Below are 60,948 nucleotides of genomic sequence, written 5' to 3' on the forward strand. Positions count from 1 at the left end.
GACTAGAAGTCAGACAATGCCACTCCCCCTGCACATCAGACTCCAACAGCAGAGTGTTCGGCCAAGATCCCTTCTGCTATTCAATCCTCTGGCTCTCCATCACTGGCACGGCGATGCCAGGGAACACATCCACGAGTCTACAGGGAAATTCCTTAAGCATTGCGCACACCAGTAAGCACTCTGACAAAAGGCTCAGTCTTTAACAAAAGGCTCATGCTAGGCTAAGAAAAGCACACAGCTTCATCTGTGAGCGTTCATCAACACTCAGGAGCTGTATCGGCAAAGCACTGCTGTCTTCCTCTCTCTCGCTTCTCTCATATCACACCCTGGCTGCTGAGTCATCTCCTGCCACGACTCAGTAAAGGGGGGTTGGGGGGTGTAGAGGTGGTGCTGCATGCTTTGGTGTCGGCATGTTTTTAATGAGGCTGTGGTGTGGGCTAATGACTGTTGGAACCAAGCCAAGGAAGTAATTATTAGAATCTTATTACCTAATGTTCATAAATCATAAATGACACTGTACATCAAGGTATAAATAATAAAATCACAAACAGTGTGTATGAACACAAACATACTGCATTTGCACGCACACATGCACACACACACACACATACACACACGCGTGCACACACACGCTCACGCATACATACATGCATACACGCACACACACGCACATGAATGCACACACACACATGCACACACACACACGCATACACACACACACACACACACACAAATGCACACACACACACGCATACACACACGCACACACACACATACACACATACACACACACACACACACACACACACAAACTAAAGTAAACGGACACCAAGGTGAACCAGATAATCCCAGGCGTGAGGACACGGAGCAATGCTGCTCTGTTGCCCAGTGATAGCAGCCTGGGTCCTGGCTGCTCTGTTGCCCAGTGATAGCAGCCTGGGTCCTGGCTGCTCTGTTGCCCAGTGATAGCAGCCTGGGTCCTGGCTGCTCTGTTGCCCAGTGATAGCAGCCTGGGTCCTGGGTTCAGAGACTTTCAAAAGACCGGCTAATCTCCAGGTCATGAGACAGGTAAATACTATGTCTGGCTGGACAGGTCTGTAATCGGCCATGTTTTATACTTTCTCCCAAACAGGACTACCTCTGCTGGCACGACATGCCTGTGGCAGACTGCGTCTCTCAGGATGCCCCCCCGGCCACCGACGCTGGAGGGTCAGCCCTTTTGCTCACGAGCCGCCATGCTGCCACGTAGTCCTACCTGAGCTGACCTGCCTGATATAAATACCCGTCGCATGGGCGCCTAGAATGAGAGCACACGGTTAAAATAACCCGAATCAGAGCAGTGACAGCGCGCAGGCCAGCCACTGCGCTGCTCCAGATAAGCGCTTCCAGATTTAGCAGCGGCCAGGGAGAGAGGGCTCAAGGAATCGGAGTGTTTGGACTCAGTGTGGCCCCCAGTGGGTGTCTGGATGCAGCTCTCTGTAAGAAATCTTTTTCTCGTCTTTACACCACCCAACCTTGACCTTTGTCACACACTGAGTGTTATGACATCGCATTCATTCAAGCAGGTGGGTCGTTGAGTTTGTGGTGTCTATGATGGGGAGCGTTTAGTCTGCTCCGCTAGGTGAGGTGAGCAGACGCCACGTCAGAGGGAGAAGTGTATGTGTGTGTGTGTGTGTGTGCAACAACAGCCTCTGGTTATTTTCAGCACCCAGGACAGCACCAACCTCCATCAAGTGAGTCTGAATGAAACCATAAATCACAATATGCTTTTACAGTACAGATCTACCACTCCTGGCCACCAAGTCAGCTGGTTTGAAGTGCTGCTCAAAGCTCAGACTGACCATTAAATTGCTCACAAAAATACTTGCTGACCAAACTCAAGTGGCTTTCACCAGTGGTCAACTGTCAAGTGAAAAACAAGTTACCTTAGTAGACGGCTTCAGTCCTAATTGCCGATGAAATGCCAATCCCCGACTTCTCCCAGACGTCTCAGAGTTCACGCTGTCCCCTTGCCCTGCCCCACCCCCCACTGGCACTAACTCCCACTCCTCTGCCCATTTTCAGGGAGTGAATGTCCCAGCTTGTTCTTGGTAATCCTAGTCCTGTGACTTGGCACAGCTGAACGGTGTAAAAACTAAGCCCATTAGAGTCTCAGTGCTAATTGTATCTGTGACCACCACCTGGGCAAGGGTGTGGCAAAAGGTGGTACCCTGTTTAGGGGTGCTTCTTGGGAGCTTTCCATATGCCTTGACTCACGTACGCCATGTACACACAAACAATAGCACTCAATGGTTGCTATGGAGGTTAGGAATGGGATGTCAGCATCTGGAGATATCAATGAACCTAGAATCTCACCTCTATTGAAACGTGGAGAGAGAGAGAGAGAGATACAGAGAGAGAGAGAAAGAGAGAGAAAGACAGAGAGAGAGAGAGAGAAAGAATGAGAGAGACAGAGAGAGAGAAAGAAAGAGAGAGAGACATAAAGAGAGAGAGAGATGGTGGCAGGATGGTCAGAGCAGTGGAAGGGGAGAAGCTCCAGAACAACTGTCCAGGAGAAGCTGGTCAGGAACACTCAGGCCCCACTTGAGGAGAGTAGGTCGCCACGGCAGCAGCGGAGCGGGTCAGACAGGGCGTGAAGGACGAGAGAACGGACGGGGGGAGACTCAAACAGACACAGCACCATGTGGCCAGGCAGACGCCCAGGGGGGGGCAAAGGCAGAGCACCGGGCACCACATCAGCCTCACGCCACGCCACTGATGACATCACAATCTCCCAAACTAAAAGACCACGCAGACACACAAACCCAAGGGCAGACACACCTGAAAGGGGAAACCTGAAAGGTTTAAATGTCTGTGGCACATCCATGTCATTATTTTGTCATGCTACTAATCCACATACTATTTGTTTCAGAGAAATAATATTGGGACCAAAATATGATATGTGCTTCAGGCTAAAATGGGTATATAAGAAGCTAATAACCAGAAAGGTAATTTTAGGTCATGTTTACCAAAACAGTTTCTCTGGGATCACCCAGGGTTGTTGGCAAATCTATGGGTTATGGTTTAGAATTGTTGGGGGTAGGAGTAAGGTTTTACTGCACTGGGTTATGGTTTAGAATTGTTGGGGGTAGGAGTAAGGTTTTACTGCACATTGATTATGAAGATGTGGCTCAAGCTGAATCAATGTGCAAAGACAACTCATTCATCACAGGTCTCAGGGGGATCACAAGGTCGTCTGACAGACACACTGTGAGCAAAAAAAAGGAGAACTCACTATTAGCCCACAGGCTCATACCGCCTTGAGCACAAGCTGTTGCAGAGTTGTCAACTACCTGTCAGGTTGGCTTGCTTTCAGCTGATGGCCTATTTTTCGGCTCAGACCAAAGAGGCCTCATGAAAAGTCTGCCTCTGCCTTTCCAGACGAATAGGAGCAGATGTGTTGAATAAGTCTTGTATGCATTAGGCCAGCAGCTTTAACCACGGCCTCTTAACAGTAAGCAAGAGGGCCAGGGGATTTAACAAACAGCTTAAGGTGGATTTGAAATGTGGCAGCAGGCAGGTTTGAGATGCCGGTTAGTTACCCACAAATATAACATTGTGACTACGACATTTAGAACTTTCCCTATAACAATATCAATTTAGTCCATTAGCTAACACTTACAACTCATAATATATTATCTCATTAAGGAGTTTATTGGAGGTGTTTAAGTGGGGTGATAGTTTCAGTGTTTCAGCTGATATCATTGCCACGAAAGGTATCCTTTAACAGAGTGTTCAGCAAACCTAGAGGTAACATTGTGAAGACCCGTGTAAAATGGCCTGCATATGTTTACTGCTGCAAGACTCAGGTAACAAGAGACTGAGCTGGAACAGTGAGAGCAAGACACACAGGCTCTCAGCAGCAAATTTAGCGAGCACCCACACATTCCCTACCACCTACACTACATAAAGAGACGTGTTTTTTAAACAGAGGAGGGAGGGGCACAAGAGAGAGAGAGAACAGAATAGGACGAGGGAGAAACAAAGCCCTGTGCTGTATTGAGCATCCGAATCAGCCAAAGCCCTGTGCTGTATTGAGCATCCGAATCAGCCAAAGCCCTGTGCTGTATTGAGCATCCGAATCAGCCAAAGCCCTGTGCTGTATTGAGCATCCGAATCAGCCAAAGCCCTGTGCTGTATTGAGCACCCGAATCAGCCAAAGCCCTGTGCTGTATTGAGCATCCGAATCAGCCAAAGCCCTGTGCTGTATTGAGCATCCGAATCAGCCAAAGGACATGCACGCAGCACAAGGCCAATATTATGCTGTCAGAACAGAGCTCACGGCACTCTGTTCCCACTTGCCCCAAAAGTGAGCCAATCCCAACGGATATGGGCTGAATCCCGCCCATCCTAAAACACTAAATACAGGCACAGCTCAGTCGCATCATTACATAAACCAATGCCAGTGTATAAACCAGATAAGCTTGGAAAAAAGGCAGAAGGATACTTTTCAAAAGAGCAGGCTAATTAACCAACAGTAGTGCGTTTATGGGATATTATGGGATATCCCATGGGATACCTGATACATGAAGCTCTGCACAATCTGTATCATAACTATGCAGAGGTGACAGCAAAGCCCTTTGGCTGGTGCATATGCAAGGGCTTTTCCTGGGTAGGCAGCTGTCACTCAGGTTATGAAATGTATGCCACTAATCCACGAGACAGAGGTTCTTTGTCTTGATTCAATCCTCTAGCTTGGCTAATTAAGGTTACCGGGATCTTGTTGGGTTGCTAATGTCCATGTAATCGACCATTCAGGGCCTCAATTTCAAACTAGAACAACAAACCATGGTTGTGACGATTTTGGTTGGTGTTTCCAGCACGTTACACATAAAACTGGTGAATCATTGGACATCACTTGGTCAGCTGACAACCCTTGTCTGCCAATTTTCTCCAGGGTTACTCACCAGACCACAAATAACAACTTTGTGTGGTTCTAACAGTTAGAACAGAAGTCTTTTTGTATTGAGCATCAACTAAGGCAAACGGTTAGATACAAAGAAATGGAATGCCCTCAGAAACTGAAACATTTTAGGCTACAATTTCAATCGCGGAACATGATAAACACAAACACTTTTTACTGCGAGTAAACTTAACTGTTTTCTGACCTGGGTCTTCTCATTTCATCCAGGATGCATGCCAGTGAGTCTGGGTGTAGCTTTAACAGAAAGGGCTACCACAGAATGACTCAGCCAGCACACACCGAAACGGCTGCCAGATAACCCACCCAAGACGATTTTCTACCCAACTTTAATATGTGCAATGAGATCACTCCGAAAAGGGCTTCGCAATCACTTATTTCACTTAAGTGAAACACAAGAATAGCAGCCACCAAAATCCAGCTATATAGCTCTGTTAGGCCTTTGTTTTACTAAAAGATACAGCACAACATTTAATCATATCTTATGCTAACTTTAATACAATACTGGATCACATCGCAAGTCACTTCGTAATGACAGCATACACATCACAAGTAAATTAGCAATGACGGTAGTAAAACTGGTAAGATAAAACTGACTGATTGATAATGAATTATTGTGGCAAGTCCGTTACCAGAACGATTATTATATGTTTAAAGTAGGCTAGCCACATATGTATTTACCATATGACAGATTTCAGCACCTATACGCTAGGCTACTGCATCTTTGACTGACATTACTCTTTCAGTGAATCATCACTTGACTGGGTGCCGTAGCTATGCAGAACTCCCTGCTAGGAGACCAAATCTGGGTTGAGTGCGAATGCTTCTAGTGAATTCTTAAGGGTCCTTTTGTTCTGTGCCGAAAGTGTGGCGCAGTATTATATGACATTATGGAAGAGCTCAAGTCCTCATCGAGAGCAGAAAACGACCTCAGAAACTTACGCCAACCAAAAAGTTATTTGAGAGGGTTTATAAATGCTTCAGGAAGAATGTACAACTGTGGAGGTTTGGTCTCATACTTCTAAATATATTAGGTTTCTTATCTATTATTTTTACCTTATTAGTCCAGGTGAATTAAGTAAACGCATGGGTGCATGTCATTGTGCGTCATCTTCCATTTTCCCACGCATAAGTTGAGATAGATATACTAACTGGTTAGTCCATTGCCTTAATCCCCCCAGAGAAACCGAGTAGGCTATTTTATCACGACTACAGGCGCAAACCTTTTTAAATGATACACTGGTTTCATTAATAAAGCATGAGAGTTGAAATCTCACTAGCAAAGACACTGTATTGAGTGAAGAAAAAAACACCCAGTGATGAGTTCGTCTGGCAGGCTGAGAGCGGTCATTTAAGGATACGGCACAAGCGCTGAATTTGCGACGTCATGCGCCTGCTTGTGGAAAGCCTTAACAATCAAATTGCTCGAATGATAAAGTATCACCAGATATAATTCATAGTTCTGCAATGGCTCTAACACTGCCTTTCAGTGAACCAAAAAATAAAAATACTATCTGATACATACCGGTGCTGATGCAGGGCTACTTCAGAGAGAGCGTTCTATGTCTAGCAACTGTGGAGGAGCGCAGTCGTGTGTGGGTCTGGCCGGCGGGCGGAGAGTAGGAGGGGCGCGATGAGATGGATTGGTAGGTGTTGTTATAGACGCAGCTCAGTCGCAAAACGGAATGGCTGCAGCAACATCGTCTGCAGCCACCAGCCGTCTATGCTCCAGATGCGGCTTCGAACTATAAAGGAGGGGCGGCCCACAGCAGACGCACTCACTGCACCAGTTGTAACCATTTCAGTGCCGCAACTATCCCGCTGCTTTAAATGGTAATTGATCTGTGATCGATTATTCACCAGCACAAATTCAAATCGTCTTATTTGCAAGAGGGTTTGAAAATCTAAGTCCAAATATACTAAAGCAAAGTCACAGCTGAGTAACAAGTTCTTCTGCAACAGATTGCAGTAGATAAATTATTGAGAGGCTTTTGAGGAATAGCAACACCAAAAGTATGCTCAAGAGTCTGACTTTAACACTTGTAAGTCTCTGACTAGTGGTCAGAAAACATAGGTTATTAAATTAGAAGGTGAATACTTATATTATGACCCATTATACTCTGTATTACTATAATACTGTATTACTGTAAACTATATTATTATTGTATTATTATTATTATTATTATTATTGTTCATTTAATTCATAAATCATGTTATTTTATTTGTGTCAAATGTCAAATTATATTTGTGGGAAAAATTATTGAACAAAATGAGTCATTTTTATGTGGCAAACTAGACTTCAGTTGCTCAGCTACTGAACAAATATTTTGGATGACAACACACCAAAGATACAGTTTTCCTAATTGTCTAAAATTGAGTTGCATTATCCGGGAGTGTACTGATTTCAGTGGCACAATAATAATACAACACATCATATTCTTACACAATATTAGCATCATTCATACTATACTATTATTGACAATTAACAATATATAATAATCAACAATACTGATATTAGTATTATTAACAAAATCATTGTGATTTGCTCTGAATGGGTACAGTGAGTGTTTATGTACAACATGTTTGCATATGATAGTGCTGTGTGAAAGGGATTGCAGGATTGTTGTAGTTTTTGCCCAGTCACTATAACCCTGTCTGAACTGCAGGGGAATTGGAGCAATATTTATGGTTGGCATGCACATGGCCAAGAGAGCAAGTGACCTATTTAGACAAACTCTAGTAGATCGATTTCCCTCCCAGGCTCATCAATATGATTTACCCAGCACCATTTACCCAGCACCAGTTACCCAGCACCAGGCCTGCAGCCACCAGCACCTGTCACGTGACACGCTAAGCACAAAGCTCATCAGGATTAATTATTCGGAAGAATTCAGTCATTAGCAACAAATTCCCCTCTTCAAAAGACAGCGATCCGTCTGCGGCTCTTGTGCAATGATGACCTTCTGTAACAACGGTTGAAGGAATCTGTTATTGTAATAAGCTCAAACGGGAGGTCTTAATCTCCGGCAGCTGGTTGGTGCAGAACCAAACCAAGTATGGCCTTTGATCTGTGCCCACTGGTGGAACCTCCACCCATCATTCCAGTCAGACCAGAGCTGCTCCCACATGGTGTTGGGACGTTGGTGTGGAAACCCAAATGGTGTTGGGAGCTGATAGATAGATAGATAGATAGATAGATAGATAGATAGATAGATAGATACTGGTGGAGGACTTTGTGCAGTGGTGCAAACTCAATCACCTTCAACTTAACACTTCAAAGACCAAGGAGATGGTGGTGGATTTCCGAAGGTCTAAGCCCGCTCTGCTACCAGTCTCCATTGATGGGGTCAATGTGGAGGTGGTAAGCACCTACAAGTATCTGGGTCTCCACCTGGACAATAAACTGGACTGGTCAGCCAACACTGATGCACTCTACAAGAAAGGACAGAGCAGGCTGTACTTCCTGAGGAGGCTGCGGTCCTTCAATGTGTGCAGCAAGCTCCTCAGCTGGAGACTTCGCTCACTGCCATGCACAACTGAAAGGCTGAGGAAGTCATTTGTTCCTAGGGCCATTGAACTGTTCAATGCCTCACTAAAGGGAAGAGGATAGACTTCTCTGCTTAGTCTGTCTGCCTCTCCACCCTCTCCATGTTTTTTGAGTACTGACTGCCCACTACTGCTTACTACTGTTTTACTACTGTTTTACTATTGTACACAGCCTAATGTTTTCACTACTGTTTTACTGCTACACTGTTTTTCATGCTATATTAGCAAACATGATCAATGATCAATGGCTGCGGTCAGGCTTCTGATACAATACTGAATGAATGAATGGCTATAACCCTATTACCTCAACCTGTTCTTGCACTGAAATAGTTTTTTTATTTTACCTTGTCTACATTACACTTTACTCTCCTATTTGTCTATATTATTTATGCTGGTCTCTAGACCTGACTCTTGCACTGTTGGACTAATGTTGGACTACTTTTTGCACCTTCACCATGACACTTACTCTCTTGAGCACTTTGCCAGGCACACATAACTAAGGACTATGGTTGGACTACTGTTTGCACCTTTACCATGACACTCACTCCCTTTAGCACCTCACCAGTCCTGGCCCTGTCACTACAAGCGTCTTATGCTTGATCACCCTCAAGCACATTGGACTTTCTTAATTTAACTTATATAGTGTATTTAGTATTTTGTTTTGTTAGTTTTCTTATCTGTCTTATCTTCTACTCTCTTTATTGTACAGTGGAGTTTAGTTATATGTTTATACTTATACTTATGTTTACCATTTCTGCTGTAAGTGCATGTTGTGTGTTATGTCTGTATGCTACTGAGACCCTTGAATTTCCCCTTGAGGATCAATAAAGTATCTATCTATCTATCTATCTATCTATCTATCTATCTATCTATCTATCTATCTATCTATCTATCTATCTATCTATCTATCTATCTACTTTATTGATCCCCAGGGGATATTCAAGGAAAGCTGCGTGTGGAAACCCAAATGGTGTTGGGATGCTGCGTGTGGAAAGGCACATGTTGTTGGGATGCTGCGTGTGGAAAGGCACATGTTGTTGGGATGCTGCGTGTGGAAAGGCACATGTTGTTGGGATGCTGCGTGTGGAAAGGCACATGTTGTTGGGATGCTGCGTGTGGAAACCCAAATGGTGTTGGGATGCTGCGTGTGGAAAGGCACATGTTGTTGGGATGCTGCGTGTGGAAAGGCACATGTTGTTGGGATGCTGCGTGTGGAAAGGCACATGTTGTTGGGATGCTGCGTGTGGAAAGGCAAACTCATTTGATCAGCTACTTCATTAACACTTGTACATGAAGGTGATTGAGGTTGTTATCTTGAACCCCACCATCTGCCCTTTCTCACTCCTCCTCTCTTTCATCACCCCATACTCCCTCCCTCCCTCTCTCTCTGTTCCTCAGATCTACTGCAGCACATGAAAGTGGTGAGTGAAAGCAAAGATAAGAGCAAACTTATCTCTCTTTCTCTGGCCTCCATTTTGCCCATTCTCTATGCTAATACTCCACATCACAGAGCCCCGCTACTAGTCTGATGTTGGCTCATTCACTCAGTTGCCTGGCTATTGTATTATGGGATGTCTGGTAGCCTTGCTCAGCAGTTCAGCCTGCAGGTAAGTCCCAGCACAGTAGAAAACATCTCTTATGTTTTCATGCTGTAGTGAACAAGAGTATGGTGAGACTGTATACTCTCTCTCTCTCCATCTCTCTCTCTCTCTCTCGTCACATATTCACACTATGTAGACAAACACAGAATCTGCTGACTATACACAAAATTTCACATGGAGTAAAGAAAGATTTGCCTTGATTCAAGTTTCAGAGGGGAAATAAAGATCTGAGGCTGTAGTCTGTGGTGAAATGAAATGAGACTGAAATGTACACCTGGCTCTCTTCTAGGCTCGCCAAGTACTCTGTCAAACTCTTAAGAAATGCAAAACATCTAGCAGTTTGTATAGTCAGACCCTGCCTGTGTCTTGACTAAGGCAAAATGCTGACTTGAAGTGCAGCCATATCAATATCTTCAACCTAAATTATTGAACAGTTTAATTATGCATGACTCAAGTGCAGAAAGGTCTACAGCAGGTATTTCTGAAAGGCCCATTACATTTTGATTTCATAAACAAAACACAGTAATACATAATTCAAAAAGGCAATAAACAAAGCAGATGGCATTCAGCTTGGCCAAAGTGCCATAAACCGATTGCTTGAAACAGCTTGTTCTTGGGGAAACATTAAGAATGGTGACTGTAAACGACCTCTGGCACAATGTCCTACACATTTATGCACAATTTAACGAACACAAACACATCAGCAGTCATATCACCGTAGGCATATTTTAGGATCGTTTTTGGTTTACTGTGTCTGAAGCTTATACATGAATAAGTGTACTGTATGTTAATGCCAACAAGTCTATATACTCGGCACAGCAGTTGGAATTCATAGAAGTTGCTCTCTGAATATAAAGTCTAGACTTGTGAATTCATGTGTGAGCATCTTCCCTTTCATCCCTTGCATGGTCATCTGTGTTTGGCAACTCCATCATTCAGATGACACAGCCTTGCATGGTCATCTGTGTTTGGCAACTCCATCATTCAGATGACACAGCCTTGCATGGTCATCTGTGTTTGGCAACTCCATCATTCAGATGACACAGTCTTGCATAGACCTTTTTATGTACCCTGCTGCTGCTATGGGCAAATCAGACATGCTTTTAATCATGGCAATACTGAAGCTCGGTTGCTTGCAAAGTAATTGCTACTAATTGAAAGACTTGAGACGATACCTTCAGTCTCAAGAGTACTGAGTGGAAAAGTTCCTTCTGCGCTAGTCCTCCTCACACGGCCTACGTCTCTGTGGAATCAACATTCTCCCACTGGTTCGTCCTTGCACATAGAGGGCATTCTATTTCTGGACCGTTCCCCCAACTTAATCCAGGACAATATTTATTAACTGCAATAAAGGGCTAACTGTTGCCAGAGGTCAAAGAATGTTCATTGTCGAACTATCCCAAGCAGTTTCCTCAAACGGCCAAATGCTTATAGCCCTTTCTCTTAGAAGTGATAAGGAATAAGACATCATTAGTCATTTCAGCCACTTAACACTGAAGGAAGCACAGCTCACATTTCTTGACAAAATGCAGAAAAATACTTCTTAAGGTCCTGATCCTAAATTTTGTCTTCACCGGTTTTTGCCATGAAATAATCAAAAGCAGTTTCCAAAAATATAGACTGTCAAAAATGAGGCAGGCTCTGAAAGAAATTAATATTTGCAGTGTTGGACTTGAGAAAGGAGATCAGACAGGCAGGAATTCCAGAATAGTGCTTAAAGTCTCACCAAAAGCTCTCTCACGTCTGACGCTGGTGAATTTGGGAGCTTTAAAACAGCCAGCCATGATGACATTGCACTTCCCTGTTCTGGATTTGCACTCAGAACTCTGTGTTACGAGCCCATGGAGCTCAAGTGGACATCCCAAAGAAGCTCAAGCCCCTCAAGACTCCAACTACAACTAAAATGTGAAATATTGATCAAATCATCACAGTTAGTTGGTTAGCATTTCTCTTTTGATTGTGGAGTTGGGAGTGTTGGGAGGCGACGTTGATATAACTGATTGCCCCAGTGCAGCATTATTACATTCCTCCTGTCTGTACACTGGGAGGGAATTGCACTCTTTATAATGTTTTCCAACCGATTAGTGTAAAGACCTCAGTAGGCCACCTTCTTCACCATCATATCCACTTTATGTTTGAAGGTCATAACTAGAAATGTGTTGCCTTCAGTAGTAAAGACACAAAGATACAGCGCTGTGCTGTTATATTCCTGAAAGTATAAACTGAAGAAGCTTAACCAAAAGAGAGTGTGATGTGTGGGAGAGAGAGAGAGAGAGGGAGACACAGAGCGAGAGACAGAGAGAGAGAGAGAAAGAGACAGAGAGAGAGAAATTCACTGAGTCATGATAGCGTTTGGCAGCTTCTCCTCCTGTTAGGCACAACATTAGTATATATCACCCCTTCCACAACGATAACACAAGCAGACGCGGACACACATACACAGAGAGAGAGAGAGAAAGAGAGAGAGAAAGAGAGAGAGATAAACATCATATTCAATCCTGACTTACTCTTAGCTACATAGAGTATAAGGGGTAAATATAACTTAACTCAAATCTTCAGAGATAGCACACGATTGGGAACGTGTGCTGTGTCACAGTACAGAATTAATGGACCAAAGGGGCTGCAGGGAGGTGTCTGACTTGGGTCACAAGCGTCCAGCACAGACTGGGGACTCTCAGCAGCACAAGCCAAGGAAATGGGGACGTGGCTCCAGAGCTGCTGCAGCTTCACGGAGCTGCTGACTGTGTCCACTTTGAGAAGCAAAGGCCTACGGCCCAAACTGGAGTCCAACCATCGGTCCAACCATCGGCCCAACCATCGGTCACTTCTTTATGGGTGTGGAAGTGAAGATGCAGTTCTGTACCTGGGGTCAAGATCGACATGGCACTGGAGTTGAGTTCTGTACCTGGGGTCAAGATCGACATGGCACTGGAGTTGAGTTCTGTACCTGGGGTCAAGATCGACATGGCATTGGAGTTGAGTTCTGTACCTGGGGTCAAGATCGGCATGGCATTGGAGTTGAGTTCTGTACCTGGGGTCAAGATCGGCATGGCACTGGAGTTGAGTTCTGTACCTGGGGTCAAGATCGACATGGCATTGGAGTTGAGTTCTGTACCTGGGGTCAAGATCGGCATGGCACTGGAGTTGAGTTCTGTACCTGGGGTCAAGATCGGCATGGCATTGGAGTTGAGTTGGAATTCAGAGTCAACAAGGAACACTGGCTTGATGTTCCTACAGGAAGCACTATTAAGAGTTGGATTACTGTTGCTACAGGAAGCACTATTAAGAGTTGGATTACTGTTGCTACAGGAAGCACTATTAAGAGTTGGATTACTGTTGCTACAGGAAGCACTATTAAGAGTTGGATTAAATATCTAGACACCATTTTTGCATTTCTTGTTGAAAGAGGTAGTCCATTCTGTAAACCTGATACATGATATAAGGTGAGATAGAAAATCAGCTGCTTGCTCTGCAAAAATGATGAGTAGATAGTGTGTGCGAATTGATGAGATTGCCTTTTTCAAATCCATTGTGCATCATCTCTGGGTATTAATCATATGGCTTCTAGGGAGGGTAATAGGTGCCAGATTACTTCATCAGCAATATAAACAAAAGAATGAGAATTGAAATGAGTCCTGCATCCATCTCTTCTAGGAACTCAGTGACTTACTGGCATTAGTCAAATTCACTGGCAAACATATGATCCCAAACCTTTAACCTCTTCAGTCCTGGCCTGTGCACCTTTATACCCGCCTATCCCTCTGTCTGTCTCTGAGAGTCTGACCGGTACACACAAACAGAGAGGGGGAGAAAGAGAGAGAGAGGGAGAGAGAGAGAGAGAGACCCAACAGACACACAAACAGAGAGGGGGAGAAAGAGAGAGAGAGGGAGAGAGAGAGAGACCCAACAGACACACAAACAGAGAGGGGGAGAGAGAGGGAGAGAGAGGGAGGGAGAGAGGGAGAGAGAGACCCAACAGACACACAAACACAAATCAAAAGTGCCTTTCTCTTATGTGCTTTTGTGCAATTCCAATTTCCTGAATGACCCTGACTGCCAAATGGACATCAGCATTAGCCCCAGTCCCCCCGCCTCCCCACCTTGAGGTCAGTGGCCAGACCTTTTGTCTATCTACAACTGCGCATCACCATGGCAACATGGGCCAAGAGGAAGCGCGGAGCAGCGACTCAGCGGAACAGCGGAACAGCGGAACAGCGGAACAGCGGAACAGGCCCATTGATCGTGGCACCATCCTAATATCCTGATCCTCTGCATCTCCCGTCTGCTCTGCTGCGCTCATTGATCATAATGGGAGCGAGTTGCAGACGCTCCGCTAACGGACGCTCCGCTAACGGACCGCTGGAGTTGTGCGGCCAGTGCAGCCCTGCTGTAATCCTCTGCATCTCCCATCCGCTCCACTCCGCCCCCCCCCCTCTCCGCTCCACTCCAACCCCCCCCCCTCTCCGCTCCACTCCAACCCCCCCCCCCCCTCTCCGCTCCACTCCAACCCCCCCCCGTCTGCCTCATCCCACAGAGAACGTGATTCAGATCAGCCTGAGCTGCATAAGCAACTTCCTGCAAATCTGGGTCACATATGTTTGAGGTGCAGGGCAAACATATTAAGCCACTTAATACACCGCCCGTAAGTTTACCGTCACACACACTCACTCTCTCTCTCACTCTCTCTCTCTATCACACACACACACACACTCTCTCTCTCTCTCTCTATCACACACACACACTCTCTCTCTCTCTCTCTCTCTATCACACACACACACACACACACACTCTCTCTCTCTCTCTATCACACACACACACACACACTCTCTCTCTCTCTCTCTCTCTATCACACACACACACACTCCAATATGCCATCAGAGAGGATTGGAGTATTAGTGATAATTCAACACAAGCTAGTAACCTCACTGCACAGTAGAGTAGAGTCTGTAGGGCAACTGAATGAAAGTGCTCCTGTCAACCACACACACACACACACACACATACAAATGTGTGCATATACACACATGCATGCACGCACGCACACACACACACACACACACACACACACACACACACACACACACACATCAAATCTATTCCAATATACAGTTGGAGCAGTTGTTTCCAATACACAGCACATCTTTCTCTGATCTTTCTCCTCCCATTCTGAAAAAAGACTATTCCTCACTAAACCTTCACAATTACACAACAGAATCCATTCAATGTATGACAATCAGAGCTCACAGATTCAGTCAATAGTGCAATAATTGCGATATGCGGATCGGATCCCCTATCATAGTTATTATTCAACCATTCATTCTCCACTATAAACTCTATTAGCTAAATGGTGTTTGTGATGTATGTAGAACTAGAGAAATAATACTGTAGCAGTACCCTATTACGTCACCTGGGGGCAGTAGTGAGAACAATGAAGGCATGACGCTCTGCTGTTTGTGCTCACACCACCAGCTCCATATTCACTGTCTGTCTATGGGAATACTTATGCAGTAGAATGTATACAGTTTGAACAACAGAGTACCTATTCCCACGTTGGTGCTATCAGACCAAAAACACAGCACCAAGATGAGTAGAGCACAGCGCCATAATGGGCAATATGATTATTGTTTTATTATAAAGAGGCTCGGTCCCCCTGAGAGACAACAGGGAGATTCTATACCTGCACTGAAGACACAGTATCCCCTTTCAACAAGAGTGTCATTGATCGACACCCTGTTGAACTGTGAGAGCGAAAGGAGGATCGATATTGCCATATTCCGCCCCTCAGGGCAGCAATGAGTCCGTCAGAGAGGAAGCACAATCTGTCCTCAGTGTGTGGTCAACAGAATCTGATCCCAGCCTTGTGTGTCCTTGCATGTCCTCAGTGTGTGGTCAACAGAATCTGATCCCAGCCTTGTGTGTCCTTGCATGTCCTCAGTGTGTGGTCAACAGAATCTGATCCCAGCCTTGTGTGTCCTTGCATGTCCTCAGTGTGTGGTCAACAGAATCTGATCCCAGCCTTGTGTGTCCTTGCATGTCCTCAGTGTGTGGTCAACAGAATCTGATCCCAGCCTTGTGTGTCCTTGCATGTCCTCAGTGTGTGGTCAACAGAATCTGATCCCAGCCTTGTGTGTCCTTGCATGTCCTCAGTGTGTGGTCAACAGAATCTGATCCCAGCCTTGTGTGTCCTTGCATGTCCTCAGTGTGTGGTCAACAGAATCTGATCCCAGCCTTGTGTGTCCTTGCATGTCCTCAGTGTGTGGTCAACAGAATCTGATCCCAGCCTTGTGTGTCCTTGCATGTCCTCAGTGTGTGGTCAACAGAATCTGATCCCAGCCTTGTGTGTCCTTGCATGTCCTCAGTGTGTGGTCAACAGAATCTGATCCCAGCCTTGTGTGTCCTTGCATGTCCTCAGTGTGTGGTCAACAGAATCTGATCCCAGCCTTGTGTGTCCTTGCATGTCCTCAGTGTGTGGTCAACAGAATCTGATCCCAGCCTTGTGTGTCCTTGCATGTCCTCAGTGTGTGGTCAACAGAATCTGATCCCAGCCTTGTGTGTCCTTGCATGTCCTCAGTGTGTGGTCAACAGAATCTGATCCCAGCCTTGTGTGTCCTTGCATGTCCTCAGTGTGTGGTCAACAGAATCTGATCCCAGCCTTGTGTGTCCTTCGATGCCCTCTGATCTGGCAGGAAATGCATTGTGCTGCGGCTCATTGTTTATGGTGTGTGTGACGGTCCTAAATGGGACCGCACATATTTAATGCCCGGACGGCACCGACTATGGACTATGCCGTCTTATACACGCGCACATACACACAAATAAATGCAGACACATTAAGCAACGTCACTCGCGTCAAGAACATGGAAATAACACTAAACACAAAGACTATTTATTATGCGTAACATTTATTTCGTACAGGTTGGAGCAACTTCTGTGTAAATGTTTGCGTGTTATGTTACCAGCTGTGGTGGCGTCCTCTGTTGTTTCCTGACGGTCCGGCAGCAAAGGGGTGCTGTCGGGAAACAATGACTTTTAATTGGGTTCCGGAGGGAACTGGCCACATTCAAGTGGGAAGCACCAAGGGGGGAGCAGGGCAATCCTGATCAAGTTGCTCTGTATTTTCGTCCCTATATGTACTGCTTTGAATGTGTTTATTATGTGATGTTTATTTGAGTATGTTATTAGTTTATAGAGGAATGTTATCATTTTGTCTCAGAGTCTGTCTTGTGAATTATGGGTTAATTGTTTGTTGTGTGTTCACCTGTAATTAAGAATGGTGCTGGTCACCTGTATATATGTTCACCTCTGTCAGCCTTAGTGAGGGCTAGTCTAGTCCTGTCCTGTGTGTTTGATGTGTAGGCCTAGTGACGCTGAGATAGTTAAACAGAACTATTTATTTCATTTTTACTTTTTCTTGCCTAGCCATTTAGAACTATTTTCATTTTTGCTTAGTATATTCCCCTTAATCACCTGTACTTGCTTGCTTTGATTTGGTAAGCCTTAAAATTAAATCAATATTTTTTCACTACATCGCTGCTGTTCCTCTGACTCTGTGGCCAAAACCCAAAAAGAAGACAAAACTCAAAACAGTTCCGTCACAGTGTGCTATGACGTGATTTGGTTCTAATGTAATGTTTATGGTGTGCTATGACGTGATTTGGTTCTAATGTAATGTTTATGGTGTGCTATGACGTGATTTGGTTCTAATGTAATGTTTATGGTGTGCTATGACGTGATTTGGTTCTAATGTAATGTTTATGGTGTGCTATGACGTGATTTGGTTCTAATGTAATGTTTATGGTGTGCTATGACGTGATTTGGTTCTAGTGTAATGTTTATGGTGTGCTATGACGTGATTTCCGTCTAATGTAATGTTTATGGTGTGCTATGACAAATATTATTGGAAAATAGCTTTACATTACATTAAGTGTTATGCTATACATCTCATAATTAATCACGATGTTGCAAGTATACATATATGTATGCAAATTATGTAAGATAAAAGTTTAGTGATATTTAAGTTAAAGCATAGTAAATAGTTAAAAATGGTAGTAGTTTAAAAAAAGGTATTCTTATGTTTCTGTAAAAATCAAAACATAGGTAACACTAAGGATACGCTGATTGTAAGCAATCAGAATTGTTGTTTTGAGCCCTCAGAAACTGTGTAATCCTGCCAAAAAAAGGATGTCTAACCGATGTTGAACTTTCAAGCAATTTCACATTTGGTGCCGCAAGCACATCTAGTACTGCTGCGAGGCAAAATTGTGTGATTGAATGATGGCTGCTCAATCATTCAAAAATTACTGCATAATTCTGTTAAGCCTGGTGAGTGGTCATTAAGCAATCACTATATGACACAACATGACAATGCATAATCTATTTGAGATGATCAAATACAATCAAAAACAAATAATACACAGACACGCAGACACACATGGACTCACACATAGACAAGCACACACACACACACACCACAGAATCTTTGATCTTAGGCCTCCTATATCAGAAATCAGTCACTGAGTCAGACCCAACATACACACACACACACACACACACACACGCACACATATACACACACACACACACACACACAGAGACTCTGAGCTGAGACACTGAGCCCTGAAAGCAGATTGCAGAGGTGGCAGAGGGGCTAAAGCTAACGCTAACGCCATGCCACGGCCCTGACTGCAGCTAACGCTAACGCTAACGCCATGCCACGGCCCTGACTGCAGCTAAAGCTAACGCTAACGCTAACGCCATGCCACGGCCCTGACTGCAGCACTCCGTCTCCTGACACAGCTCTCTCGGATAATCACTATGATGACAGACGATGAGGAGACACAGCTTTGCACATGACAGCAATCTCTGCCAAGATAGCACTGATGTGCAAAAAGTAATACCAGAGGGGAGGCTTAGGAGTGTGATATCATCAAGTTCTGCATGTGTCTGCAGTCTATACTTCAGTTTTACTGCCATGACTGTGTAGAATGTACAGATGATACTAATATTTCGGAAGTTGAACACTGGACCTATAACTTAGCTTTTACTAAAATGCTTTGGTTGTGGTTAGAGAGGTTCCCTTATCACCGTAAAGTGCTTTGGGTGCCTTGCAAATGCAAGGTGCAATATAAATGCAATTTGTTGCTGTTGTTGTTGCTTTTGCATCACAAATTGAGCTCACAGACATTTATATGGGGATGTTCAGTCAGGCTTTGCAGGAATTTACAATCTTGCGATTTCAAGAATGTCCAGCAATTGGAGCTTGCAGATGTCTCTGTATCACAATATTTCAGTGAAAAAATGCAGAACCATGGACATTTTGCATGAGTTGTGGTCTAAACAATCACAACAATTTGCAAGATCCTAGTGGACTGTTCAGTAGTCAACTACATGATGGTGCAATACTGATCACTTTCACACACTCACATACTGTTCAGTAGTAAACTACATGATGGTGCAATACTGATCAATTTCACACACTCACATACTGTTCAGTAGTAAACTACATGATGGTGCAATACTGATCACTTTCACACACTCACATACTGTTCAGTAGTAAACTACATGATGGTGCAATACTGATCACTTTCACACACTCACATACTGTGAAGTACATGGTCCTCCACACTGACTGCACAACATCAAAGGTTCCTTTTTTCTGCAACTTGTTCAGCGCTACCATGCAACTTTGACATTTTTAAAACTAGTTAATCCTTAATACTAAGTACTTATTTAAGAACTCTTCACAAATTACTTTGAGATTACTTAAACCATATGGAGTTTCACCTCAATAATTCTTTCAGATGACTCCTTAAACCCTCTGCTGTATAACGTTCTTAATACTCTCTCTGCTCTGAGATCCATTGCTCTGAGATCCATTCCTCTGAATGCTGAAATGTGACCACATTGCACCAATTTTAAGTACAGAATCAATTTCCACACAACGCATCACAATATCCTTTTTCCATAGTCTGTTTCCCTGTCCTTAATTGAGAGAAGGCATCTCATTTTGATCTCATCAAAATCCCCAGCAGTGCATAATAAAAGGATCAAATGTCTCCTGTTTAGGTTCAAATACCCCCAAATATGTTTTCCTGTTGTTTGGATCCCTTAGTGGGCCATTGGATGGCAGGACAGCTCTGCTGATCCCCCACTTCGACTCGTCTCCCTCACCCTGTGTGATGCCCTGTGCCTCCTGACACCACAGACCCATGTGGGTCACATGACGTGTGACTGACCTCTGACCTCGGTGGAGAAGTGGGCTGAGTGCCGCGTCACAAAGAGCTGCAGCTGCTGATCCAGGTCACATGACGCAAGGCTGATGTCCCAGGAGCGGATGCCTGTCAATCAAACACAAAGAACCAATATACTGTCATCGTCAGCTTCCCACACTCACTGGTAAAAATGGAGCCTTTCGCAGGGATTTAAAGTCCTTCTGTGGTATCCTATAAAGTACTTTATATACAGTATTATATATCAAATAATAGTAGATGTCAAATGCAAAGTGAAACACAGCCACACCAAACACAACCCTATTGTGAAATGATATTGTGAATACATATGAAATGAGGAGAGAAGTGGGCAGTAAGCTAAAGCGGCGCTCAAGAGGAACTCGGTGGGTCATGTTGAATAAGACGAGAACCTGACTCACTAAATGGATTATTATCACTCCCTGCTCCTGATTGGCTCAGGCCACTCCCTGCTCTCACTCGCACTGCTCCTGATTGGCTCAGGCCATTCGTTTAAAAGTTGGTAATTAGATTTCTTGGTAAATTTTAAAAAGCTGATTTGGGTGAGAACATCGTCCCCACTCTAGAACCAGACCATGCTTTTATTCATAGAACGTTATCAGCCCTTACATAACTCAGTACTCAAAAAAGAGGAAGAAAGAAAGAAAAGAAAAAGGTTTCAAATGACTGTGATCTTCTGCAGTGACTCTTTGGCAAAGCCAGACTTGTGAGGCATAAGCAGACGTCTTCCTCATCTTTTTCTGCTCCACCCGATCCTCTCTCAGCGCCAGAAGATTATGTTCCCTTTTCTAAGGCAGCAATTCGCTTAGCTTCTTTAGCACAAACAGGGTTGATTTTTGCTGTGACACTGATGCCCGAACTAGCAGACAGAAGCCCTGACAAAATACCTAATTCTTCCTATGAGTGCTTTCCATAATCACAGAGAAGTCATTTTCAGTACCACTCACTTTGACTTGAGACGGCTGGTTAGCAGTGTACTTTCTCCTAAAAAGTTCTAGTATTGAAGCAAAACTAACAATAAAGTGATAAGACGCAGATCAGTTATTGTGTCAGTGACAGGACAACAGTCATTGATATACTCCAGGGCTCCCAGGGCTTATTTCATCCAGGAGAAATGGGCAGAAAGAGAAAGTAAATGGCTGTGGTCAGTGTGTGAAGGCAGAAAGAGAAAGCTATGGTCAGCGTGTGAAGGCAGAAAAAGAAAGCTATGGTCAGCGTGTGAAGGCAGAAAAAGAAAGCTGTGGTCAGCGTGTGAAGGCAGGGAGCCGGCTGGTGGGCAGAGCGCAGCCCTCTGGCCTCTGAGCCGGCACACTAATGAGGGCGACAGGGAGCCCATCGTCTCAGTTACAGCAGCACAGGGAGCCCATCGTCTCAGTGGCAGCAGCACAGGGAGCCCATCGTCTCAGTTACAGCAGCACAGGGAGCCCATCGTCTCAGTGGCAGCAGCACAGGGAGCCCATCGTCTCAGTTACAGCAGCACAGGGAGCCCATCGTCTCAGTGGCAGCAGCACAGGGAGCCCATCGTCTCAGTTACAGCAGCACAGGGAGCCCATCGTCTCAGTGGCAGCAGCACAGGGAGCCCATCGTCTCAGTTACAGCAGCACAGGGAGCCCATCGTCTCAGTGGCAGCAGCACAGGGAGCCCATCGTCTCAGTGGCAGCAGCACAGGGGCCATTTTCTGTGTCACTGCCTCTGTGTCAGTTTACCCCACAGCCTTCAGGCCGATTTCACACTTCAAACAAGCAGGGAAGGCAAATGTCAGCATGCTTTCCCTGACAGCTGGAAGGGTACTGTGAAATCCTCAGTAGGAATAAACTAGTGGAGAGTGCAAAACCTTAAGTTTTAACACAAGGTATTTATATAAGAAAATTCAGATTTAAACAATTATTAAGCTACAGAGACAGAGGAAAGGAGAAAATCCAATATGTGACCTTACTTGAACCTTTTGTTACAAGAATCAATGAACCAGGTTGGGGGAAGAATGTTATCCGTAACATATGAAGAACTTGAACTGACTTACTCAGCCTATGCCTTTGAGACCAAGTTACTTCATTAATATTCAGATTTCAACTTAATGTCCCTCGCATGAACTCATTTCGTAACAGGGATCTAATATCTTGAGGATAAACATGATTCTGTATAGAAGCCTCCTTTAACTTACTGTATTTCTATTTTTGGCCTCCCAAACCCTTACATTTACACCCAACTTCACACATCATGTGTTATTTTCCCCTTATTGAGGCTCCAAACCAGAAAAAAATACATTGTGGACACTAGACACAGAAATGTGATGATACCACTAGCGTCATGAAATCAGATAGACATGGGGGATCTTGTGTTTATTCTGCCAGGACAACAAATTAATTGTATTAGAGGAGGTTGTATGTTTAACTGACCTTGTTTAACTGAATAATATACTGTAGGTAAATCTGTAGCAGGGTTAAGGGTTTACTTTTCAGTACAAATACCAATGTGTCTCTTAGTACTGTGAGTAGTATAAAAATGTTTTTACTGTATAGAGAATCATTAAGGTATCATTATTTACACGATGTCCTGTCACTTCAAGTTATCAGCTGATAGGTAAAACATTTTTGTCCTGTATGCCTGTACATTAACTAAATGCTCTTCAGGACTGCAGCAATCCCATATAACCCGACTTATAAGTATGAAGTGTCTTTCACAGCACACAGATTTGTATGACAGTAGGCCTACATCACATCATGCTGTACGGCATACCTTTTTGTTCAAATAGCCTAACCATGCCTAATAAACCCCGTCTCTCACAAAAAGAAACCCACGGATGTTGTTGGTGATATGATTATCCTTCAATATTATCTCTTATCAACATCAGTATCAACAACAACAATAGCACTAGCAATGGAGATGAATGGTTACCTCACTAATTAGCATTTCTGCTATCAAAAATAGGCCTTCCATGTTGAAGGTAAATGTGCCAGGCTATACCCTCACGTGCTCTGCTGCCTTCCTCACCGGTTCCTCTTCTGTTAGGAACGTTTCAAAAATCATTCTCTACAAAGTTCTCTTATCTTCTATATCTGTAGCTGTCGGTTTTGTAGTGTAGAATATATGATTGTTATGGTGTTTACAGGCTAGACTTAGCTGTCGTTTTCCAAACAGCGCAGCTGAAAAGTGCAACCATGGAGATGGTGGGGTCCTAGCCGATTGCAGCAGTTCTGCCTTTGAGAAACCCGGGGTAGACTAGGCTACATGACGCATTTTCAAGCAAGTTCCAGTACTAGAAGTCACCGCAGTGTGCATTATTAAATAGTCAGAGTGCTAATGGCTGCGACGGCTCGTATTCCAATGCTGTTCAATGTGGATGATTTAAGACAACTCGAGGACGGAGGAAGGACGTTACCCCTGCGACTTTTTAAGGTTTTGAGAAATGCTTTCAGTAACCTACTGCAGCAGTAGCCTAGGCTACTGGATGAGTACGTTCTTGTTCCTAGACTGTAGACTTTTGCAAATGCGGTGATTCAATGAAAGTTAACGTGTATTTTTAAAAGACGTTTATAATGTTTTTAAAGTAACTTTTAGAAAATGAACTGTAATAGGTTACCAATTTGAAGAATAGCCTCACAGAATAATGGATAGTCAAATTGCCTCCAGTGGCGGAAATCCCACAACTCACCGAAACTATTTATTTATTAATTTTGTTCACTGCAGGAGTTTCACTGCAAAAGACTCCGGAAATAAGATTTGTATAGTATGCTGCGTGAATCAAACTATTTATACCAATCATGGCCTGCAGATGTGGAAAACTTTAGCACGTGCACAAAGGGTTTTTACGCACTCACCCCGTTCTATATGCTCCCTGGCAGCCTGCAGCTGGTGCTCTGTCGCTATCTCCCCTATCACGATGAGCATGTAGTAGCTTCGCTGGCAGAAAGGTGGTCCACGCCGTCGCCGCTGTCCAAGGTGCTGGAACCGTTCCTCGGTGCTAAACTGCGCGCCATCCTCATCCTCCTCCACGGCTTCTAGTGCACCCCTGGGCGGGATCTCCATGGCAACCCCACGGCGGCACGACGTTCGTCCCAAATCAATCTCCATGACAACTACTTTCACTTGCACAGGGTGCAAAGTGAAGACAGGCAGGGCTCATGTCAGAGCGACACTGCTCACATTTGGAGATATTTACCTCTCCGTGATTGGTCAGAAAGCACATGCAGCTGAATGATGTCACAGGGCTTGCCCAAAGGGTGAATCTGAAAATCTTAAGGTGCACTGCAATATGAGATGGATTTCAAATTAATTACAGAAACAATAACTTTGCTTACCTGTTCACCTTTATAATAAGAAAGTAATCAAAAGAGCATGTCCCTTGCCAAAGAACAGCTACACTATATAAAACACAGAACAGACAGACAGAGAGGTATAGGAGATATATATAGAGAGAGATAGAGAGATGTAGGAGAGATAGAGAGATGTAGGAGAGATAGATATATAGAGATAGGGAGAGATGTAGGAGAGATAGAGAGAGGTATAGGAGAGATAGAGAGAGAGGTGTAAGAGAGATAGAGGTATAGGAGAGATAGATATATAGAGATAGGGAGAGATGTAGGAGAGATAGAGAGAGGTATAGGAGAGATAGAGAGAAGTATAGGAGAGATAGAGAGAGGTGTAGGAGAGATAGAGAGGGGTATAGGGAGGATAGAGAGAGGTATAGGAGAGATAGAGAGAGGTATAGGGAGGATAGAGAGAGGTATAGGAGAGATAGAGAGAGAGGTATAAGAGAGATAGAGGTATAGGAGATATATATATAGAGAGAGAGATAGAGAGAGATGTAGGAGAAGTAGAGAGAGGTATAGGAGAGATAGAGAGAAGTATAGGAGAGATAGAGGTATAGGATATATATATATATATATATATATATAAAGAGATAGAGAGAGATGTAGGAGAGACAGAGAGAGAGATCGAGAGAGGTGTAGGAGAGATCTGGACATAGTGTTACATTTACACTGAACAACATTTGAATGCAACACTTGCCTTCACTCTAATTTTTCATGAAGTGAAGTAAATGTATGCATACAAAAATTCTCTCAACTTTTGTTCACAAATTTGTTAAAATCGGTGTTAGTGAGCACTTCAGTTTCGCCAAGATAATCCATCCACCTTAGACATGTGACATCAAAACAAGCATGATTAAAAAGTATATCTATTACACAGATGTACCTTGTACTAGTCCCAATAAAAGGCTACTCTAAAATGTGCATATTTACTACATGCTGTAACACAAAGACATTACGTCACACGTTTTGAGGGAGTGTGTATCATGCTGACACCAGAGCTGATAACTGGATAGTGAAGGTGAAATGCTCATGAATACACATTTCCCCAAATTTGTGAACAAATAAACGGTTTGCTTCAACTCATGAAAAAATGGGAGCGAACCTAATTTGGGATTTTTTTTTAGTATAGATGGACAAATCTAATCATCAGTCCAGATTCAATTCCCAGCCCCCACCCCAAAGGAACATATGTGCAGACACACACACATAGTATCACCATAGGTGTTGCTACAGCAGTGATAATCAGTATGAAATTGCTGACCACCTTGCTGATTTCAGCACAACTATGAAACAAGCAAGCCATCAAGCTGATGCCATCAAGTCCAGTTGTGTCCAGAAAAGCATCTTAAGAAATCTTCCATTCTTCCATTCATACCTGTTATATGACCAGTCAAGGAATGATTTGTTGACGTATCATTTCATCAACAAATGAAAAATTCATGAATACCCTGGCTCCATCTTAATTCAGTGTAGATGCAGTTATCTCAGGCTGCAGTGTAATTATCAGATTTAGTATTCATTTCTAAAATGGGAGATTCTGGTAAAGCCTATCTTACCGAGGTACAGCAGGTTACAAAACATATCCCCATCGCTACGATATACTGCAGTCCAAAAGAACAGTGATATCTGCATTATTGGACAACCCCAATGACAGATGGAAGCAGATAAGATGGATTGTTTAATGCCCTTTTTCACTGTGGTTATAGGATTGTCTTATCACTAGAATGGAGTTCATAGTGAAATGCAAGGTTATAGGAATGTCGTATCACTAGACATTCATAGTGAAATGCAAGGTTATAGGAATGTCTTATCACTAGAATGGAGTTCATAGTGAAATGCAAGGGCCAGTGATGTTGCAGCTCTAGCCAGAGCCCATGGTATGTTGGATCTTATGAGCCTCCCTGAAGTACATATTGTATTCTCTGAAAACCTGCTTCAATCAGCTTTTCTCCCTATTGACCTTGCACCAGCAGTTCACACTGCTAAAAATAGCTCTCATGGTATACTCACGGCAGCACAGGCGCTGATCTGAAGCATACGTGACATCCACACAGTCCTGACCTTGCAGACATCGAAGTCAGTCAATATATGAAAACCTAAATTTCCCTCACAAGATCAAAAGAGTATATATACTTCTACTTATATAAAAACAAGAAAGAATTGGTTGATTATAATATTGTTTTTGTTATACTGCAGCAATCAGGGGGGCTTGTTCAGTACAGGAGAAGGTGTCCCAGTAATGGGAGCAAGAGAGAGGAACATGGGATAGTGTCAGAGTCTGTTCGGAGGAGTGGGAGTGTAGAAGGATCTGAATTAAAAGATGTGGGAACATTTCAGTACAGCTTAATCAAGAAGATGTGTGTGTGTTTGTGTTTTCTCATGTGTGTGTGAAATTTGTGAATATAATGGTATTTGTATAAAAACGTTTCTGTTGTAGAATTTCATGGCATAGGATGTCTGCATTTCTGTGTGAGAGAGAGAAAATGAGAAGACTGAAAAAAGAGAGTGTGTGAGAGAGAGAGGGGGGGGGCAAGCACTGCAACAATTGCTCTTCAGAGCCTTGCAGTGAGTCAGCATTCAGAAGCTCCTGCATAAAAAGGTCATCCTCACAGTGCCCCCTACTGGAATAAACTGGTACTGTCACCTCATTTAAAGGTGCTCTAAGCGATGACACACGTTTTTTAGGCTAAAACATTTTATGTCACTTACTGCAAACATCACCTACTGTAACCAACCGCTAGCTGTCTGTGTCCTGAATACACTGTAAAAGAAAACGTGATCTCTGTGGACAGCCCAGGCTCCAAGAACGGCAACAAAAACAACCTGGGCAAACCTAGCCCATGAAAACATAACAAACTGTTCCAGCAAATCACAGAGGAGATGCGCGTTTAGGAGAGTTTCAATTGCACAGGAGCAGCACGGGAGGGAGGGGGAGGAAGTAGCGAGCAAGCTCTCTGTTTTGTTTGAAAGTCAACAGAAGTGACGTTGCCCAGCATCGCTTAGAGCACCTTTAATCACCAGCAAGCCTCAAATGTGCGGTGCTAAAGCTAGTCCATCGACATGTAGGTATGTAGCTTTGTCTGTGAACAGGTTGTCAATCATCATTTCTGTTGTCATCCATTTTTGAGGATACCATTACGGCTTGGACAGCTTATGTGTATTGGGGCAGCCGTGGCCTACAGGTTAGCGCTTTAGACTTATAACCGGAGGGTTGCCAGTTTGGACCCCATATATATATACTTATACTTATGTTGCTACTATATGCTCCACTTCTTTATGCAGTGGAATTGTGTGACATAGCATCCAAACCAATCATATGCCTTTCAGCATCTTGTAGCACACGATCCTGGGCCCCTGCATAGGCAGTCCTGATGGGCCCCCATGTTCCTCAACCCCGGTAAAATAAAATATATTCCAGACTTTTCAAGGGCCCCCTCCCCCCTTGGGCCCCTATAATTAGTAGTGGTTTTACCCCCAGTCCTCTCTCCCCTTGGGCCCCTATAATCAGTAGTGGTTTTACCCCCAGTCCGATGCCCCTGCCTTTCAGTGACAAAACCTTTGACTCTCAGTGACTTAATCTGTATTTTGTTTATTCCCCAAAATGGTCCATTCAAATTTAATCTCACAACTGGATCTTGTGATACAGCAGAAACACAGTGGTTTCACTAGACACTGACTATGCAATCCTAGTTAGTCACATAGGTCTCTATAATGTGGTATCTTTCAATGGCCTTTTTATCACTTGAAAAGCTGCATATCTTTCTTTCACGAGCATCTTACACTATATTTTAAGCAAATACAGTTGTTTGTTTAGGATTAGTGAGTGTATGTTTTAACCTTTGTTGTGGCATCCGTGTTTGTCACACATTCGATGGCAAAGCACTGAACACTTGCTGTCGGAAAGTAGCCATGGGGGCGGTCCTTGTCATTCCGAGGTGCTCTGAATGCACCCTTACTTTTACCACTTGTATCGCGGGGAGCCAATCACATCGGTGTATCTGATATAGGCGGGCCAAAGGCGAGCTAAAAAGATGACAGTCGTAGTGTTATCCAATTGCGTCGAAGTCCGGAATCAGTCAGTAACGTTGGTCATATAGTCTTATCCAATTGCGTGCAGTGAGATTTTTTTAAAATGCACGCTTGGTGCCGCCCCTCGAGTTGGGCTATTACATTATTCGTGGCCAGACCCTTAATCTTTCTAGATTACCAGGGTCTGGAATCTCCAGGTTAGAACTATCCAGTATTTGTCACAAAATGTCAAAAATCTAAACAAAAACGTTAATAGTCGGGAAATGTGGACCACATAAAGTATACATTCATTTAAAACACATTTCATGCTTATTTTATGTATTGCGCTTCATATTTAATGGATGAAGAATTTAGTTACTTTTCTAAATTCATCTAGTAGTGAGTCATCCAACACAATCCTTGATTTCAGCCTTCCCGCTCTGACAAATGCATGAAGTTCTCCATTATGAGCATGCAGGAACATTGTGACATTTATCAGGCACAAGGATGGTGCCGCTGTTTTCAAATATCCTGTAGATGGCGACAAATACTCAATACAAATGATCATTCAAATAATATAAAAGTTTTCCTAGCTCCTCAAAGTGCGTGGACGTAGGCCTACTAACCAGAAACGAATCTACCGACAGTGATGGCATGACAGATTTTTCTTAATTAATACAGTATATACTTCACATTGGTTTCTATTACATTTTGCCCTTTGTTCTTATAGACGATGTATGTATTTGAATTTACAAGTCTTTTCTTCAGCCATAACCCCTTGTCAGGGACCTCAAACCTAGGATATCTAGGCCTATGTGCTGTAGCTACTCAGGCAACAATATCCCTTGTATAGCCTATCACTGTACAAGGAGCTCCGTCTGTTATATTCAGCATCCAAAGCCTTGATATGCGGTATGTAATGTGGTAGATGATTAAACGCGGGCGCTGAATTAATAATATACTGTTTTCATAGATGAAACTAGACTCAACGTTTTATTAGAATGTCATGTCGCATGGCTTTGGATACAAATTGTCTTGAAGCTCTAGGGTATGTTGGATATCATATTAGCCTATATTGTACAATCAATTGTTGCCCGAGGTCTCCTCTGCAAGGTAGCTTAAATGTTATTCCTCATTGTTGTAAGTCGCTTTGGGTAAAAGTATTTATTTTCACGTCTTCATACAGTGTTGTGTGAGGTGGATTACGGGTGTGGGCGACGTCAGGTTTAACACGAAAATGTGGCGCCGGAAGTGACTGAAAAACAGACAAAATTGCAGTGGATACACACTGTTGTCCATGTTGAGTTTCCTGAGTATGTTTCATCGTAGGTTGACATGTGGAGGATTTGGTTGTGTGCGTCATCCATTCATTGCGCATTCATTCAGTAGCGAAATAAAACATCATGACGGCTGATTATTCCCATGCTATTGATTTCCCTGTAGCCTACATGTTTCTTTCTGCCAACTTGAGTCAACCATATGGGTTTTTAGATTCTTTTCTCGTACTATTTGTGACAGATAATATGCTGTTCATAACACATTAGTCTAAATATTAAGGTATTATTTTACATATTAGAGTGGCTTGTGTTTTGGGGGCTATCAGAGACCGTGGATAACTACGCGAACAGAAAAACAGCCTTTAATATAAGCCACTTTAATATAACTGTTTCAAGTATTTAGTCTATCATATACTAACCCTGCGAATGCACTTTTAACAGTTAAAATGCCATTTCGTTCATTCAGTAGGAAGATTAAAAACATGAAGTCTACTTTACAAAAACAAGTCGTTGCGCACTTTATTTCACGAAGCAGTTCTTACAGATATGCAGCCTACACTAAATCTAGTCGTACATTTCATTCATGGATGTAATTTCTGTGACAAAAATAAAAAAAGTCATGGCATTCACAGTAGGTTTCTGCATTAAAGTGCATACAAATACTGATAGGCTTGACTGATCATACATGTAATGTAGCTCATGTAGTCATGTAGCTCTGGCTATGGCGAACCTGTAGAGTCCATTCACAAACACTTGAGCAGGAAAAAGTTGCACAACGCCCCGCGTGGACAGTCACACATCTTGCCGATGCGAGCACCTTTCCGCACAGCGCACTGCTCACCTACATCACACTGGAGAGTATACATAACATATTTCTCATCACACACATCACACTGGAGAGTATACATAACATATTTGTCATCACACACATTACACTGGAGAGTATACATAACATATTTCTCATCACACTGGAGAGTATACATAACATATTTCTCATCACATTTTCTGGATAACAAATGACCATAAATACGTGCCAACTAGTCCCATATACCTTAGAATATCTACAAGATCATTTTTGAAAAAAACAAAAAAAACAATGGAGATATAACCAAGTTTAGTAAGCATGTGCATTCACTCACACCTCATTTAAAGTACTGGAAACAATGAATATCACAAGTAGACGAAACTAAATTACCGTTGGAACTTTTCCAAACTTCTTCTCCCACGGATTCACTCTTTTTGTCTGCAGTTTCTCTAAGACCTCTTGAAGAGCGCCGAGCTGTCGAAGCAAAATAATGCAATAGAGCCTAAAATCATCCGAGCCTAAAATTATCCGAAATCAGGGTTCTCATTCACGTTATATAATCGACATCGTAGATGATACACATTATGCCCTACTACTGTGATAGTCTGTGCGTAAACTTAACATTATGCCATACTAATGTGCGTAAACTTAACATTATTCATGTGCGTAAACTTAACATTATGCCATACTAATGTGATAGTCTGTGCGTAAACTTAACATTATGCCATACTACTGTGATAATCTGTGCGTAAACTTACAAGTTGTTTTTCGGATGTCAAGTTCGGGTCTTGCTGATAAAAGTCTCGAATCGCTCTTGCGTTCACATCCACATCCCCGTCGGAGTCGTTTGTTTCAGCACCACTCAAGACGAACAGCAGCGCCGCGCAAACAACAGCCCGTGTCCAGCAGTTGGAGCTCTCCATGGTTCTGGTAGCAAAATGTTTTTTAGCGCTGGTGCGCGCAATATAGTCTCCCTTTCCTCCACGATAGATGCTTTAAATAAAATGTATCTGCAGTCTGTGTGGCTTTTTATCTAGTCCTACACCGTTTGCAACCGCACGAAGGTCTTTCGCTCCGCCTCAGGCATTGAATTCTCTCGTGCGTAAGCGAAATCCCTCATTACGTGAACGCGCCCGACATTTATTTCCATCAAGTGTATGTATGGCGCCTGGGGCAAGTTTTGTTCTAGTTGACTTCTGTTAATCAGATGAATGGCTATGTGAAAGACATGTTTGTGGTGGTGAAAATTCAGTTTGACTGCATTTGAATGTATGCAGGTGTAGCATAATACGTAAACCAGATTTATACTGCTACAAAGTCGCCAAACCACCAGCGACCATAAGACCCAAGAAATCGCATGCAGGCATGCAGTTGGGTGTGTCATACACAGGAAAACTGGCTCATGGCTGATGACATGAGCGGCGATGACATGTTAAGAAGCATATACTGTAAGACGTCCTCAATTGTTTGATTGTAACGAATCTATATTTAGTCGGATTAAAAAGATTAAAATCATCCTGTGGTTCAGTAACTTTTTTCCAATTGACAATATCCAAGCATATATCATTTTCCAGGCAAGGTTTACAACTACCATGCGAGTATAGTATCTTTCTTAATGTACGTTTAAACATTGGGAGAATTCCTAGGGGGAAAACAATCATCACTACAATTGGAGTTGTTTTGATGCTCCACCCAGTTGCAGAAGTCTAGACGTGTCCATGTCTCAATTCTTTGTCAACGGTGATTTCATGGAGAAAAATTGCTTTTGGCAGTGGGTCCATTTAACCGAGAGAAATATTAATAACGAAACATTGCAAGTACGTCAGCTTTCTGTGCATGTTAATAGGTGTCAGGTCTTCACTCTAACGTGTTGCGGCTCTCCAAGCTCTCTGCTATATTTTTCAGAAATGAGTTGCGCATTTGTTATCATTTAACTTTCGTCTCCGACAATAGTGCAATTTCAGAGTAAACATTGCACAGCGTGCGGAGTAAATTTTGCCCGAGAGGAAATGGTTGTAATATTAAATTTCTCACCAGGACGTCAGGAGGAAAGCTATTAAAATTAGTGCCATGAGGAGGCTAACCGGCTGCGGGGTGTCCATTCATATTTCCACAGCGCAACCCATTGACATCCAATAGGGAAAAATGCTGTGACATTTTCATCATGGCAACGTAGAGATGGTGATACGTTTGTAAATATAAAACTCTCTCTGACAACAACTCATGAGTTCAAATATCAATTCAATATCGAAAACATCACGTTTGTAATAGTCAAAGTAGTCAACATTCTTGCTGTATTCTTGATATGTTTCATTCTTAAATTATGCAGAAGCGTGACAAAATACATCACAGTGTGCAAATATTGAACAGGGGTGAAAGGTGCCTGACACCAATGAAAGCATTGCCCTAATACCCTCATTCAGCACTGTACAAATATGTGTATAAGGTAGACACACATCGGGCAGGCAGACTATATTGTAAAAAATGAAGACTGTGGATCAGTAAAATATTCCATTAGTATCAACAAGCGATTTCATGACAGCCTCTCATTTGATATTTGCCGTATTGTATCATCTTGCTATGTTTGCATGTTGCTATGTTTGTATGTTATGTCATTTTTCTATAGCATGTTGTTTACATTTCATCAATATCCTAATCAGAAAGCCATGAAATGTCCCTCAACAAATTAATTTTGAGGCATTTTTTTCCCCAGGCCATTTGGGACCTTTACTGTCACATCAAAGAAACAAAGAAGTGTCCTACTTAACCAGGTTGGAGGGGAAGAGCTACCTCAGCGTCCTAATGGGTATCAAATCAGACTTGTTTTCATTTGTGTTGTGTAACAACTGACGAAACATAAAATATATAAATATATGTAACACAGGGTGCTGCACCATTTCTATCAGAGTAGCAGCAGGTCTGCCATGGCAAATGTTTAAACCTGTTTTCACACTGTGGTCTGAGGTGAAGCATCGAGTGAAGAGCTCAGGCGTTCTCCAAGGGGACGACTTCACACTCCCTCACAGTGCCATTGAGGATGAGTCAGGGACGGCTCTTCAGCCGACAGCTCAGACCTTCTAGTGAAATGGCAGCAGCCTCAGCATGCAAGGGCTACCTGTCTTTACCCATGTACACTGACCTGTCTTTACCCATGTACACTGACCTGTCTTTACCCATGTACACTGCTCTGCTGTCAGGCTCTGAGAAGCAGACCTCAGTGTGGGGCGAACTGTGTCAGCCTAACTGAAAGACCTCAGCAGGTAGCTGGGATTAGAGCTCTTTCTCATGTTGTCCCCTCATGGCTCAGAAGTATACGCCGACCATCTATGACGAAGGCTGCCAAGGTGACCCTCTCCACAGGCAAACACTTGTTGCCAAGTATGGCAACTCCTCACCTGTAGAGAAGGAGAGTCAACGCACAGGAGTGTGAGAGAGGCAAGTCCAGGGTTAAAGATGCCTTCCGCAGGCCTGGTGCTTTTAGGGGCGGATTTGGGGAGTTTTCACAGTGTGATGAGAGATCCTGCTATATATAGCCAGGCAGAGGGGGTGAGTGAAGGGGTTTAAAACGCTCCCCTTGTTCCCATGCCATCTCCGCTCTGTGCTATGGGGCATGATTTAGCTGCTATTTGTCTGCCTGGGATCGGCTTAAGCACTCTGCCCACATTCTAACCACTTGGCTGTGAAATGAAAAACGTCAGAGCTCTGGTTCCCTCTGTCCTGACATCCACATCTAGGACAGCCACTGAAAAACTTATTGGGAGAGCCAAACTTTGGGGGTCATAACGGCTGCCCCCTAACACAACAGTTCTGTGTACCATGTGTGTGTGTACCATGTGTGTGTCCTTTTCCACCAACACCAGAGAACATTCAGAGAGCCTCTGATCTGACAGGTTACCAGATTTGAAGTGATGCTGATATTCAAAACCATTTCATGAGCATGAATGTCTTCCACAAGCTACAATTGTCATTATATCATTCATAAAAGCGGCATCAAGCAGTAACATCTGAGTCTTTTCTTGTCCGTTGAGTCACTGGTCAGGCTCAATGATGTAACTATGACGACGCTTTCGCCCAGATGTTGCTCCATGTTCTTCTAACACAAGGTCAAGTCCATGAAATGGGGTTAAAGGGAACCAATATTGATAGATGCCTTACATGAGCAATTCAGGGCTGTCAATGCAACAAGGATTACTCTTACTTTGTCAAAGTCAACAATCGCCGTTCGGCTCTGGAATAAACAATCCATCACACTGGCATTTTCAATTGAACACTGTGCAGCATCTAGCCTCAAGATGAGGTAATCAAACACCTATCAGGTAAATGACTCATTTATTTTGCCCAACCTTTAATTACTTTTAGGTAGCTCCTTTAATTGCATTGAATTAACCTTAAATTGCCTTTTTTTCTGAACTCTGGTGGAATTTTTTGAGGATCCAATGTATCTGAAGCAAGGATAGTGTCAAAGACCAGTAGATAACCATTATGCTAACTTACTACTTTGGACTATACATACAGAATTTTCCAGAAAGCTTCTTTGATTTTCATCTGCCCCGTCTTTGAACAGTAACCTAGTGTTTTCGTAAGAGACACTGAAGTTGCCTAACATATTGACTCCCACTGGCATGCCATAAAAAGAATGGTACCCCATAATTACAGAGGAGGCAGCTCAACGATTAGTAATTCATACAGGATCAGACAACCACAATCATTTGGTTTGGTCTGGTGCACTGTAGTCAGGCGCTTCATGGAAGTCAGATAAGAGCCTCGGCACTGTGATGTACTGTAGGTCATAGGAGTCCTCCATATTTTCTCAGTCAGGTTCTTTTCACCGGAGCGGGATATCTCTCTCTGTGTGAGTGTTTTATTTGCCACCGGAGAAATGGCGTCAACGCCCCGGGCCTGATGCAGATCCTCAACACTACGGCTCTGATTGGCTGCAGGGGCTTGGAATTTAAAGGCCATGTCACTTACAGATCTCCATAGCAGCTGTGCCATCTCTCACTGTGACAGGCAGCTCAGCCCTAAAAGCAAGAGGAACGGCGTAGAGCAGGAGTCCACAGCACATCCCCATGGGGACAGCTGGCCTCTGCACTCTGCATTGGTCATGTTAACACTTCCACTTTGCCTCTGTAAGATCTGGTCACAAGCTGTTACCACAAACAGACATTCAATATGGGATAAATATAGTAAATGAAGCCAATTATCTTATAATTGCCACGTAGAAATGTGAATAACTTTACAGGGAAATTGTTCAAAGGCAGTTTTTTTTCATGACTAATGAGTTGAAGCCCCTTCGTGTGAAAGCCCGTAATGGCATTTGGTGTATTCTAAACGAAGACAACTTTATTGTCATATGGCAATTTATACCTTCAAAAAGCTCCACAAATTGTGAATTGCTCAGTTCTGTATTGTGTGCTTGTGTGTGCGTCTGTTGTCTTTTGAAGCCAATTCCCAGATGAGAAACACTGACTTACTGTGGGGGAGGAACCCTCATTAGCTTCTCTCAAACATCTCTCTCCCTTTCCTCTTTCCAGGCAGTCTGTTTGATGCTTTTCATTTCAGATATTCAGGGTTTTTCACCACGTGTCCAAGTGTTAAGGGAGCTTTGCTCACGTGGTGCGATGGCCTGATGTAGCCACCAAGTGAACGTGGGTGTTAAGCTTTGCCCTTATTCTTCATCAAATCCCTCGTTGGAGGTTGAAAACTGTACTTAAAATGGTAAATTCTGAAAGACATCAGTAATATTGCTGGGGTGATTGGGGTGTATTGAAGAGTTTGTCTGTATAGGAATCAAGTGCATGCAGCCAAATACATGTAAATGCATTCAGTCATAAGTTGAGTTTCCTATTTATGCCATTTATATTTAGCAGAAGCTGGAGTCATGTTGACATGATTTGCAGAAGATCTAACATGTCACTTACATGTCGTCGTTCTGTCTTCCACATTTATGAAAGGTTTGGTATGAATGTTGAGTCATGTCTCATGAAACAGTCATGAATGCTTTATGTGCAGTTTATGACAGCTGCTATGAATGTGTTATGAACTCACCCGTCAAGTAAAGTGTTACCAATTTGTCATATATTCATTAGATATAAAGTGAAATATTTCAAGCAATTTTTTGTTTTAATCTTGATGATTACGGTATCTCAAAATATTAGAATACAGAAATGTCTATCTTTTAAAAAGAAATGAACTAATCTGACTGGTCTGATTTATCTAACATAGTTCATTTATACACTCAATACTTGGTCAGGCTGCTTTTGCACAAACTACTGCATGAATGTGGCGTGGTATGGAGGCAATCAGCTGTGGCCCTGCTGAGGTGTTATGGGAGCCCATGTTGCTTTGGTTGAGGCCTTAAGGTCGTCTGTATTGTTGGGTCTGATGTCTTTCTTCTCCCTCTTGACGATACCCCATAGATTCTCTTTGGGGTTTAGGTCAGACAAGTTTTCTGGCCAATCAAGCACAGTAACCTGGTCTCTGATTCAGGAGTGGCTTGACACTAGGAATGTGCCACTTGTAGCCCATTTCCTGGACATGTCTGTGCGTGGTGGCTCTTGATGCAGACTCCAGCTTCAGTCCACTCTTTGTGAAGTTCCCCCAAGTTCTTGAATCAACTTTGCTTGACAATTCTCTCAAGGCAGCGGTCATCCTTGTTGCTCGCACACCTTTTCCTACAACACTTTTCTCTTCCAGTCAACTTTCCATGAATATGCTTTGATACAGCACTCTGTGAACCGCCTGCCCTTTCAGCAATGACCGTCTGTGGCTTACCCTCCTCGTGGAGGGAGGCAGTGAGTGTCTTCTGGACAACTATCAGGTCATCAGTCTTTCCCATGATTGTGGTTGTGTTTACTGAACTCTCTATTTTTTTGAGACCCACCTGTATAATTGACATAATGTAAGTTACTTTGGATAAAAGCATCTGCTAAATGAATACATGTAAATATATTAGAACAATCTGATTTTATAATTTTGTGCACCTGGGTAATCTCTTTGTAACAGAATGCACTCAGATCACCCAGACTGAGAACCCACCTCTGGTTCTACCAAAGTCTAGTTCTAGTAAAGTCAAGTCAAGTCAACTTTATTTCTATAGCACATTTAAAAACAACTGAGTTGAACCAAAGTGCTTACAAAAAAACATAAAACAATGACAATGGTACAACAACAATAATAATATAACAAAATAAATACTTAAAATAATAAACAAATTATTCAAAAATAAAATAAAGAATAAAATATGTACCTATGTATGTGTGTGTGCCTATTAGAGGACCTTAAGGGAATGTGTGTGTGTACTGTATGTGTGTAGGGGACCTCAAGGGAAAGTGTGTGTATGTGTGTGTGCCTGTTAGAGAACATTAAGGGAAATGCTCCAGAACAAAGCTATGAAGCAGCAGATTGTTCTGTGCACTGCAGAGTGATGCTCAAACTGGCCAATAGTAAAACTGTAAAATCATTTCTTGTTAGGTAGGTAGCAAAGTCTAACTATACATGGTGGATATACGTAAAGAAGTTCTGCACAGAACAATCTGCCACCTCATAGACCACTGAGCGATGGTCAAACTGGCCGATAATGATGCTGTTAAAGGTGTACAGAAATGTTGGAAAATTAACGTTCTAAAGAATATCTGGGTTCCTTCAGAGCCTTATAGATCTCTCTATAGGGCTCTGGGTTCATTGAATTCAACATGGAATTGTAGAACCTTGAATTGTTGCAGAATTGAATCTTTTGTCAGAATGTGGTACGGCTGAAGGAACCTTTTAGAAAATAACTATTCATCCCATGGCATTTAGATCTTACCTACTTCAAAGGTTATCTGTAAAGTAATGTTTTCTGATAGTGATACTGAATAAATCCTGGTATACCTTCCAACAGATGTCTACAGAACATTCTGATACTGATAAAGAATCTAAAAAGTTAAACCTTTTTATCTGAAACTATAAAAGACGATGATGAAACCATCCACTCTAAGAAACAGAGCGTCATGGCTTCTGGATACATGATCTCATCAGCAACACTAGCTAAAATCTCACCTTGCGAAAGTCTTCCACATTTGAACTCTGCGGTTGCCAGCACCAAACTCCCATCTCCAAAAGGGAAGCCAGCTGCCCAGCCCTGTCCACCTTCCACATTTCTGACGCACACGGATGTCCCCTATGACCTGCGGGGGCCGAGTGTGAGTCAGGTGTGCCTGCGGCTGCTAAAGCCTGAACCAGCACTCCCAGACCTTCGGCTGACACTGGTCAACAGAGACATCCACACCTAGAGTGGTGAAAGATGCCCAGGGCATGAAGGATGCTCACATCATCATGCCGCTCTGCCTCTAACAGGCTGTCTCTATGGTGCACTGTGATCCAGAAACACAAGACAGGATGGACCGGCGCTGTCAATCATTTCAGCCCCTTTTTCCCTCAAACACAGAGGATTTATTTCATTTATAAACCATTATGATTTTTGGTTTTGTTCACGGCCGTGTAGATATCCTCTAATCCCTACACACCCCGGGCAGGCCGTGCTTGCACACATGACTTGCTTAGCAAACTGCAAGCACTGTTTGATGTGTATGCCTGCAATTTCACATGAAAATGGATTACAGGATCAACATTGTAATTGTTTTGAGCATCACTCATTTGTTTTCAATTAGTGGGATATGTTTGGGTTTTGTCCAATGAAACATGGTTTTTGTGATTAGCTCCATTAATGGTTGGTTAAAATAAGCTTTTGTAAGGTGGGTGTGAAAGCATGTTACTGACATGGTATTCAGCTGAATGTCATTTCCATGGCCCGTGGCCTGTTGCTTGGTGTATTTCCATTGACGTCACTATTAGACTGGCATGATATCGTACATATTTAGTATCATCCAAGTCTTTTTTTCTAATTATTTAGAGACCAAATCATTTGCCGTAAGAAAACAAATTATAAACACTGATAAATAACAATTTTATTTTCACAAATAAGCATTTATAAAAATAAATAAATAGTAAGTTAGTGACCAAAAGGACACATTCAGGCAGTGTTGGGAAAGTTCACTTTCTACGTGAACTAGTTCAAAGTTCAGTTCACAAATTTTAAAATGAACTAGTTCAGTTCATAGTTCATAATTAAAAATTTTGAACTAAGTTCACACTTTCCAAAAATGAACTAGTTCATAGTTCTTTTTTTTTTTCATATGTTACTGCGAGCTATTATTTTTCAAAATTATTGCCACAGCCCATATAGAATGCAGTTAATTTGGGTTGAGGATCTGTCTTGACAGTCTTTTGATTTTGTATTGGCTTCCACATACCTTGAAAGGCTAGCCAGGTGCTTCAGTTCAATGTGCCGTTTCAGGTTTGCTGTGGATGTGACTGAAGTGCGGGCAAAGTTTGCACAGAAATGTACGATTTTTCCCATCCTCACCGACCTTGTCATAAAACTTGTTTAAATGATCATACGACGCCTCCTTGCTGCTTTGTCGTCTACATCAGCCTTTCTCAAACTTCTTTGACCTGAGGCCCAGTCAAGGCATACTTTGGGGTCATAGGGCCCACCTACATGAACCCACCCCCTCCTCCCACCCCCCATCAAATTATAATGATATCACAATTATTATTATTTTTATACTATATTGCTATACATGCACTTCAAAACAGTCAATGTTTAAAGTGCTAAGATTGTTCACAAAAGTTTGTGAAAACATGCACATCAGAGTACTGCTTTACTACTGTAAAATATAATTAGGCCTGCAATGTTTTTGCATTGTTGGATGATGCTTGCATGAGAAATACTTCTCAAAACAAAAGCAATTATATGGGTGCCGTTGTTTTGGGATCTTTCCCTCATGCAAGCATCATACACTGATAGAATATTTATATGCTATTTACAGTTTTTTCTGAATGCTTAAACACATTTTTTGTAACTATGGCTTTTTTTGCAAAACTCTACACACAAATGGCAAAACCACTCACTGAGTTCGCAAAACTAAAAGCACAAACACTGCTTTGCACTGAGTTTGCAATTTTGTAACACACACTTTGCACAACTGTAGGCACAATGGCTATTATTTACACTATTTTGCCAACTCTCTGGCACACTTTCTCATGTGAAAACTGTTTTAGATAATTAGTTCACTTTGCAATCAGCCTAAGCACTATAAATAAGCCACAGGTAATGTACAATGGGTACAATGGAGTGAGCAGGAAGAGTGAGAAGAGAAAGAAATAGCCCTTTTACAGACAAAAAAACAGTCTACATGTGGGGATATTGTCATGTCAGGCCTGGATACGTCATTCCAGAATATATTTTTCCCGGTGCCTTGGACTATGTGATGTAGACAGAATTTTGAGAGAGACGACCCGATGTAGACTGATTTGTTTTGTCTCAGTGAAATGCTATTTTGTGTTTTGACTTGGAAAAACACACTTGTGTTTGTTTTGATGTGTGTAAATACACTACATGTAATACTTGAAGTTTGGATCCCTGTATGTTTACAGAACTATGACAAAAGTATGACCTCAAACTGACATAGTCTACCTTGTGCACAGAGAAAGCAAAAGCCAGATGTGTTTTTTATTCATACCATCAGTGTGTTGTTGGCACATTGTGTGCTTACTATTGTGATGGCTTGTGTTTACTGTTAGATACAAAAACACCATTTTTACGAAGGTGTGAAGAGTTAAGCAAGGTGTGTTAGCTTTTGCAAGAGAACTACAATGTTTTGCTGATTGGGTGAGAGGTTTTGCCATTTGTGTGTAGAGTTTTGCAAAAAAAGCCATAGTTACAAAAAATGTGCTTAAGCAATCAGAAAAAACTGTAAATACATTTCATTTGAATGCCTGATTGTAAGGATTCAGGAAACACAACCAGCTTTTGTGAATGGTAAATGGCGGATCAGATCATGCATAAATCACTGATCTGGAGATCTTTAGCTATCTTTAACTAAGACTAATTAATATCTTTTGGCTGACTTTAATACTTAATGCTAGACAGTGTTTTATATAGTCTGTGCTCTGTTTTTATGGAAGTTGCGTAAATCCACGTCGTTCTATTAGGCTAAATGTCGTTTCATAATTAAATAGCCTTCCAATAGGTTGAGCTTAGCTTTGCTACCAACGTGCACACGCATGCATTGAATAAACGCTCATACCACGACTTAATTCTATGCCTCTATGTTTGATGACACCAAATTAACAAGTATTTCCTACTAATTGCAGAAACGTTTGTTTTATTTTTCTGTCCGCGGTTCCTTGATCAATTGCGCAGCAAATTATCAGACGATGCCCCGGGAATAATTTCACTCTGCAGACCAGCATTGTCCACGTTGCGGACCGCGGCCCATAGTTTGAGAAATGGTGACCTGCATGCTGCCATATTAAGGCCTTTTTACGGTGTGTTTTAGCCGGGTTTTCATGTGGAAGGCTGTGTAGAAATCTGGCACCCTATTGAACGAAGTTAAACTGAAAGAGCGTGCCGTTCACAGACACCAGAATGAACGAGTTCACAGTAACGTTCATCAGGCAGTAATGCAGGACGTTCAGTTCAAGTTCGGTCAAAATATGAACGAGTTCATGAACTTTCGTTCAATGAACGCGTTCAGGCACAACACTGCATTCAGGTGCAGCATTTGTCATTGTGATGAGGCACTGGCTACGTATGGCGGCCCGCATCAAATTCAAGGCTCTAACGCTTGCCTACAAAGTAGTCTCCGGTTCTGCTCCCACCTACTTGAATGCCCTCATACAGACATACGCTACCTCCAGACCTCTGCGCTCCTCAGACGAACAACGTCTAGCTCTACCACCGGTACGCTCAGGCCAATCCAAACTTTTCTCATCTGTTGTTCCTCGTTGGTGGAACACACTGCCAGTTCCTACAAGGGCAGGGACATCCCTCTCCATTTTCAAAAAACTCCTGAAGACCCAGCTCTTTAGAGAACATCTCCTCTCATAGCAACACTTACAAGTCTTGCTGATCCTAGCACTCACCAGCCGTCTTAAACTGACACGTAACTGTTAAAAACAGCACTCACTGATGCACTTATTCTTACTGTACTCTAATGTTTTTTAAATTGTCCTAAAATTGTTGAGAATTGCTCTAAAACTTAAAATGTTCACCATGTTGTTAATCGCTTTGGCTAAAAAAGCGTCAGCCAAATGTAATGTAATGTAATGTAATGAGGCCAAATTGTCCACAGTTGTATAATTTCTTGTATAATTTCTTGTAACATTAGCCCTGTCATTTCTATCAGCCACATTAGATATTCACAAAACATAAAACCAAACTAATTCAACAACCATTTCATTTAATGAAATTAAACAAATGAAAATGCCAACCACAGACCTCTCCATTTGTCAAGCAATACAAATATCCCTTAAGTCTGCTGTCACTTTGATTAATTGTAAATTCCTAATTAAACATCTTAATTAAATTCTTTTTCTCAGTGATGAATGTGTCTCTATAACAGTTTAAATCACATCTGAAACGCCTCTCATGGCCATTGGAGATGCTGGACGGTGTCAGTCTCTGTTGCTGCATTAGAGTACGTCACGATATTGACTCTAGATTATATTTTTCTGTGGAGTTCTGTGCTTTAACCTGCTTGCTCGTTTTCCCTCACAGTATATTTTGACGAAACAATACCTAGGGTAACTACATATCCACAGGCATAGTGTTTTAGTTCAAGTGACTTGGAAACTGAAGTCTTCCACCATGATGTGCTATGGTTCAACAATGCAAAACAGGGCAGTCTAATTGAAGAAATATGTTGTCGGTTATTATAACAAATCACTTGGCATGGCAATATAATTCAAAGGTTTTGTCTTCAGTAGGCTTTCCACAAACATGTTCTGTGTTTCTTGATCAAGTAGGCCTAAGACAGCTTCAGAGAAATCACTGCGTGGACTCTGCCTTCAGTCTCTGGAGGACTTCTTCGGGGCTTAATGATGCAGACACGTTAATGACCTTCTCTCTAGATCTTGAACCCTGTAGTAGAGATATGATACAAAAGCTAACCATATCGCATGAGACACGTGTGGCGCGCGCATACAGTGATATATGTATCGCATGAAACACGTGTGGCGCGTGAATACAGTGATATATGTATCGCATGAGACATGTGTGGTGCGTGAATACAGTGATATATGTATCGCATGAGACATGTGTGGTGCGTGAATACAGTGATATTCTCTCTTTCAAGTCGTACCTTGTCCAGAACTATTTCGCTTTTCTTCACATTCAGCACCTTGGATAGATACCGGACAAGCTCAGAATTGGCCTCACCATCAGTTGGGGGTGCAGCGATAGCGACACCTACTGCCTCTGACGACACATCTACAACACAAGTAAAGTTGTCACCACAAAGATAATAAATGCATACTGCCATCAAATATGACGATAACAGGTGGCTTGTGCGCAACATGTTCTTCATGAACAACTGATCAATTCTCAAAACGATCTTCACTTTAAAAGCCAATCCTTGTTTGCTTTAAGTTCACCTACTAGTAATGGCATTCTGCTTGGACCCAGGCTTCGCATGTACAGCTATGGAAATCCCTCCGTTTTTATTTCGAGAAACTGGGCCTGCTGCTTTGGTCTCCTCTGACTGTGATTTTGCGCCTTTACCCTACAGACAGAGGCATAATCACATTGGATACATTTACACAGGGGCATACAGCATCACTCTAATACCATGGAAGCCTGTGGAGACTGCCACTGCAATACAATACAAGGCAGTAAGTCTGAAGGGTTTGTGAGTATTTTGGTGATGGCGCACTAACTAAACTTTACGTTACCGGTTTATCTTTCTTTGGCATGTCTTTGTTCCAAAGGAAACGATTTTGATGTAGCTGACACAAGAACCTCGAACTCTTCTGACAGTCAGTAAACACAGTGCGAAAATGTGTAATATTCCTTGAGAATGTACAATAGTTTTTAAAGTCCAGAGGCTTAAATGATGACCTGAAAGCCAAGCGTAAAGAAGAACCGAGTGAACTCATGTGCCCGTTGCTTCCACTACAACGGCAATTCTTAAATTCGTTTTTATTATTATAATTTAAAAAACATTTACATGGCATGCGGTAGCGAGCTGAAGGCTAGCCTACTTCCTGAATGATTGCGCATGACAGGAAATGTTACGTTCACGCTGCGGATTACGCGTCAATGCTGCAAAGAGAATGTGCAGATTGAACTTCCTAAACAGTGCAAACCGCAAACAACGTCGTTGTTTGGCATTTCAGTGAGTGTTGTGACTTCTAGGTCATCTTTTATAGTAGCCTGTAATAACATGTTTCCCTTTTGCTTGTCCATATATTTCCGGTCTTTCAGGCAGCCTACTCTAAGGTCGCTTCTGTTGTCCATAGCCGACTGCATGCAATAATATACTGCAGTGTATTCTGCTGTTATAGCCTATGGTAATTTCCCTAAAATTAAGTTTCATTGTATGGGTTCTAGGCCGTTGCACATTGCCTTGCCAAATAGCTATGTATGTACATTACTAATACCAGATAGCACACAAAATGACTTGGTGCGCTAAAAGTTGAAATTCTCAAACTATTTATAGCAGTTCACGCCCCCACCCCGCCCCCCTTAATGGTGTTGCTTTCCAGATGTTGAGTGAAAGTCCCTCCCCGTCATCATCTCCCTTTTCACTCCATCCCATTCATTCAGACAGTCAGCTGCGAGTGCATACACGCTATAGCCATAGACACAAATAGCACTGGCTTGGGACACAACAAGGAGCCCCAAGGAGGTCCGATTATGTTTTAAACAGACACAACTGTTATTTTCTGCTCAGGTTTGCGCGAGATTTCTTCAGCTACCTGATCACAGAAAGTATCATACTCTTTAAGCAATATGGAAAACAATCAAAGTCAAGACACAGAGGAAAATCCATACCTTTGGTAAGTTTTTTAAAATGATTATTATTTGTTTAACACTTTTTCAGTAACTTGGAGATGCTAACGGTTAGATATGATTAAAACTCAAACTTAAAAAAACAAAAACAAAGATGCTGTCCTCCAGGATAATAGCCTAGTTCTGAATCCAACTGTTTTCATTCTCGGGAGGACATGAGACGTGGCACTGTTGTCAAAGGGTCCAGCAGCAGAAAGGGTGCATTAGCTCAGGCCCTTCCCACTGTGTTGTCAGTGACAATTGATAACCAGGTCATGATTGCCCGGCTCAAATGCTCAACTTGAGCAGACTTGTTTCCGTCTACTCCTGCCTTGAGCTACATTCTACAAAGCACCTGAAATAGGCACTGATGGCATAGCACTAAATAGCACTGGCGTTCCTCATAGTACAGTAGGTCAGCATGAAAACATGCACGTGGGAATTGTAGGTCAGCATGAAAACATGCACGTGGGAATTGTAGGTCAGTATGAAAACATGAGTTTTGAGTGCAGGTATTACGCAAGGCATTGATTCAGAGAGCACAGTCTACACATGTTCATTATCCCTCTTGTGTCTCCTTACTAGTATGCCCAGCCTGTATTATACTTGAATAATATTAGAGTTTGAACAAAGTAGAAACAAATGAAAGCTGGTAGTTCTACAAACTTGTCTTGTCTTATTTTGGCACACCAGTTTCCAGAGAACCCCATCTCTCCGTCGCAAATGGCGGAAGCGCTACGGAGGACTGGATGGCAACAAACTCCTGGAGCCCAACAAGGAGGAGGACATGCGAGGTACGTGGAGCCAGAGTGCGGCCGGCTAGCGTGTCATTGTGGTCAGCCCAGTGCGGCCTCTGGGTGTGAGAGGCCCTGGTCCTGTGGGTGGAGCTCTACTGAGCTATTATCATCCAGGACTGCGAGGGATCTGCAGCCCAGACACACTCATTTCATGAGACGTGTGGTGAGCGTCTGGGCCTGGATATGTGAGCAGGAAGTAGCTGTGGTGAACTTGAAACCCTTTCTAAAGAGATGTGATGTGGCACTCTATGTTTCCCGTGTGAAAAAAGAGTCAGGATAAAGTAAAGATGTTGACTTTTCATGCCATTCAAAAACCAGTCGCAAACAGTAATTCAGTGTATCTGTCTAGTGATTTTCACTTTTGAGTGATTTTTATATGTGAGATATATGTGTGTTTGTTGTGTTATGGTTGTATAAGCTACTGATGCCTAACATTTCCCTCGGGATGAATAAAGTATCTATCTATCTATCTAGAACATGACCGCAATAACATATATCTTATTTACAGCAGCTGCATTCGATTCTACTCTGTACACATCATTTTAGACAGCAGATGGTTTTACAGCATGTTGCTGTATATATTATTGTTGAGGTGGACTGTTTCTCCTTTCAGACTGTGTGTGTGGCAGATGAAGACTTGGGTCTGTCTGCACTCACTGAGCCCTGGGCAAACTGTCTGCATTCTTCAGCCTGGAATGTTCAAATTCACTGTAAAAAAAGGAGTGAAGCAAAACAACTACAACGATGCACTTGGGCTGATATGAGACAAACGCATGATTTGCTTTAACATTCGTTTTCATTTTAGTTATAACGTGAGATATTTTAGACTAGAGAGTTAAGTAGTACATATAGCCTGAGTTACAGTCCAGCATGACGCGGTATAAAATAGCGAATGCCAAAGGCTATTCTGCCACCCCTTTCATCTTACAGGCTTGTCCTCTAAACAGCTCTGAAGCCTGAAGCTTTGCACCAAAGCAGGCACCAGGGCTTCAGGGAGCCAAAACAGCATGTTCATGTGGTGATTTAATAAGCAGGCTTGTGGAGAAAATGTTAAAATAAAACAATTAAAGTCATCTGTCACCATAGAAACCAATTTGTGACGTGCGTTCTCGTTTGGTTTGGGAACTTTGTTAACTGGCTGCTGAGGTTTAGGGTATGCCAAGGAACAAAAACATCTCAGGTCAAAAGAGCAAGAAAGAGTGATGTGTGTTTTTATTCTTTTGTTTTCTCAGAAAATGGTGGAATAACAGATGCCCACTTGGACAGGAACTTGACCCCTGTGAAGGGAGATGAAAGCCAGGTAGAGACCCTACCCTCCTCTGTCAATGCCATCCTGTCCACCTGTCTACACACACACACACACACACACACACACACACATACATACATACATGAATGCTTACAGTTCAGTCAATGTAAATCAACACTTTCTGAAGTGACACAGTATGACATGACATGTTTTGTAGTTAAACCTATTGAGACATTTATACATTTCATAATATATCTCCACATTTCTGTATGGAATAACTTAAATTGAGAATTAAATTTAGTGGTGATGATTGTTAGCTCCTGTCCTTGATAATAGATCAAATGATTCATATTTGCACCCAGGGATTTGGGAGGCATGATTTGTGCCCCAACTATAAAGCTGCTTTGTTCTGCCTTGTATAAATTGAACTCGACGTGCCTGTGCAGAGACTGTGACTCAGTTCAAATATTTCTTACCTGTTGTAAAACATACCCCCTGAGGTTTTGCGCCATTTGCTGGCTAAGACATATATCTGCCTGTGTGGGGACTTGTAAAGGTAACAATTAAGTTTTCTACACAATGTAGCACCTGTGTCTGTTCAGACATCAAAGGTTTTGCTGGAACTCTATGAATGGGAAATTCGCTTTGAATACAAAAAGTTGTCAAACCTTTTATACAAACTGTCATGTACTTTGAAATAACAAATTGGCTTGTCTGGCTCCTCTTTTCTTGATGCACTTACTACAGTAGAGACATTCAGAGAAAATGGAAAAGCACCTCCTGAGTACTGAATACCCATTTCACTAAGGCTCTCTAAGATCTTTGATGTGTTGTTGTTGTTTTTTTTAATATCAGGAAGCTCCTCTGCCAGGAAATATTCCACATCCGTTGCCAAGGAATTCTTTTCCATCTCAGAGACCTGTCAGCTTTGTCAGCCCAGGATCAGCAGGTAAGCAGGTGGAGCTCAAGATGTGTCGCGCCGCGCGATTAATCCCCCCCCCTCCAGGTGGAGCTCAAGATGTGTTGCGCCGCGCGATTACTCCCCCCCCCTCCAGGTGGAGCTAAAGATGTGTCGCGCAGCGCGATTACTTCCTCCTCTCCTTCTCTCTTTTGTCTTATTGCATCCATCCCCCTATTCTGTGTCACAACCATTTCCAAAAAGTATCTGAAATCTAGTGCCCAGATTGCTGTTTACTTTATCTAGTGCCCAGATTGCTGTTTACTTTATCTTTTTGTTTCAGGCTTACCATCTTTCATTGGGAATGGCGGCCAGAAGCCCCCCTTGGCCCAAGGTGACCATGAGAGACAGGCCCCCCATGCCTGGCACAGCGCTAGCAGACCTGATGCCCAGCAAGGGCAACTTAAGCGCAAAGGGTGAGCCCACACCATATGCTCGCCATACAGTAGGACAGAGCTGAAGCTGATAGGTTTGTGTGTTGTTGTGATAATAGCAGTTCTAACCCCAGGAAGAATGTAGAGATGCACTGATACGATTTTCAAATCCCAATACGAGCACAAGAACTTACATTTGTGTGCTGCCCAAAACTGAGCAATGCTACAAGTACTTAACAAGGCAGTAATCCTGTCATATATTTATATACAGCATGCATTTATTAACGGTAGTTTATCGATCTATGGGCAGGGCGGCTGATGTCCTCTTTGACAGTTTTGCCTCCAATGGAAGAGTGAACACAAATCACTTTTTTGAGGTATGGACCATTGGACTGGATCACTGTAGTTGTACACTGAGATAAACCGTCATTTCAAACATGTGCTTCTGTTCTGCGGTGTCCTACAGCCTATGTGGACTTCTGGAGTCCAGAGATCAGACGCCAGGATTAAAGACTGCTACATACTGATGAGAAAGCTACAGGACTCAGATGGAACCGTTGACAGGAACACCTTTCAGAGGTCAGACCCACAACATTGCCTTTTTATTGGCCCCAGCTCAGTATTCACTTGTGCAAGTGTCTGTTTGGCTGGCAGGGGTGTCGGGTTACTCCAGGATGTCTCTGACTATTTAAGTTGCTAGTATGAGACGTAAACTCAGTTTTACCTCTAAAGTACAAAAGTATGTATATTACATTGTCCAAGAGGCAGGTAACATTTTTGTTTTCATGCCCAAATAGAAGATGTCTGAGAGGTTGTTTATGCCCTGACTATGCACACCATTTTTCAAACCAGTTGTCAAAACCCTCCAGTGTTCTTTCAAGTTCATACTCGTGTTGAGAATAAATCAGGACAACGTTGTCTTTTATCAGTGATTTGTGGGTTTAAAAAAATGTTTGCCACATTTGCAATCTGCCAGCATTGTGATGCATCCAGAAAATGTGCTGTCGTCTATATCCCCTCCTAAGGTGCGTGACAGGCTTTGTATCGTTCATCCTGAAAGCACTACAAGGGAGATTTGTCATCCCCGACTTCTTCACCTTCACAGAGGAAACACAGAAGCTCTTTGTGAAATGCAAACAGCTTTCATCTGTGAAGGTTTGCACCAGTCTTCCATTTTAATGACAGAAACCTACTTCTGATGCCAATTAGTATAAAATAAATCATCCACTATGACAACCATAAATGATGTATGGGATTTCAAAAGAAGTTGAACGTGTCGTTTAGCAGGATAAAGACGCAGGAGGGGAGGACTCTGGAAAATGGGGAGTGTCCCTGTGTACAGTGGATGGACAGAGGTACCGACCCAAACATGCATCTCCTCTCTCTTCTTTCATTCACCTGTTGCTACCATATTTTAGCTGTTGCCATTGTAATTTCCATAATATTTGTCTCTTTATATTCTCAAATGACGAGGACCATGTTATATGACTGCATATTAAACTTATGAGGATTAGTCACTGTGTGATTTGTGTACTATTTTCTCAGTAACAGTCCTCTTCTCTAAGTACTCAATTAAATGTTCTCTTCTTCCCAATATCAATACACATTTGTTTGTAATATAGGACATTTGAACTGGTACTAAATGTCAGTGTATTTGACCTAATGTATTGTGTCTGTACGCTTCCAGGCTGTCGCTAGGAGACTGGTCAGAACCCTGTGTTCTGCGGGAGATATCATGGCCCTTGGTTTACAGCCTTGCGGTGGACCAGCTTGGCTCAGACTGTGTGCACAGATACGTTGGTGTTGAGGAGTTCTCGAAGTTTGACTCGCCCTTTACCCTGACCAAACAAGGTAAGGCTATAAGGATTATAGTCCTGCTGTTGTTGGAGTATAATGTTGGGGAAAGCAGTGATTTATGGGTGTGCAGAAAGGAAAAAAACGGTCACAAACTTTCACTGCACTGACATGGGTTTGAATGTTGAGTTTGAGCATCCAAGGCTTTGTGTTTCACACAAACACCTCGTTGGACTGGACATCATATTGATGCAGTAGTACTAGAGACTGATACAGGTTGGACTGGACATCATATTGATGCAGTAGTACTAGAGACTGATGCAGGAGGTGGCAGAAGTAGCTGTGGGTGAATACTTAGAGCGCTCCACACAGCATGGCCATCTGCACATATTATAGGTCCTCATGGAAGACTGGCCTGGCATTAAATGAACAGCACAGTAATCCAGAATATGCATTTGCAAGGAAATAGCATATAGTACTGTATATGGGAGACATTTTGGTACGTCAAAGTAAATCACCACATTAAGCCACTGACTAGGTGCAAGATGTTATTAGACTTCTATTATGTTATTGTAGTCAGGGTCCAGGGTTTACCTTTGTAAGTGTAAAGAATATAAGAGTATAGCAAGAGTATAACAAGGGACTGTTTGTGCCGTTACTGTCTGAAGCACCATAATGCTGATCATGTACATATGCAGTTAGGATTATGATGCCGATTTCTTGGCACTAGAACACGTGATATGTTAAACTAGTCTCCATGTTCTGTTTGTCTGTCTCTTAGGAGTACCACACAGTCCTCTCACAGAGACTAGTCTCCATGTTCTGTTTGTCTGTCTCTTAGGAGTACCACACAGTCCTCTCACAGAGACTAGTCACCATGTTCTGTTTGTCTGTCTCTTAGGAGTACCACACAGTCCTCTCACAGAGACTAGTCTCCATGTTCTGTTTGTCTGTCTCTTAGGAGTACCACACAGTCCTCTCACAGAGACAGGTGCCATCATTTGCACATCCTTGCTGCAGGTGTGGAAAAGAACTTTCCTCTGTTATATATCACTAAAGCTCCCTGAAGCGTCTGCTTCATGTTTTAAAGAACTTTCCTCTGTTATATATCACTAAAGCTCCCTGAAGCGTCTGCTTCATGTTTCGGTCATTTCCCTCCTCTCCTCGTGTAACAGATGTTTTATCTCTGCAGTTGACCGGGAGACCTGGCCCTGAAGAGGAGGAGAAGTATGAGTCTGTAAGTCAGTGCTGTCCATTTGCAGACCGCAGTAACGTGGGACATGGCGTAGCATGATCCACACTCATATGGTGTATTGAACTATTGTGCAATTTTACTTTCCCACTGACTGCAGGTCTTGAATGTCATCAGGAGATTATGCAATAAAGAACATGCAAACTTAAATTGCACAAGGTACAATAAATCTCATTTCAGCGCTCCTTGGTTCCTGTGCACTGATGTTTGTTGTTAGATGTTGATATGATTTCTGTTTGCTTTTTATAGTCATCAGAATCTGAGAAAGGACAGTATTCGACTCCATGCATTATCTTTCTACCTTCAAGAAATGAAAGTATGTTACTTCGCATTATCATCAAATGTACCTCCTGTGTTTCTTACTGCATGTTACATCCTTCCCTATATTTTTCAGTGCTTTCCAGAGTCTGTGGACATTAATGCTACCCTGGATCTAATGTTACAAGTAAGCGACATATTTCACATTTCATTTTGTCTTTTTGGAATGAAACCTATCTGATGAGGTATTTGTCATTAGTGTTCATCAACAGAGGTCACTTGTGAGTCAGGAGCTGCCTTGGCTGCCACATTTGCCAATGGGGGCCTTTGTCCACTGTCAGGGGACCAGGTCCTGTCGCCTTCAGCAGTACGCAATAGTTTGTCCATGATGCAGGTGGCTGGGATGAATGACTACTCCAGGATATTCCATTTCAAGGTGGGCTAGATGGGGCTTTGATAGCAGTGTACCTCTCAACGGCATTTCCTTTTGGATTATTGATTATTGATTTTGACAGGATTTGAACCATGATTGGTTAACCTGTCTGTGCAGTATGTTTTTACGGTGACCTATTTTGTCAAAACATGTTTCCAGACTTCTGTTCCAGCGAAATCCAGCAGGTCTGGTGCCGTGTTGATAGTGGTGCCCGGCGTTCTCGGCCTCATGGCCTGGTCACCTGAACTAGATGCCTTTGGAAATGCCTGGAAGGCTGTGCATTTCTGTGAGGTAGTTCAACCAAAGCAATATCACATATCTTGGCCACATGGTGATGTGGAAGGGCTAACCACCATTCATTTCCTTTTCTCTCCTTAGGAACTAGTCTCGTCCTTCCAATTGCATAGTTTTGACATCAGGACTCCTTTCAGACAAGTGTTGTCATACCGTCAGTGGAAAGTGGAATCTGAGGTTATCTTGCTGCAACTTTTTAAATTACTCACACCGCTTTTTGCTTGTTCAGAATTAACAGACATGTCAAGACTGTTTGAGAATATTCTAGAGAATACAAATCTGTTCCCTGTGAGGAAAGTGAGGACGTCGCTCGCTCATATTCCTCCTTTTTACCGTTTCGGCAGGGTTATCAAATAATGAACATTCTGCTTGCTACCTTCCGAGGAGACCTGCCATCCCTGCGCAGGTATGACCACCTGTGCTCCCTCATTGAGAACACTGTCTAGAGTCAACTCATAAAAATTGTGGCACTGAATAACTCCTATAATTTGTCATATAGGGGAGAACAGGGTATGATGAGCCATTTTTTACCTTCTTTGTCATTCTAATGTGTCAAAAAGGTTTTGTTTTGTAACCTTCACACCAAACTCAAAGTGTTTCTACAACTTCTGTAGTCAACAACTCTTTGATAACTTGTAAGGGTAAAGAGATTATACTCTCTGCAAAAAAGTTGGCCTTCTGGCACAACTTACCCCATATGTGGGGTAAGATGAGCATAGGTGTGGGGTAAGTTGGCCCAAAACGAAACAAAAAGATTTCAGGTAAAACATTTTTATTTTCTTAAAACAGTCATTTAATTTCTACAAACAGTAACAAACACCTAACCTGGAAAATCCAGACCCTGGTAATCTAGAAAGATTAAGGGTCTGGCTTCGAATAATGTAATGGCCCAACTCAAGGGGTGGCACCAAGCGTGCATTTGAAAATCTCACTGCACGCAATTGGATAACACTACGACCAATGTTTAGTGACCTCCAATGTTGCAGCGCTGTCGTCATGGAGGTATTATATATAACTGGAGAGAGTGACTAAGTCCCGCCCTCCATACAAATGAATGGTGGAGGCTAGGCTAGTAAATCCGGCCAATTCATAGTCAACGCCATATTGAACACTGGGGCTCGGATCCAGCGCCAGTCGGCTCTGACCATGCGCCAAGTTCTAAAGCTGGAAATGACGCATGAACCACGTCGATTTTTATTGGATATTCTGTAAAAAGAGAGTTGTCCTCCAGTAAGAGGGTGGCGATAATGCACATACTTTGCTTGCCACGTAACAAGAAGAAGAAAAAGTTGCTCGGGAACGCGCATGGAGTCCGAGTGGAGTCGCCCTGAAGCGCAACTTAATTTCATTGGATAACACAGCGGCTCTAACTAAGAGCGGTCTGCTTGCTGTCCTGCTGCAAATATGCATTCGAACTTGACGTGAAATATCCGTAGTCGAACTATAAATAAACTATTCGGTTTTTAGTGCCAAGTGTAGCGCATTTTTACAGTCTATGATTAGTTTGTTTTTTATTTTATTGTTTGCCATCTCATAGCGGGTGCTCTAAACGTATTCTAGCGTTGGCCCATGACCAAATCAAGCCAATAATAGCTAGTAGCCACAATAATGACTGGAGCCAGAGCCCTCAATAGCCACCCTGTTTTGAAAATTATATTGAAGATATTCAATATTATTGAAGATAGAATTGAAGATAACGCACAGAACGGTCAGCCTGAGCGGACAATTACGTCCCCAACTCATCTAAAATGTGGTGTCTTTACTTTGAGTTGTACACCGCAGATGGTAAAGTAACGGTTAAAGAGAATGTTGTCTGCGGACTCAGCAAAAAACAGTTTACTTACGCATCCACGACGTCCAATCTTCGCGCTCACCTGTGGAGTTACCATCCAAATGAGGCAGCGGTGTCAGAGGCACAGTAGACGGCCAGAGCATCGCCAGGCGTCCAACATCGTATGATTGCATTTCCGTAAATCCTAAATTATGTCCAGGGTCTGCTATTTACTTAGGCTGCAAAGCACAGGTATTTATTTGAGGTAGCCTATGCTTATTCGAGGCAGACCTTTATTTCTTACATTGTACGTTATTGTGAGACATGCGTTTTGTTTGGAGCGGCATACCAGCTATCAAACGCAGACGATTTTCGGTTTTGGTATGGGATTTAATTTACTTTTTGACTTGTATTATATAGTTAAATGTTGAGGCTGATGGGCATTTAAATCTAGAGGGTATTTGATGATCACTGTAAAGTTTCGTGTAGTTGAAAAAGTGTTGGAATTTCCAGCTGTTTATTGCGAGACAAGGCCTTTTTCATTCATTGAACGTGCACTGTGCTCTAATGGAATCCTTATTGCATAGCGAAGTAGCCTAAATTGAGGTTTTTTTTAATTATGCATGGTTTACTTTTTATTAAATTCGTAGGCTGGAATGCCTCGCGGCAATAAGGGACTGTACGATATTTACCGGGGGGGAGGGCCGGTCGTCAGGGGGAGGAGGGCCTAAGAGAATTTTTTAAGCCTTAGGGGAAGGCCCAGGAGAATTTTTTTGGCCTGGGGGGAGGGCCGAGGAAAATTATTTTTTCCTGATCCATGATATTTTTTCCCCCTGATCAATGATCCGTTTTCGATATTTTAAAAGGTTTGTAGGCCAAAACATGATTCACATCTCTTTGACAGAGTTGGCGAGTCCAAAAAGTCGCAACCCTACCTGAATCTCCCACAACTCCCCTCGTAAGCTTGCAGGTCACCCGCGGTTGAGTCATAAACCAAATATTTGAATGATATTCGGGTCGTTTGCGGGCGGGTCAGTTAAAATTAATTAAATATATATTTTCTACAAATAGGCCTACTTAAAATATCACGAGAAGGCTAGCATCAATACAGTAAAGCATCAATACAGTAAGTCAACAGTAAAGAAGCTGAAGACGCGAGTTAAAATAATAAAGACACCCCTTCAGGAAAAGCGATATAGGCTATGGGAAATATTGGGAAAAGTTCTTAAAGAAGATGACAGTAGTACAAGTTATGGTGGGCAGCCTGCAGGAATAAATCTTATGACACAGACAGCCATATCTACCGGTATGTATAGGTTCGCGCATGCATACAAGTTACCTTAGTTCGTTGTGTTTGTGACTTTAAACAGTGGATGTGCTTTAGTAAAGCGTTGTGCTTCATTCAGCATTTTAAACCAGTTCTTACGCTAACGTTTTGACCAGCAATATCTCTCTTGCCTACCTTGCCTCCCTATTTCTATTTTCGAAAGAAGTATGTCCATGGCCAAATCTTATCCTAGTGTTCTAATCTTTGGTGGTTGCGTGCGTGCTTGCGCTCTTATTCTCATTCTCTCTCCTGCGCAAACATTATGTCCTGCATGCCTGCGTGTAGTTCTACTGCATAAAGTTTCGCAAATAAATTAGTTTGTTTTACAGAAATGGACTACTGCATGCAGGCTATAACCAAAAGCACACATTCTGTAAATAAGCGGGTCGGATCGCGGGTCGGGTATAATTTTGTCCTAATTAATATTCGCGGCCCAAGTTGCGGTCGGGTTGATTAAAATATCGGGCGACCGCGGGCCGCTTGTGACCAAACCCGCGCAACACTGTTTTGTAGCCCCGTGTGTGTGTATGTGTGCTTATGACATTTGCTGGCCGTTTTAACCTTGTAAACTTCATTTTTCGACCAGTTTTATTTGATTCAGGGAGGGCCTAGGAGAATTTTTTTGAGCCGGGAGGAGGCCCCTGGAAAAAAAAATTTGACCAGGGGGGAGGGCCAGGCAGAACATTTTTAACCCGATCGTCTGGCGGATAGGTACCCGCCCACCAACATGTACGCGCATGAGAGCTCGTGCCCAACATGGATTTTCGTGCATGGAGCTGGTTCCAAATGCTCCATGCAGCGCCATATTTGAAAATGGCGTATGCTAACATGCCGAAGCTAATCTGCACGCTCTTGACCCCCTGGCTGTCGTCATCAGTTTAGCTCGCCTCTGGCCCGCCTATATCAGATACGCCGATTTGATTGGTTCCACGGGATGCAAGGGGTAAAGGGTAAAAGTAACGTGCATCATTGCTCATTGCCAGAGTGTCTCGCAGAGACAATTCCATTGTGCTTTCGCGAGAACTCTGGATTTCCAGGGTAACAAACACCAACATTCAACTGAAAATTTGGCAAGACAGATCTAGGCTTATAACATTTTTGGTCGCCTGTTTACCTTTGAATTTGCCCATTTAATTGATGAGATTAATTTCCTGCCTAATGTCTTTAGCTCTTAGTAACACTAAAGAACCATATAGAATGCAATACAAGTACTAGTGAGCTGGCTCAACTTACCCCAGCCCTGGTGGCTCATCTTACCCCACAACCACCATTTTGAAAGAAAATGCTTCTGACATCAAGCTAAGGTAACATTCATGATTTTATTTAGCCCTCACATAATAGCTTAAAGGGCACCAAACAAGGTGTAATGCATCTGAGTGTTGTTCTATTCACGTTTTCTCTAAATCACCCTAACTCTGGCCATGAATTCAATCCACTTGGAAAGCAAAAAAAACATATTTTTACACATATATTTTTTACCACATTTGCCAAGTGTTGTACTTTTCCACAGATTGTAAGGAATAATTCCCTCTTCCTTAAAATGCTGTCACATGATAAAATTGATCCTAGAAATAGGGGGGGGTCAATTTGCTCAATTTACCCAGTTCTCCCCTACAGTTTACATTTTGTTATCATATATATTGTTGTCTGCTGAAACCTCTGGCTAGATGAGACTACATTTTTGTTATCTTATATATTGTTGTCTGCTGAAACCTCTGGCTAGATAAGACTACAAAAAAAGATCAACTGAAAACCTCCACTGTAATCCACAAGCTGTTCTTTCCAAACTGCCACAGGTACTTCCTCTCTGGGGCTGACATGAATGCGGTGGATTATGACGGGAGGTCAGCCCTGCATGTGGCAGCCTCTGAAGGCCACTTGGAGGTCATCAAATTCCTGATGGAGAACACAGGGGCTAGTGGTTTGGTCAAAGACAGGTAATAGGCACAACAGATACTGAAATGCTATTTCAGTTACATAATTAGTTTAGCTCTGCGTAAAAATACACTATTCCATAAAAGACACGTTGTAGCCTAACTTTACATAACTTTACATACAGTGAGAGTACATGCAATGACTTGAGTTACATAATAAGCAATATATACTATTCCAATAAACTTGAGTTACATAATAAGCAATATATAATATTCCAAAAAGGCATAATCTATCAGTTTGATGATGTTGTAATTGTGCTGATGTGTGTTGTTCACAGGTGGGGCAATACAGCAATACAGGAAGCTGTGAGATGTAACCAGAAACAAGCTGCTCAGCTTCTCAAGACATACTCAGAGCAGAGAGAGACCTCATGACCACAGACACTAAATCTGGATGTCAACAGACATGCTCGTGAAAACCCACAGAATGCACCAGAATTATGCACAACACACCTCAAAAAACACACCTCGAAAAACACACCTTGGAAAAGGGTCTTGGTGGGGAATGGATGTACAGATTTCGGAACAGATTGGTCATCTCAAACAAGAAAATACAAACTTGCATGCTTTAAAGGCCTAAGAAGAATTAAACAATACTACATACTTGAGATCAGTTTGAGCAGTTACTTCATTTAGGCCGGTGCGGTAACAAAATCAAAGTGTCAAAAAGGTATTTCAGTTGCCAAAAATCATCAGTGGTTGTACCGGTACATAAAGTGAAAGTGATCTCAACATCTGGCAGAATTGTTGGAGGTTGCCTTTTTGGTTTCATCCCTTTTGATGTAGTGGCTGTTCCTACTTCCATAGAAGAGCAAAGCCAGAAAATCAGCCAGAAAGGATTAATAGCAAGTTGCTTTGTGTAACCCAGCCTCAAATGTACACACGATGCAATTACAATATTTTGGTACCATTCACAGTAATATACACTTGCATAGTTTCAGGATTTTCACGATGCCTTTTATTACAAAGAAGTGTTCGGATGACACGTCAGTAGTGCCAGATTAGTGTTAACTACTGATTGTGTTATTTAACCCCACATTATACATGCCTATTCACATTATTTCTGCCTTTTATAATTTGAATTTATGTTTTTATTGTATAAAATTGTCATTACTTTCTCTAGCTCTCCCTCTACACTGTATGTTTATGTATGTGTGTTCATTAGCCTCAGGTTTTTAAGAGACTTGCTATATTCCAATACATTTCTGTAAAGACATTTTTAAAGTAGGCCATTTTGTATCCACTCATTGTCTTTATATTTTGTCAATTCTGAATGTCATCAACAGTGTCATTACTTGTGGGACAGGACGCAACTTAATGCTGCAGTTTATAAGGTGCAACTTAATGCATGCAGTTTATAAGGTGAAAGATGCATTTTGCAAGGAGTTGTCCACAGTTCTAGTTCTTTCTCTCTGTCTTTATCGCAAACTATGCACCAATATGAAGTGCCATTAGTGTCATTGAGGTGTCAAGGGACACAGACCCTAAATATGTGAATGGCTTTATGTTTCACAAATGTGAACCCGTCAATATTCAATTATAAAGAAATCTGATTAATAGCCTCACTTGACTAATTATAAAAAAGCACACAACTGCACACACTATACACAATGTGATACTCTGTTGCAGGTCAGAAAAATGCAGATTGTTTTCGTCAAATCTGGCCTGTGGCAACTAGCCTCGTTGACACGGACCCTGCTCAATTGAGAAAATGCCAAATTTGTCCAAAGATCGTATGTGGCAACTTTATAGTAGAGCGAACCTCATTCTTGGAGCAGTTTGCCAGGCACTGATACGCTGATACATTGACTGGCACGTTCAACTACATGCAACGCTGCGCGGATCTGGGTGAAAGTGATGCATGCTGTGATGCCCCCCCCCAAGCATTACGTTCAACCAGATTTGCGCAGCGCTGCATGAAGTCGAATGAGCCTATAACGACGTAGGAGAGCAGGAGGAGTAACACGTAACCCAAATGGCACGACAACAGCAGCAGCTTGCTAGTGCGCGTACCTTTGCGTACGATTATTGTTTAGAATATCAGTATTGTATTGATTATGCTTTTTCAGTAGCGGGACTAAAGAAACAGTTTCATGAAGCATGCCAGGTAAGCGGAGGACATACCACGGAACGTTCAGGCTTTATAGGTGTTGGCTACAGTGCTGCAGTGCCAAGTTTTTTCAATATTATCTGTCTGCAGAGCTCCATTCTTTTGTTGTAGTTGCATAGAATGTGGCCTTAGAGCGGTGATTTTGGAAGCGTAACAAGTGAATGTAATCTCTGAGGGCTAACCTAGATCCGTGCAGGCTCTTACCGCACTTCTTTGCGCAGCGTCAGTACTCGTCTGCCCCCTTTGAGACTGATATGTGGAGAACAATTTCCTCAACTAATAGTGGCTGGCTATTTTCCAAAGCCGTGATAATAGAAAACTAGGCAAGGACCTTTTATCTGCGTTGGCCTAAAATTTCGTGTCATTTCGAGATGTCAACATCTGTTGATATAAATCACCCTACTCGTAATAATTTGGTACCTGAATGGTGCCATTTCAGAGTGGCCGCCCTCGTAGTTGGTCTGTATTACATCATAGAAACAAATTATGGATTAATTACATAACTTTGGCCTGTTACCTTGAGCCTTCGGGTGATTAAAAGGAAGTACAATTGTATCATAAATGTCATCAGATTGTCAGTCCGTCTCCACAGCCAGTAGGCTACACTGGGCTTGATCAGGGACATTTCTATGAATTCTGGGGCCCCAAGCAAGTCCCAACCCGACCCCTCACCCCTCTCACCCCTCACCCCCAGCAGTTAAAAAGCCTAATTTTTAGACCTTTATGAAATGTGTGAAGCCCACACTCAGATACAGTATGCCAATATTA

The 60,948-nt window shown here is 42.6% G+C and overlaps 3 protein-coding genes across 3 annotated transcripts; 1 reads left to right on the forward strand and 2 right to left on the reverse strand.

Annotated features, from left to right (window-relative positions):
- Positions 1-30,692: 30,692 nt before the first annotated feature.
- On the reverse strand, positions 30,693-31,677 carry cart2 (cocaine- and amphetamine-regulated transcript 2). Its single transcript, XM_076302418.1, has 3 exons — positions 31,513-31,677; positions 31,145-31,228; positions 30,693-30,800 (listed from the first exon to the last, which is right to left on the reverse strand). Exons 1-3 carry the CDS (start codon positions 31,675-31,677, stop codon positions 30,693-30,695), a joined length of 357 nt encoding a protein of 118 aa, XP_076158533.1.
- An 11,347-nt stretch (positions 31,678-43,024) lies between these two features.
- Positions 43,025-44,849, reverse strand: cunh15orf40 (chromosome unknown C15orf40 homolog). Its single transcript, XM_076271608.1, has 4 exons — positions 44,531-44,849; positions 44,238-44,361; positions 43,942-44,069; positions 43,025-43,721 (listed from the first exon to the last, which is right to left on the reverse strand). Exons 1-4 carry the CDS (start codon positions 44,810-44,812, stop codon positions 43,629-43,631), a joined length of 627 nt encoding a protein of 208 aa, XP_076127723.1. The 5' UTR covers positions 44,813-44,849; the 3' UTR covers positions 43,025-43,628.
- A 33-nt stretch (positions 44,850-44,882) lies between these two features.
- On the forward strand, positions 44,883-59,629 carry glsl (glutaminase like). The gene is made up of 22 exons (XM_076271607.1): positions 44,883-44,973; positions 45,532-45,637; positions 46,323-46,423; positions 47,659-47,726; positions 48,531-48,624; positions 48,917-49,049; positions 49,318-49,384; positions 49,474-49,586; positions 50,033-50,162; positions 50,295-50,362; positions 50,695-50,858; positions 51,763-51,821; positions 51,994-52,038; positions 52,154-52,212; positions 52,303-52,369; positions 52,448-52,498; positions 52,571-52,747; positions 52,904-53,035; positions 53,123-53,215; positions 53,383-53,444; positions 57,933-58,073; positions 58,349-59,629. The coding sequence occupies exons 2-22, from the start codon at positions 45,591-45,593 to the stop codon at positions 58,443-58,445; spliced, it is 1,968 nt and encodes a 655-aa protein (XP_076127722.1). The 5' UTR covers positions 44,883-44,973; positions 45,532-45,590; the 3' UTR covers positions 58,446-59,629.
- The last annotated feature ends 1,319 nt before the right edge of the window (positions 59,630-60,948 follow it).

The sequence above is a fragment of the Alosa pseudoharengus genome, unplaced genomic scaffold (assembly GCF_046254945.1).
Source record: "Alosa pseudoharengus isolate Yale_2024_CS ecotype anadromous, Long Island Sound unplaced genomic scaffold, YU_APseudo_1.1 YU_APseudo_1.1_scf_10, whole genome shotgun sequence".
Lineage (NCBI taxonomy): Eukaryota > Metazoa > Chordata > Actinopteri > Clupeiformes > Clupeidae > Alosa > Alosa pseudoharengus.

What these genes read in the sequence shown, in the direction of transcription:
- glsl (XM_076271607.1), top strand. Translation starts at nt 45,591, where the DNA reads ATGGAAAACAATCAAAGTCAAGACACAGAGGAAAATCCATACCTTTG. An exon ending in CAAGGAGGAGGACATGCGAG is followed by an intron (nt 46,424 to 47,658) that starts GTACGTGGAGCC and finishes TTGTTTTCTCAG; the next exon opens with AAAATGGTGGAATAACAGAT. An exon ending in TGTCAGCCCAGGATCAGCAG is followed by an intron (nt 48,625 to 48,916) that starts GTAAGCAGGTGG and finishes TTTTTGTTTCAG; the next exon opens with GCTTACCATCTTTCATTGGG.
- cunh15orf40 (XM_076271608.1), bottom strand. Translation starts at nt 44,812, where the DNA reads ATGCCATGTAAATGTTTTTTAAATTATAATAATAAAAACGAATTTAAG. An exon ending in TGCCAAAGAAAGATAAACCG is followed by an intron (nt 44,362 to 44,530) that starts GTAACGTAAAGT and finishes CTCTGTCTGTAG; the next exon opens with GGTAAAGGCGCAAAATCACA. An exon ending in GCGAAATAGTTCTGGACAAG is followed by an intron (nt 43,722 to 43,941) that starts GTACGACTTGAA and finishes TCTCTACTACAG; the next exon opens with GGTTCAAGATCTAGAGAGAA.
- cart2 (XM_076302418.1), bottom strand. Translation starts at nt 31,677, where the DNA reads ATGGAGAGCTCCAACTGCTGGACACGGGCTGTTGTTTGCGCGGCGCTG. An exon ending in TGACATCCGAAAAACAACTT is followed by an intron (nt 31,229 to 31,512) that starts GTAAGTTTACGC and finishes TTGCTTCGACAG; the next exon opens with CTCGGCGCTCTTCAAGAGGT. An exon ending in AGTTTGGAAAAGTTCCAACG is followed by an intron (nt 30,801 to 31,144) that starts GTAATTTAGTTT and finishes TATACTCTCCAG; the next exon opens with TGTGATGTAGGTGAGCAGTG.